We start from the raw sequence: 63,276 nt of genomic DNA on the forward strand, positions 1-63,276 counted from the left end.
ATTTTGAAGATGGCCTTGTGGATTGTGAACATAGAAGGTTCAGTACTGACAGCTGAGTGGTAATATCCCGAGCTGCTGCAGCTGAATCCACCAGGACTCGTCTTTGAAAGGAGTCGGGAACATCCATGGCTTGCTCTGCGGTGTGCTTGTGCCGCTGTGTGCTAGCTAGTGTGCGCCACCAGAGGTGGTGAGTGCCCCGGAACAGTGTACCTCAAGTCACTGTTCCAGTTGTAACTGTACTGCGTAGTCAGCTCGTTTGTATAGGAACACAAATACTTGTCTCCGTGAGACACATGTAGTAACACCTGTGGTTTAATAAAGTAGGTTGCTTTGTGATGCACAAGTAGTTACTGTAAAGGAAAGGATTAGTTTGTGTCAAGTATTTTAATAGAAAGTTAATTTGACAGTGTGTTGTAATATTTATAAAATGTACCATTCTGATGTTATGTACAGAATTATGAATTTAAAAATAGTGTTTCATATTTTGTCTTAAAAATATTTCTTTAAACTCAGTAGTAGTGCTGTTCTGCTACACTTAGCAGACACATTCATTTAAAAAAAAAAAAAAGATTTTCTCATGTACAAACCCTTGCCAAAAGTAAGCAAAAACTCCGACAGCTTCTGTTGGGCTTGAAAAAAATACCTTACTGTTTCTGATTCAAGGAATATTGTATTTTTAAGTTTTTACTATCCATCTTTTACCAAAAAAAAGCAGAAAAAAACCCTACAGAGAATACGGGTATTTGTAAGTTAATGGTACAGTTGAACGCATCCTGTCTGTAAAGTTGTGGGACTTTTAAGTCCAACTGTGTCTTAAGTTCATTAGCTTCTAGCTGGCCTGCTTTTTTCTATTTCTAAAACTTCTTACCAAATTATCACTTCCTCTGTTGTAGACAGAAAAAGAATCTTAGCTTCATGGTCTAACTAATGAAGTGAACTATGCCCTGTTTTTGCATGGCACTGATAACAAAGTAATCGGTATGAACCGTGACGATGTTTTGTATGCACTTACTGAGGAAAACTTCCCTGTCATTTCACCATGGGTAGGTTACCACCGAAATGCATCCTTTCATCTCTAACTGCCTCGGTTGGGAATAATTGGGATTTTCAGAGAATTTAAGGTTGGTCTTTCAGATGGAACCTGCAAGTAATACTATATAAACTGAAGTGAACCTGTTATCTCCTCACAGGGTAAAAACAACAGTGGTGCTGATTGATTTTTTTTTTTAATTATTTTTTTTTAAGCTTGGAAATTCTTCTATTAGCATTTGTTGTTTGGGTTAAGTGATTGCATGAGTTCTGTAACTCATTAACAACTCTGTTCATCCTTGTTTTGCAACAGAGTGTATGTGTAGGATTTCAGTTCTATTATCTGTAGTCTATGTGTGTGCAGAAATGTAAGCGATAGTTAAATTTACTCTAGCTCTAATATACAACTAGTAGTATGTTACACATTAAGCTCTAAACTACAGACGTTCTCACTGGGGGGTGTCTGTTCATTCCTCCACGTAACTTCCATTCCATTTACAGCAAAAGACCACCGCTGAAATATCCATGGAGCAGCTGTGGCAGAATGTCAGGATTTTGTGACTGGTTTTGTTCTTGTTGTTTAAGCTCCTGAATCAGGCAGCAAACTTTTTTAGAGGTTTGTGCGTTTAACAACATTGGCTGTGTTTTCATTTTCTTCTTCTTTTCCCCTGATGGCTGGAATCAATGTAGGTAAATACACCTGCTGGTGCAGTGCTCCCTTGGCGTGGTTAGCCGATACCTTTACAGTGACAGGTGGTGGTCTGTGAAATAAAAGTAATAGCAACTTCAAAGTGTGCCAGTTGTTCAGGGAATTCCTGTTACTGGTGCCCTTTTTTTTTTTTTTTTTTTTTAATAGAACACAGGAAAAAAAATCTTTTAAAGAAAAGGTTTTGATTATACTTCTCTCAGTAGAGCTTTACAAAAACAGTTGTATTGTAAATGTCAGGGGGGTTCGTTTGTTAGAAATGGTGATTTCAGAGCTCTGCGTGGAAAACGCTTTCATGCTTTAGATGAACAGGAAGTTTCTTGTCTTCACCCTCTGCATACTTTCCAGGTAGACTGAAATACATTTTGGCTCTAATTCTGTTTGTTGTTAAATTATTATTTTGATTGCAGGTGTTCTGTAAAATACAAAAAGCAGTGAGCTCTGCCACTTGAATATAGCTGTGAAGTTGGGACTGCATTTTATGTTTCTACTTCCTTAGTATTTGTTATTTAATGATCCTAATGGAGTAAAAAATTCAGTTTAGCAAGAAATCCAGTGGCCTTGGTTTATTTGAATATTCATATCTACAGATGGGAAGAACCCAAAGTTGTTACATTTCTGAGACAAGCATACAGAGGTGGTTAGAGAGCCTCACCCTGCCAACGGGAGGAAGGCTTTTTGTGAAAGTGTCCACCTGAGTCTGATCTTGACTCATTTGCAGACACTATTTAGGCTTTCTAGAATCTCAGGGTAACTGAACAAGAAAAATGCACCGTGATACTCTGACACTTTGATTTTTTGTTTTCGTTGTAACAACATAAAAATGTTTAAGATACTTCTCTGTTGAAGGTTCAGTCCCTTGAATTCACAAATGTATACGGTCTCGGTTACAGGTGAGATTTTTGTTGGTGACAGACTTTTGTAAATTTTTTTCCTACTGATTAATTTCTTGTAAAAGAAATTAAATCACAAATTTACATATAGAAATTTACATTACAGTAGTATTTAATAATATTATATTAAGCAACAATGATATCAGATCAGCTTGTAATTTCAAAACTGAAATGGGAAATATAAACCAAGTAATTTCTGTCACATAGAATTTTAGGATCGGGATGTTCTGTTGTTTGAAAGTCTGAAGAATGTTTGCCTTCATGTTAATTTCCACAGGCTGTGTTACCACATGCATTTTCCTCATAGCCTCACTTAAATTGCTGTGTAGGTTCTCTGTTGTTGTACAGGACCTTGACAGATTAGGTCCTCTTCAGCTCTGCGGGATAGACGAGATTTTTTGGCAAGTTGTTTTCACTTGTCACCAATTTGTCCTGCACCCCTTCCTGTCCCTTGCTTCTGCCCCACACGAAAGCAATTTAATCTGAGGCTTAAAGTAGATATTAGGATGGCTTTTGCTAACGGCTAGTATCGCATACTGCTGAAGCCATTTTACAAAACTGTCACAAAATCGCCTCCAAACCAAATAGATGCATTGCTTATTCTTGCTACAAACTACAGCAATTTTTAAAGTACTCTCTGGTCTGTGTAATGTCGTCTTCTGTGTATAGGCATGCTCCTTTTCCTGCCTCCCACCTCTGAGATCAGAATACTGGTGGTTATTTTTCAGTCTCCTGTCATTAATGGTATTTTATACTTCCTTCAAATGTGTGGTTGTGTTACAAATGTCTTCTCCGTATTAATGAGCTTGCTTGCTGCTGTCCGCAGTCCTGTGTCACTATAACAGCTTTCCGGACACATTCCGAGTACACCCATCCAGGCTCAACTGTTGGTTAATTTTCTCTCTGAAGTTTGCTTTGTGTATGACGTAGACTGTCTTGTATTATTATTTTGCCAAGTCTTATTTGGTAGGGAGGATCCAAGTTCTGGATGTTAAGACTTGTTAAAGGTGGCATGACTCCTCAAGCAGTTGTTTTTCTTGATGTTTGAGAAGCAAGCCTACTGTCTTACCTTTTTTTTTTTTTTCTTTTTGGTGGGGGGGGGGGGAGCGAGGTGGGACGTGAGGGTGTTTTTGTTTTTGTAAATACCAAAAATAACAGATAATACTGTATTGTCCTGAATTAACTAATACTAATTAAAATGCTGGCTACAGGAGTTGCATTTCTGAAGGTTGAGGGAGGAGTTACTCAAACTGAGAGGCAGCATCACAGTACGTTCCAGTACGACAAATTTAGGATTATTCTTAGCTAGGTCATGAATGCTTATTGTTCATAAGTAGATGCTTGATGGTGTATGTGGTTGGTTATTAAATGCAATGTGCCAGGCTATTTGAAAATAAAAACAGTTGTGCTGCTGGCTTAATACTACTCCTGGATATTCATTGTTACGGAAAAAAATTCCAAGGCATATTATCATAGATCATCTGTGAGGATAAAGGTTGAATTGGCAGGCTAATACATAGAGGAGTATAAAGGATCTGAAACTTGCCATAAATTAGTATTTTTATCTAAAGCATTTTTCCTGAGCATTGGGGAGCAGCATAGACCTGACAGTTTCCTACTTTATTGCATAATCAGTTCTTTACCTACGTAAGATTTTTTTTCTGAAGGATTCACAGTAGTAGATGATGTGTAGAGCACTGTAGATTAAAAGGATGAATGTAAAAACTGTCATAAACAAGCCTAGCTCATACGCAGTCAAGTGTGTTTTGCTAGTCTGGTTGTTACTGAAGACTAATTTGTATGTTATAAAGTAGAAAATACATTGGAGCAGCTGTAGCATTAACAAACTGTAACTAGTTAAATTCAGTCTGTACCCATTCTTACAAATCCGTCAAAAGTCGTGTGATGTCACTTCTCGGCAAGAGTTACGACAATTTTTGTTGCTGGTTAGTGAGAGTGCTAGCCCCACAGAGTGGATCTTTAGTGGGTAACATCACTTTGCCACATGCCTTTACCTGATCTCAGAACGCTACTTCTCTCTGCCTGCTGTATCCCTTTGCTAGAGGTTACTGTTCCAGTACCGGGACTGGCAATAAAATCCACCAAAAAAAGCAACTAATGAGCAAAGAACAATCAGGTAATAGTGAAGCACTGAAGACAGGGTTATCCGGAGTGTGGTTTCAGCTGGATGAAGATTTTGCTGCTCTGAAAGGGGCATCCTCCAGTGTCTGTTCTCTCTTGGTTACGCAATTGGTTCTGGTGATTACGCAGCTCCACAGAACGGATCAGCTTGCTGGTCTGACTGAAAACTACGATTTTTTTTTTTTCTTTTCTTGGAGCATGAGTAAGCAAGCTGTTCTGTTCTACTGTACAAATACCGACACCAGGTAGGCTGCAGGACTGTGCAGGAGCACACCGAGGAGCACAGGAGTTACCCTGCTGCTAACAGCGCCTAGTTAGACTGGCAAAAGATGCCTCTTCAAAATTTTCCTGTGGAATGCAGTAAGGTCCCTGTCTCTCTGCAGGTTTCGTGATCCATCCCTCGAGCTAGATCCCTATCCTACTATTTCTCCCCAATGCAATTCAGTAAGAGACATGAGAAATCGAGACTTGAATCCAGGACTCCCACTACTTCAGGGAGCATTCTCATCAACAGGCTATTGTCATGTTCCCCATATTCTCTCCTCTGCCATGTAAGTATTTAATTATCTACCGTGGGTTTCCCATTTTCAGGATGGGAAATCACCGAGCAGTCTCCATACAATCTTTTTCCGATGCCATTCTCTTTGTTAAAATGTCAATTTGAATTTCTTCTGACTGAGGCGGCTTTACAAGTTAGATCTTGTACTTCAGAGCAACTGCTCTTACTACACCGCTTTATCAAAATGCCAGCACTGTGCATTCGGTCTCCTTGACTGGCTATTTAATTGAAAGCCGCTGTGAGATGTGCTTTGTGTTACGCTGCTGTGTTGTGGACAGACTGTATCGGGCTGCTGGGGGGTTCTGTCACAGGGATGTCTGGTTACTGAATCACAAAGACGTTTAGGCAAGAGACAGGTGCCGATATGCTCAGTGGAGTCAAGATAACATCTCCAGTCACATTCAGGAATAGAGCTATAACCCTGGAACTTAATTTGAAAAATCAAGTCTCTTTCAGGGCTGAGAATAGAAGTTTGATCTTGCATAAAGTTGTACTTGTATAACAATAATGTAGTGCCTCACTATGACAAATGTAAGTGCTAATGCAAGATAAATATTCCAACTGTCATTTATAATTGTCATTTATGTACCTTTGGTCTGTCTTAGCTATTCATAGTATGCCAATCAGTGTCAAACTTCACTATTATGTTCTACTTTGTACCTGTGATTTTTTCAGGCTTAGTATTTGGGGAGAACTTCAAATGCATGCTAAGACGTCGAGGCAATCTGGTCATGTAATAGACCATCTCATATAAGTGCTTCTAAAGCATTGCTTGCAGTGAATGACAAAATCACCGAACAATGCAGAACTACTGAAGCCTTTAGTCTCAGAATGCAAAGATGGGAGTGATCCATCCTTAGGGAAAAGCTGCCCTTTGTTGGGAAAATCCAAGAGAGACATCGGCACCAGCGTCCAATGCTCTAAGCTTTATGAGGACCTCGGTATTTTGTATCAGGTGTTGCTTTCTAACTTTGTAGGTATCCCACACCTGTACATGTTTCTGTTGGTGGGGGTGCATAAACCCAGTAATTCCTGATGCTAGGAAGCTAACGGGCCCTCAGGCTGTAGTCACTGTCTTACCCTTCCAGCCTCAGGGCCCGATCAGACGGGTCTGCTGACATGCTGAATGCTGCTCAGCAGACAGCTAGAGTTTCTGCATCTGTGGCTTGTTGCACTCGCTTGCTTAATGACTGCTAGTATTTGTGAAATACAAAAATGTGCGTTCAAATAGTAACCTGCCTGATTCTCCCAGAACACTGAGGCCAAAGAATCTTTTCCTTCTTATTCTCCAATAGTAAGCAGCGATTCATTTATACAAGGTGAACAGGTTCAGTAAGAAACATGCGATGGTGAGAACAGCACGTGAAGATCTGCTTCTCTAGGAAGGTGGAAGGAAGAGTCCACGAGGATACACATCCCAACATACGTCTCTTCCTCTGCCAGTATCAGTAGTACATGGTACCAAGCGTCTGGTAAGCATCCCTTGAATACCGGCAGAGCTCGGGAAATGGGCCGAGTTCCTCCGCAGTTCACTAACAACAAGACATTATGGACAGTTTTCTGGTGAGGAAAGAACAGATGTAGATTTCTGACATCAAGAGTCTTCTATTGGTGAGGTTCCTTAAGTTTTCATTTATTAAATTTTCATAGTAGTCATGTCTGTTCCCAAGGATGTTAGAAAGGCACGTGGCTTCATAGTGACTGACGACAACATACCTAGCTCATGCTGAAGCTCCACAGTTACGAGCTGGGTGCTCTTCTCTCACACCTATGAAATGCAGTTGAGCAGATTTTATTCTCAAACCAAACAGAGGAGATCGCCACGGTGGGCAAGCCTTTCCCTTTCTGCAGTCACAGTTTCAGGCCTGCCATCCCCTACGTGTGAACAATACAGATCTCTTCCTTTTACACTTGACAAATTTCCATTTTTTTTAAAATGATGTTCTGGCAATGTTAGCAGTCTATCCATGGAGAACAACTTAATGGATATTATTGTAATCACAGTAATTAACGAGCAGTAAATCTTCCTTACGTGCAGAAACTTTACTTGAGCCTTGCCTGAAGGTGTTAACAGGACCTGTGCTTGGGATGTGATGCTTCGGAGTAAGCTACACGGTAAAGCAGCGTTACAGCCTGAAGACAAAAGTGGGCGTACTGTGCACTGGTTTAGGTGAGAGGTTGTCGTTGCCATGTACGTTAATCATATGGCCAAGCACACCAGATGTATACGTTTCATGATATTTTATAGCTTTTGGAGCTACAGTCATTCATTTTTATTGCAGGGAATAGGTGGGAATTAGTTTGTTTTCTTTTGCAGTCTAAATAAATATTTTCCTGAATCTTGACTGCCTTACACCTTATTTGGCAAGTTTTCCAAAACTTTGGGGAAAAAATACAGTTTTACCATTTCAAAAAGAATCTAATATTAAAAAACCCAAACAAACGCAAAACAGTTTGAATTGTTCATGTGCCAGAGAAGAAAGTCAGGGGCAGCTGGCAAGCCCACAAATAAATTCTAGAGTAGATTATCATTATAATGACTAATCATCGTGGCAAAAATTAGGTGTGAATGGACATAAAGGACATTTGCAGGTCATTCCTGTTGACCTTATTGTCCGCTTCCAATGCAGAAGCTTTTTACTATTTGCAGCATCTAGGAAACTGTTTTCAGTGGATATGAACAGCATAACTTCACTGAGCAGCTTTCAGTAAAGCCAGATAATTCTAAATACACTTGATTGTCAATACAGTGGGAGTTTTAGTGGGGTGTACTTTCATTTTCAAATGGATGCGGTGGTGCTCTTTGAGGACTTGCCAGTGCTAGAAGTACGAATGGCTCCCGCCTGCCATCGTGAGCAGACGCGCAGCCAACTGCTGCTGGGTGCTGAGCCCGCGGTCCTGCCGGAGAAGGAGCAGAGGCTGAGAGCTGCAGATTTTGTTTACTGCCCTGGCGTTCTTGTTCCTAGGAAACAATCCCAACCCTGGTTACAAGTATTTAATCAGTAATTTCTTCAATCAAGCAGCCTAAGCAATCTGTAAATGTAGATTGAGTATAATTACCTAAGCTATCATTAAAAGATACGTCTCAATCAGCAGCGCTTGCTAGCTGATTGTCACCTGAAACCTTGCAATTAACACAATTACTAGTATTTTTGACAAAATAGCTTAGCATGGCTTGATTAATAGTGCTTTTCAGGAATGGCCTTTTCCGGTATTTCTTACTGTCAAAGCTGCGAGTCCTGCACACTGTGTTATTTTGAAGATTTTACAACAGACACGGCAAAATGGATATAGGGAGGATAGGATTTATCTGGCTTCTGGAGATTTAAGTCACAAAGCTCAAGCGCTTGAACTTTTTCATCTGCTTCATGTACTGCTATAACAACAAATTAAAAATAAAGTTAATCCATCTTGTGCAATGAATCAGAGGCTTTAAACTGAATTTGAAATTACTGTTTACTAGGTAACACCCAAACCTAGATTGTGTAGAGCAGTGAGCAGAAAAAAAAGTTGTTTGAATTGCAATTGATTGTTGTTATCAGGGGCTGAGTTCAGTACTGCAGTACCTGATCTATTACATTCAAACCAGCAATCACATAGTGAGCTGGGATTTGCTAAATAAAGTTTTAAGTTAGTAACCAAACCATTTCTTTTTTTTTTTTTTTTTTTTTCTTTCCCCTGCCTCCTTATATGCACACTCCAGTTTCAGGCTTTTATTTCTCCCTGCCTGAATTCCACCTTAACTGCTCTCCTCTCTCTATTTTAACCCATTACTACCTAATTCCTCTTCTGGTTTATCAAAGCAAGTTATAATTAGCAAAATATAAATGGCCGAAACTTGCTTAGTTACTGTAGTTTCTACATACCTGAATAGTTTTATGGCAAGAGAATAAAATTTCTTTTATGCTTGTGCATTGCGCTGTACAAACAAGCAAAGGCAGGCTATGCAGCGATGCTCTGATCACCTGATCGTTGGCAGCAGTGGAGTCTGTGGGAAGCCAAGAGCTGTTAGTAGCCAATAATGTTGGGATACATTTCCACTGAAAAAGGAAAATCTTTTTTGGGGTGTGTTTATGTACTTTTTTGACTTCTAATTCTTTTCCAGTGGCTGCATATCTCTGATAAAGATCTAAAAGTTTCTAGAGTAACTTTCTGAAACCTTCTGTCCTTATTGTGAACTTCCTCTATTTTTGTTGCTGCCGCTGTTAGCTTCTGATACTGGGTTAACCTACTTATAATCATCCTGAGTAATTTATGGAAAAAAAATCCCAAAACCAAAAAATGATTTTTATTATTTTTTTTTTTTCATTAGAGAATTCAATGCTATTAAAATGCAACTTTGAGAAGTTGTGCTACTGTTCTGGTCCACTTGGAGCCAGTTCTCATTTTTAAAGAAAAACATTTGCTGAAAGGCTGCCTTTTATATAAAGGGAAATTTTGTATTTGTAAAGCCTTGCCCTATTAGACTATTTTAGGCTGATTAAAAATAAGCACATTCCGTTTTTCTAGTGAAGATGAACTGAAGCGTAACGTGACACATTGCACCTTTCTAGGTGAAGAAGTGTGGCATTGCGATACTAGGAAATGGCTGAGCTTTGGAAAGGGGCTGACAACTGGCAAATACAGCGCCAATAACGAGCTATCGCAGAAAGCAAAGGATAAACTAAATGTATATGTTAAAGAAAAACAATAATGGTAAGTGCATTATTTTTCTAATTTCTTCTTTGTACACGTGGATTTTAAGCTTGCTTGTGCATTTGAGTATTGGGCACATTTTTTACTTTTATACTGTTTATCTACAAAGCCCAGTATTGGCTTGAATGTTATTTCTCAGTTACAATCAAAGCAAATTACACTGTTACCTTCAAGACCACTTTGTGTGGAAACACTGGCCTTAAGAAGTACAACCCATCTTTGTCTTCAGAGTGGAACAGTCACTGAATGTTTGAGGGTTTTTTTCACTTTCATAGAGTCTGCAGTACTGCTATAGTAATGATTTTAAATTTTATATTGTAAACTTGCTCTTCAAATGTAGTCTAGATGTAAAATTGCAATTTAAATTTTAGCTTCCATTTCTATTTTGTAACTTGAGTGTTTTTCTAATGACGTTTCAAAACTTTCACGTATGTTTAAAATCATCCTGAAATTCTAGAATATGTTCATTTGTTAAATGAATGCTTGAGTTAAAACTTGTTTCTTTTTGATTAAAACCTTAGGTTTTTGCTGGTATAAAACTATTTATACCATGAGAAATGTGGTCTGAATTGTTTTTATGAGGTTATACACTGGGTTTTCCCCAGTTGCTTTTGACAGACATTGCCTTAGGTTTGAAGTAATATTAATCTAGGCCAATATTCTGCTTTTCGACAGTCAACTAGCTGAAACGAAAGTGCCTTGCAAATGCTACCGAGCTGGGCTGGGGGTGCCAGCCATAGTTATCCCTGCGTGGTGCTGCATTGTGTTTACTGCATAAAGTTTAAAATACATTTCCCAGTGTTCCCTATTTCCAGTGTTTTGGGTTTGTTGTTTTTTGTTTTTTTTTTTTTCCTTTTCCATACCACAATGTCCTGGCCTCTAACAAATTATGAGGGGTTTTTTTTGTGTTTCAGATCATTACTGTTGCTGTCATTAAGATCAAGTATTTCCTGGGACAGAATGAGAGACAGAAGTTATATTTGAAGGAAATAGCCACAAAGAATTTCTAAATTAAGTGCATTGGGAGGAAGATGAGTGGACATTCATACACTCAAACTGATTAAAGGAGCATAATAAAGCCACCTGGTTTCTGCAGAAGGGTAAGCGAGATGATTACTGTAATCCTTTCTAGATGTAAAGATACATGAATAGATCCCTTTGAGGAATATGATTCTGTTAAAAGTGCAATGTATAGAAAAAAGTTTTTTCGTTGATAGGAAACGATAAACTTCCATGCCATCTGTTTCCTGGATCCTGTGATCCTACTCCTGCCTAGTGCAGGATGTATATGCAGATTTCTTCAAAAATCTGCCCTTGCTTTACATAAACTGCAAACTAGTAGAATACAGGTGAGTTCCTACACGAAGATGCGATGCTCAAGCCGCGATGGTGAGGCCCACTTTGAGTACGGTGTCCTTGGAGCTGGCTGGAATCAGCCAGGAGCACGGACCTGGCAGCGAGCTTCATGCACAGGCCGGTTCTTAATCTGTTGAAATGCGCAGCTGGATTTACTCATAATTTGAGATTCAAGCCTGTTTGATGGGAGCACAGAGCACTTGGATTGCAGTTCATTTGCTTAGTTGATCTAAAATGTGGATGGAGATAATACAGGTCGGTGTAAAGGACAACACAGACATGGTGTGTGAAAGGACTTTGGTCTCAGCTCCATCTGTAGCCGAACCGGTCGAATGGGCCTTCTCTCAAAACAGAGGCTCTTGGATCACTTTTCTCTTCAGTTTCTACACAGAAACTACACAGTTTCACCCCACGTTTTAGTCAGGCTCTGCTGCTTGTCAGCACCTTCCAAGAGGTCTCTTTTTACTCTGCCAAATCTCTCTTCGGGTCTCACCTGAAACCTTAGTGTTAAAAGACGACTAGCGTTGGGATCTTTTCACAGGAAGATCGTACCACGCGAGGAATAGCAAAAAGACTCTCATGTTGTTTGAAGTTGATTTTATAATAAAAATCATAAAGCATACAAACCCTGCAGGGACCTGCACTTGGTGTAGGAATGGCAATTCAGTAAGTTAAATAACTGACGCACTGCCTACGTTTAGCCAGTACGGTGTACGCTCTGAATTCTACTCGCCGTAAGTATGCTTGGTGCATTTTTTAATAAGTTTTTCTCTGGAAAACAGTTTTATCATTCGGTTCTCCCCTTAGATTGGATTTTATGTTGTTGTTTTTATTTTAGTGGAATTTAGCACATTTCCACACTTTTCTAAATGGATTTTGAATGTGTGTTTTGAATATTTAAGTAAAAATTGGACATAATAAACAGCCTTTCAGGCATTAGAGGAATAAAAAGACAAACATGCAGCATATTAAGTTGCATTAGATGCTGAATCCTGGCTGTCATCAGGTAATTTCAGTACAGGTCTAGCTGACAGCTAGTTAAATTGCATAATGCAGAAAGGTACAAGAAAGATGCTGAAGAGTTTTAAATCTTCTAGAGATTTTGTTCAGAGAGAAAGAGGGCCTGCAGTTGCTGTGAAGTCCGTGAAAGACCTTGGAATGCCTTTCGATTCTGCGTGAAAGATACTTAGCCACTAATGATGAACATTGATACAGGTATTAAGGATGGCATCTTCCACTTCTTTGAAAGTCCCCTTTCACTGTCAAGATAAACGCTTTTTCTTATATTTTTTGGTTCCAGAAAACCAAGTGAGAACTAGCACCATTTTACACAGGAAGGTGGACACAGAAATAGTTGTATAATAAAGGTCTGTAGTCACAGCTGTGACAGTCACATCTCTAAATTTGAGTGCATGTTTTCCATGTAAATTTATTTCTCCCTCAGTGAACTACTAAGAGAAGTCCAGTGCTTCGGTCCTCAAATCTATTTGCTGGATTTGCATTGCCATCAAATGGCGGCTGCGCATATATAGGTTAAGAAAATGCATGCCTGGCTTTAACAAATAGCTGGCTATAAAAAGTACTTCAAGTAACGGTATAAAGGCATGAAACTGGGCATAAAATCTGTTGATTCTAACCGGAATGTCACAAATTGAAAAATAAATGTTACTTTCAAAATGAAAGGTATACTCTGCCTAAACTTACTTAAACTGTAAGAATAACATAAAGCAGAAACTGAATACGGCGTTAGCATTTTCTAGGTTTTAAGTTTTTACTTCCAACTTGCGTGACCTTGATTTGATCCTCTAAAAGCTGTTTCAGCATCTCCGCTGTGTTCGGAGTGCTTCATCAGGTTAGCTTTGTGGTATATAGAACCAGAAAAAGTGGTTTTTTTCAAGGTTAAAGACGGGTTTCTGTTATGAGTCGTGCTATCAGTTTGTAATGTTAATGTCTAAAAAAAGCTCTCTAAAATGGTAAGGCTACTTAGAAGTCAGCTTTACTGGAGCACTCCTTTTTATGTCAGAACTGCCATCACCCCCTCTTTCAGAATGCATCTAGTCAAAGCTTACATTAGTCTGTCACTCCTAATAGTGTCTTGTAGACACTGGCAATATCCCGTTTCTCTGAGCTGCGTATGGGGGACAGGTTAACTAACTACTCTACATCAGAACCCCAAGGCTTTTTAAAAAGGCTGTATTTTTAAAAAAAACTATTTACGTTGGCTTTCATAAGGAATATAAATGACAGAAGATGTTTGGGATAGACAGTTCCCTCTTTTAACTCGGGCTTTGTTATTCTTTATAGCCTTTGCAGTCGATTGCTTGCAACCCAAGCCCTTAAAATGGGTAAGCCAGATAGGAATCCGAAATGTGTGTTCAATCACTTGCGCTGTAATAGATGAATCAATGTGAAAAAATAAACACATTTGTAAACTATTAGGACAAAAGCTGAAAACCAGGATTTTTATCTTGAGCAAACCCAAGAGAGCCTTTCAAGAGCTTTCTGCTGTTTTGTACACTTGGTTGTAGATTCTTGTTGAAAGGTTGAGGGGGAGATCTAGTCCAAGATAAGTTTTCTTGCTAGCTCGTTTTTGATCAAAGCCTTCTATAAACAGCTATCAGCCACAGCTTGTTAAACAAGTTACATAGCGCTCTCCTCTCCAAGAGGAAGAGGAAAAAAAAAGTAGTGTTTGCAAAAGCAGTTAGACTATGCAAAGGCAGCTGGTGAGTCGGAATTCACTGTCTCTTCACCGGAATGTAAACACATCAGATTCCTGCATGCTAGTTCACTGTGATAAGCTCAGGGTATCTTTGCCTTTTATTATTTCCATTTCTGCCTTTCCTCACCTTGTGATGTTATACAGCCAGGACACATCATAAGCAAATTTAGCCTGATAGAAATATACCACCCCTTCAGAACAGATGCCCAAGGGAACACACTCTACAAACTTCTGAAGTTCATATCTTAAATAGGTGGTATTATTATTAAATTATATATATAAATTATATATTAAATGGGAGATAAGAATTAACTAATTTATAATCTTGTTATTTAACGTATAACATAATAGCCTTAGTAATGTAAAAGGGCAGTTAAGTTCCGCTTGATAGTAGTGTACCCTGCCTTCACAAAGTTTAGGGAAGAGGTACTAGTCCCAAAGTTGTTTGAGTGTTAGGCAGTAATCTAATTTCTAAATTTAAAACTTTGTTTATGAAATGAACATTTATTCCATAAACAAAACTCATGTTGCCCTTCTTTAATAGCCATACCTTGCCTTGTGAATCCTGCCTTATTTCCTGTTTAAACTTCTTAAATTTATTTTATACCTTTCAAAATTCCTCTGAAAAAAATTTATATTTTATCTGCTAGATGGCACCTCTTGCCTGGATTTATGAGCTAAACATCTGTTTCCTAAAACAACTGTTTGTCCAAAACTGTTATATCAATCAGTGATACAGCCATTCTGAAATATCTTTAGAGAAACATAGATGCTTACAATTCTTAACCTGTTTTTTTGTGCAACTTCATGCACAGTCAGAGGCTTTATAAAACTTCTGATTTGCAATCTCCCTAAGTAAACAGTGAACTACAGCTGTCCGAGCTACTTACCCGCAACCCGCTCTGGGTACTTCAACTGGCTCGCCTACGCTAGCCTCATTTAGGTTATCCCATCTAACATTTGTAGTTAGGATGAAAGTAGCAGGAATAAGGCAGTACAGAAAGTCACTTTTTAAAATACAACTTTTATTCAAGATTGAAATCTTCTGATAACAATCGTAAAATTTTAATGTAGGTTATTTCTCATGCTTTTAAATTATAGAAACTTTGGGAGAAATGATGTTACATAGATTAACCAACTATCAGGACAAAATATTTTATATTAAACACTTTGCCTTAGTTTAGTCCTTAGTTAGCTGGACATACTATTCATTTCAATAAAGAATTCAGATTTTTGCATCCTCAGAGGATAAATGCACTTTTAACTTTCCATATTGCTTATATACTTTTAAAAAACAACAAAACATACATGTTCTAGACATATAAGAACAGAAAAAGAAAGTGATTGCAGTAGCTAATAAAACCAGTTAATACTTTAAACCCTGTATGTGCTATATGTAAACAGATACTCACTTCTTGTCTAGCTGTTAAGATAAAAGACATAACAGCCCAACTGGTAGAACTGTTGAAGTTTGAAAAAGTCACTTCTAGCTTCAGTAAGACCTTAACAGCTGTAGAAGGCAAGTGATCAAAAATGGTTGTGTTTATTTCTTTTTGATTTATTAAAGATTAATCCCTGTGCAAAACATTCAAAACACGTACAAATTTAAAAATAATCAAACACTTTCACGGTGATCAACTATACAAGTGAGATAGCAATTTTAAAAGATTTAGATGGATAAGCACAAGCTAGCAGTGACGTATCGTTGCAACAAGTAGCATCATATAGAAAGATGGCAGTGGAAAGTCAGTCTTCACCCTCTGAAGCAGCTTGTTTTGTTCTCAAGAGTTCTGTACCTCACTTTAAATAACAGGCTTCATGACGGAGATATATTTATTTGGAAGGAGTCCATTGAGCAACATAAGGATTATGGTTTCTATGATCTGCTTATAAAAGATTCCTTTCACATAAGGAAAATTTAAAAAGATTTCAAAGGTATCAAAGGCTACTGAAAAGAAGAAGAAAAAAAGCCTCTGAATTTCTGTTGGTTAGGACAAGAATTAATAGGTTTCACTTGCACCATGGCATGGGAGATATACATTGCACTGAAGTTCCACATATTTCTAAGGAAAATTAAGTAGACCTTCCCCCTCAAAAAAAAAAACCCAAAAGCAGGCACTTAGCTTTAAAAGCTTGTAAATGGTCCTTTAGCCTACGTAAATACTTCAGAATTAATAGTGTCATTTCTGAGAACTATCTCACACATTTTTGGCATGAAGCAACACTGCTTCCCATCACTTTCTTTAAAAACCGAATGTGATTCAATAATTTGGCCATATCTTCATTAGTTTCATCTTCCCTGTTATTTATAGTACATGCTCCGAAGATTTTAAGAATTCTGTTTCTGCTGTACTTCACATCCAGCTTAGCACATGCTATTTGCTTTTCCCCTTGCTTCATCAAATAGTGGTAACACAAGCAAATACAAACTGAGTTTTAACCACCTGAGGGGTATGATTTTATTATGCATTTACACATGGATTGGGGGAAAAAAGGTTCAGAAGCGACTAGAATAAAATGTTAAGATCTGGATTTAAAATATGTAATTAAGAAAACTGTACTCATGGTATTAATTTTAGGGCAGTTTTTGTCTTTATCTTCCAAATGTAAGCAAGGTCACACATTCAACTGTGGTAACATTTGAATTGTACAGTCCATTGCTGTTTCATTTTAAGCTCTGAGGAAATAATGCATTAAGTGGTATTAAAATAAGTATATTTTTTTGTTCACCTTTACTAAATACATTGATATTTATAGAAGTGTAACAGTGTAAAATAATCTAAATTAAAGTTATCAATTCTATAAATCACATATGCTTTATATGAACATATGAAGTTTATCAGCACAGCAGTGACATGTATGTGATAAAGTTCAATATTGTTATTAGAAATATAACATGTCACAATATATTGCAAGCTAGATGTTTACTTCAAAATAGTATGCAGCATACAAGTAGTGTTTAATTTCTATAGGACTATGTAAAATGACTCTTTCCAGATCTGCAGTTTTTTATGTTGTTGGAGCTGTTTTACTAATTACCCAGTGAACAGGGAAAAAGACAAAACGAATTACAGGGAAAGCTGTATGCACTTAAGCAGGTAACTAGAACATCAACATCAAGGAATAGCCTGCATACCTGGCCCACTTTCTGCCCACTGGAAAAAGCCACACTGTTTTTCCCTCTCAAGAGGGCACACAAAAAAATTCTTTCCATTATTGGGACCAATCTTCAGCACAGTCTTCATAACACATCGCTTGCCGTGGTTACAGAATGGAAAATCCAGGTCAGCCCACTGCCAAAAGAAGCAGGTTTTTAGGCACAGTTTTAGCATACGTGATGGCTAAGAATTCCTTACTTTAAAACTGGCGATAGACACAGATCTACAGGGGAGACCCTAGAAGAAACTCTTCCTAGCAGCAGTAGTAAAGGTAGCGTTACCTCTTTCGTGACCATAGATTTTAGATTTTTCTTGAATTGCAACTGCATGCACTTTTAAACTGGTGTAACTTTTAACTGATGTTAACACATTGTTTTCTTCAAATTAAGGCATAATAGTCATTACTGTCTTGAGTTCAGTTATTAACTACCTGCTGGTAGGTGACTGAGTCAAACTCTTCTCAGTCATACATTCATGGGAAGCAGCTGCGGCTGGCAGGTTGGGTTAGGTATTAGTGCAGCAGTGGGAGCAGTTGCCCACGCAGATTACAGACTCTTCATCCTTGGTCGTTTTCAAGATTTTGGCTAAACAGAAACATGGGTGATGTCTACATCTAGAGTTTGCCATAGTCGTCCTTCAAGCGAGAGACTGAGCCAAACAACTTGTACAAGTCCCTTCAAAGCAACATTTCTGCTATGCCTCTTTTACATCACACAGAAGCAGATTAAGAGCATTTGCACAAGCAGGTGCCTTCTCAGCAGTAACTAACTAAAACTGTAAGTTTATAACTGCTCTTATGCTTTTAGTTTCAATTCGGTTTGCAATAGTATTTAAAATTACTTCCAACTTTAAATGGATTCTATCTGTCCACAATTACAGATCACTGGGGCAAGGAGGCTGCAGGAACAAGTGCTTATTAGAAGAGCCCTGAAGCCTTATACGTACTTGGAAGTGGTCACAGCGCGTTTCCCTGGGCAGAGGGCAGGTATAAAACTGCCTGCCCTTGTTTGCTCCGTCCTTTCTCACAACTTGTAGGCTGCAGAGGCGGCTGTGTTTACTGCAGCGAGGATGGCCCGTGCTTAACGTACGGCCGTCATCTGTCCTATTAGCTGGAGGTGTGCTGTAATGACAGGTTACAAAATTACTCCTGCGTAATGTTAAAGGGATTAGCAGCCAAGGAACTCTCTCCTACGGTTACGGTAGCTCACTCGGTGTACTTTTACACACAATGACAGCCACAGAACTTCTCTAATGCACCTATTGCATCTTTAAAGCTGAATGATTGCTAATAGTCAGCAGAGAGGACTGTGTGCTTTTCTTGCGGGTATTATACCAGTTTCCCTCAGCGTTAGCCCATGGTTTATGTCATTTCAAAGTACTCAAATTAATCTACAAACGAAATAAATATTACCATCACTATTAATACTGCCTACCCCAAATTCCAACATATTCTGCTCTCAGTGGTAAAAAGACCAATACCTAGTAATTACTCCAGGTTGAAGGTATTTGTATGCTTTACAGAAAGACTCCCACCCTCTTTACTAAAAAGTTACAGTAATGCTCCAAGTCCTATTCAGATAAGAAGTCATCCAGCTGAGCGGGTAGAACAGTGCTGTCTGAATGGGGTAAAGTTTCTTTCTTCCTCACGATTGAGATAAAGCCTTGTGTATTGCATTCAGATAATCTCTACTTAAAAACAGTAACATGAAAACAAGTAACACTCTGAAATGTATCTTTCCAATAATAAAGCAGAAAAGCAGTGATGAAACCTTACTAAAAGGAAAAGATTAATTCACTCTTGTTATCATCTTAGGGATTTTATGTTCTCTTTTATGTCTGGAAGATTGCAGTCCTGCAGACACCAGCAGTTTCCTTCCAACACCTCATTAAAACAACAAAACCTTTGTTTTTGGTTACAAAGTTGGTGTTGGGTTTTGGAGGTTTGGGTTTTTTTTAATGTTTAAGTTAATGACTTGCTGTAACTACCCGTTATCATGACTGATACAGTCTCATTTCTTCTTTGCACTCCTCTGTATTCTCAGTTATCCTGCCTACATCCTCAGTTCTCTGTAGTCCTCTACCGAGACAGCAAGGAGAAAATACATTCATACAGAGGTCTTGTTTCAAACCGGTGCTTCAACAATGCAAGAAATAATTTCTGCATTTCAGAACAGACACAACCAATACTTCACATTCACCCTGCATAATTCACCACTCTTAAGTGACATCTACCTTGCACTCCCATTCCTGTTGTGTATGCCTGCCCAACTTTTCCTTGACAACCCTAAATAGGTTCTCACATTTCTCTTAACTAGGCAATGGATGCATTTGAATAGGGCTGCATAAATAAAAATTCAGGGTGCATAGAGCATTGAAGTAGTTACATATAGGATGGGGAGGCAAGTTAAGACAAAATAATGATGGGAAGTTCATCACGGTATCTGTACAGAGCTTCATATCATGGAAGAACATTGAAAACTGCTAGTTCACAATAACTTTAATTAGAATCTATTCATTCAGCTACCTTCCTTATCTTTCACAAAGACTTCAAGCTCTTTCTAATCGTAGATAGCAACTACGATTCTAAGATCAGACAACTCCTCAGGTAGAACTGTGCTTATTGACCTATTAGAGCTATACTGTCCTATTCCATGGAATAGCTGAAATATGAACAGCTGCTTAGTTAACAGAAATTCTGGCCAGATGCCAAAATGAGGACTTTTTCCAGTGACAGCCTAGGTCATTCAGTACTTTTGAAATCTGAGTGTAATTTTAGTTACCCAAGAATAAGTTACCTCTGGCAGAAATCCAAAGACAACAGCGTCTGCACCCAACAGCACAGTATTCCATTAATCTTCAGGGATAAAGCTGGTTTATGGGATTATAAAGACTTGTGTACATTTCAGAATACATACCTGATTGCTGTGTTATATTGGTGAACCGAGGGTGTATGACTGGTTTTCTGTTTCTTCTGTACGTGTTTGAAAGAGAGAGGTTGCTGACAGGAAGACAAAGCCAGAGCAGTTACATGTGTTGAGCAATCCTTGTCTGTGCTTCCCCCTGACTGGTAGACATTGGTTTGGGTTTGTTTACAATTGCTTTTTGAAGCAACATGCTGAGAGTGTCCATCAGGTATTTGGGTATCAGTTCTCAGAACAGCTTTGTTACCAAGATCTGTTAAGACGAGAGTTGTACTTCCAAATGCAGCTTTCCTATTGATCTTTACTTCTGTGCTCGGTTTTCTGAATTCATTACAAGGGTACTTAATTAACTTTATGTTAAAGGCTGCAGAATCTTCAACATTCTCTGTCTTTGGAACTAAGGAAAAATAAGTCATTGGTTATAATCCATCTGTGTAGAGTGATAACATCATTTTTCTGATCTGGATTCATAAAGTCATCATACAGGGAGTGAAAGAGTAAATTTATCGTACCATCTTGAAAGATGTCAAAACCTGTGACAGATTAGATATAGTACCAAGTTTCTTACAATAAGAAAGCTCATGCACTTTGAGTCACGTACAACATGTGTTTCAGGATAACGTTATTATTGCTGGAATAGGGCAAGATGTGAATAAGTACTCTGTAAATGAAAGCTATTGGAGAATTAACCATACAAAACTGAATTTGGCCAAAATACAGGAATCAAAACATTTACATTTTTCAGAATAACCTTTCATAACCCCAGCAGTGGGAGATCACAGGGTACAGTACCTCCAGCAGCAATACGTTATCAATTTTTACAGTATTGTTTTACAGCTGACATAAGAAGGAATAACCATTTGTTGGGGTTTCTAGTGCTTTCAGGGTTCGCGTCCTTTCCAAACATTGTGCGCATCCAAACTTATTGATCCCTTATTGTAAGAGGCTTCAGAAGCAAGCAGTTCAGACATTTACTTTGCATTTATTTCCTGACATGAACAATAGTATGTTTCTTCACAGAATGAGAGGCCCATGTAGCAGGCAATAATCATTCCAAAAAGAGTGGGCATAACTTATTAATGCCAATTTAATAAATAAAGAGTCTGTAGGTAATCTTTCCTGAGAAAGGAGTGGAAAGAATAACTTTATTGGGTCCCTATATGCAGTCTTTGTTAAGTAGCTGCGAAGCCATAGTGTTCAAGAACAGAGTCCATCCTCTTCTACCATCTCCAGCAAGTGTCTCCCTCCTACCTCTTCCCTCCATACAAGGAAGAGGGAATTAAGCAGAATACAAATGGGTAGATAAGGCATACACAAGGACACGCTCTCTCCAAAGCCACTGTCACTCAGAATCAAAGAATCCCTACAGTTTACCTTGAACAATACTTGTTTTCCAGGCTCCTTCCCTTTTGCCACTGCTGCACAGCAAAACATGCGTGTCCCAGCGCATTCAGATTTGTTTAAGAAAGGAGCACGGCCTTGTACTTAGTCAAGGAGCAAGGGAATAGAGATGTAATGGTAAATATCTCTGTCTACAGACTGAATTATTTCAGCTGTATGGCCAGCAGCTGACTTTACATACCAAGTACTCTGTCCTAAAAAATTCAGACATTTCTGCCAACGGTAGTTAATTATAGAAACAACATAAAAGGCAAAAAATGACCAAAGTGAGAAGGCAAGGAATCTTCAAGTTTGAAAAGACAGAGGTAAGCAAAACCATTTTAAAAAAATATCTCAAATACCACTCCTATAATGCAATACAATAAGTCTTATTTTTTTAAAAAAGAATTTTTGTAACCATGTTCCACCAAGTCTAACACATCTTCAAATTCCAGGCCTGCTTTCAGTAATGGCATATGGCTAAACAAGTGAAACTTGGAAATACAGGAGAAAGAACAGGGTTTTGTTTCAAAGCTTAAAATAAAGCATTTCTGCACATGCAGGTATTTTAATGTCCAGCTGACAGTATTAATTCCAGGATAAATGTTAGTTGGCAAATCTGAGTCTGTGGACAGATTAAAACTTTCAGGTTCCTGGTGCCGATTTCGCAGGAGAATTATACAAGATTAGCCTCTGCTGGCAACAACTGTCATGTACAGCATGAAGATATACTTTTATCGATTCCTGGCCTGAAGAAATGGACTTTAGCTACTGTAAGATAAAGTGTTTCACACACATTACTCCATTCATAAAAGGAGTAACTAGAATGAAGCAATGCTTTAAGAAAAGCACTGGAAGTTGTTTTATAAGAAGCAAGTTCAGTACCATAAAGTCACTACTTAATCATCTGGGAATTTGGAGGCACTTTCAGCATATATACTTTGAGTCATATAGTTAAATTCAGTGAACTTTTAACAACAGGTCCTGGAGCCTATGTAAAAACACTAATTCTTCTCAGATACAAAAAGCCCATATATCTTTGACAAATATTTTTTCTTTCAGTTTTGCAGCACTGGAGCTAGAAAAGTAAGTTGTAATATGCAGATTTCAGCCACCTCATTGAATAAATGACTACACAATGTGAAATAAGTGGAGTATTAGTTTTTGAGGTAGAGAAGTTTCAATATGGAATTGTTAGACAGTTGGCTTTATCCCTAAAAAGCCACACACATGCACACCTTTACACTTTGTTTCTTAGAATATATGTAGCAATTCAAAATGTTCCGAGCTACAGTCTTGATCCAAATAAGTTTCTGTAAATCCCTCCACAGAGTAATTTGCTCACTTTTTCTGTAGAAAGTGAAAAAGAATACAAAGCTCCTCTTCACATAGAAAACAGGTCCCAGTGGAAAGGCTGTCCATTACCTCGCTCATCATTTCTTAATATCTAAATTTCTATACAGGAATCTGGAGAGAACCTAGCACGTTACTCATTTCATCTTCTTGTCCCTTTCTAGGTCTCATTCACAGCTGCTTCTGCCCACCAGATCTAGGCAGCAGCATTAAAAGCTCCAGCAAGAGACAAACAACAGCTTTAGGTAAGAAGTCCAGAATCATCCTTACTCTGAACTTGGAGGAAAAAACCTAGCCCCTGAAAAACCCAGCATCCCTTTAGAAAGGGTGCCAAAATATACTGCTTTTGTTCACGCGGAAGAAAGGTAATTCTCTTTCTGCCCTCTGGTCGTTTCTCTGTCAGACACACACTGCAAGCTTCTAATGATTTTAAGGAGAGTTGAAAAAATGGCATTTTGTCTCACTCCTTGCCCCAGTGAAAGCAAAGGGTCACTGCAGATGCTTGTCTATAGAATCCCACCCGCGCCCAAAGCTGGATGACAAGACTCTTCTAGGGCTTAAGACAAGACGGTTTCCACGATTATCTGTTGAAGATTTCCCAAAAGATCTAAGTTAGCTAAAGTTATATAAATACAATTAACAATTCACTGCCACAATTCTAAAAATGGTATCAAAACTGCAGTCCTCCCCCCCTTTCCCAGTATGGGTTCCAGGCAACCTTTTTCAATACCTGTAGGCCTTGATGTCAAACAGGCATCACAAATGTCAGCAGAAGGCTTGTTTATTAGGGTACAGCGCATACACGTCCACTCCTCTTCAGATTTCTGAGCTACATGCTCATTAGGACATGACCCCCTGCCATATGCCCAGCCAATTAGGCTATTTCGAGTTGGCAGTGTGCTGTGAAACAAAAGAATGATGTTAGTCTTTTGTGACGTTTCTTCTACAAATTGTGTTACACCACTGCGTGCAGGGAGGCACAGGGCTAGAGAACAAGTACTGCACGGTGTTATGCCTGCCTGTCATAGCTCGGACACTGTGTCATGGTTAGTTTGGTAGTTTTTTTCTTTACCTCAAAGGCAAATCTCTCCCAGTGCTGCAGAAATACAACAAATAAAAATATTTAAATGAAAATGGACAGAAAATTAATAGTGAATGGGTGTGCACTGCAGCACAATGCCCCAGCGTCTCAAATTCCCTACCATTTTCAAGTACTGCAGTAAGAAACTTGGTGAGAAAGGGAGACTTTCAGCACTTTTTCTCCATCCCTTATACAGAATGCTAACAAATGCATTACTGGATGAAGAACTGTTCAGAAGCTGAGCAACAGAAAGCCACAGAATCTAGCAAACAACTTTTTTTGCTCTTATTTAAAGCATAGCCATTAGACTACTTTGCTATCATAACAGCCAACAGAACTGAAAAGTTTTAAATTATAGAAAGTCTTTCTGGTATGTCACCATTTGCTAGAAAGCCTTTTAACATTTAGGAGCCTGTTTAGAATTACAGATATTTTTTTGTTGTTGTCACTCCTCTTCTACTAATCAGAAAGAGTTGAGGAATGTCTGAGCTGTGACTGGTGAGCCAAATCTGTACTCCAGACACCTCTATAGGTTTAATTTCATTTTTTTTAATATATATTATTATAAATTATAATTCCTCCTATGTTGAAACACTGATTTAGAATCAGTTACTATTTTACTATCACTACATGTTACCAAGGACTTGGTCACAGTATCCAAGCATTGTTAGCCTGTTAAATGTAACTTGAACTTATATCTTCACTAAGATATGTAATTAAATTTTTAGGTACTGTGGTTGATAAATTGTCAGGCATTTTTCTCCGTAGTTTTTATGGGATTACGCACTTTTTAGAGACTTTTAGAATTAAAAAAAATAATTTAGAATCATAGAATCATTTGGGTAGGAAAAGACCTTGAAGATCATCAGGTCCAACCGTTAACCCAGCACTGCCAAGTCCATCGCTAAACCACATCCCTAAGCACCGCACTGCGTGGTTTTTTTAACGCCTCCAGGGATGGCGATTCCACCACCTCCCTGGGCAGCCTGTTCCAATGCTTGACCACCCTTTCAGTGAAAAAAATCTTCCTAATATCCAATCTAAACCTCCCCTGGTATAACTTGAGGCTGTTTCCTCTTGTCCTGTCACTTGTTATCTGGGAGAAAAGACCGACCCCCACCTGCCTACAGCCCCTGCCAGGCAGTTGTAAAGAGCAATAAGGTCCCCCCTGAGCCTCCTCCTCTCCAGGCTGAACACCCCCGGTTCCCTCAGCTGATCCTTGCAGGACTTTTGCTCCAGACCCTTTATGAGCTTTGTTGCCCTTCTTGGACATACTCAGCACCTCAACGTCCCTCTGGCCATGAGGGGCCCAAAACTGAACACAGGATTCGAGGTGTGGCCTCACCAGTGCCCAGTACAGGGGACAATCACTGCCCTTGTTCTGCTGGCCACACTGTTTCTGATACAAGCCAGGATGCTGTTGGCCTTCTTGGCCACCTGGGCACACAGCTGGCTCATGTCCAGCCGGCTGCTGACCAGCACCCCCAGGCCCTTTCCCATCAGCCGCTCTCCCCCCACCTGTAGAACTGCCTGGGGTTGGTGTGACCCAAGTGCAAGACCCAGCACTTCTTGTTGAACCTCATACAACTGGACTCAGCCCATCGGTCCAGCCTGTCCAGCTCCTTCAGTAGAGCCCTCCTGCCCTCAAGCAAATCAACAATCCTGCCCAGTTTGGTGTCATCTGCACATTTACTGAGGGTGCACTCGATCCCCTCATCCAGATCGTTGATAAAGATATTAAATAGGACTGGACCCAATCCTGAGCCCTGGGGAACACATAGAACTCCATTTGCTACCACCCACTGGGCTCCAGCCAGTTTTTTACCCAGCACAGAGTAACCTGTCCCTGCCAGGAGCAGCCCATTACTCCAGGAGAATTCTGTGGGAGACAGCGTCAAAAGCTTTGCTAAGTATTTAAGTACTTCAGTTAACAATGCAAATACTGTACTTCAGAACTGTTGTGACATTCCCTGGACCTATCACTCTCCTTAACAGGCTAGATTTCTAAGATAATGGCAGGGACATCCACTACCTACCACATGTCTTCCACAACAGCAAAACTAAGGAGGATAATGAGAACTGCTGACATACCAAAGATCCTGTGCTGTCAAGAGGTAGAACAGACATTACAATAGCATTCACCAAAATACTGTGGCTAGATAAAAAAATTGCCAAACTGGAAGTGTTAAAAACGGGTATTTTCACATTATTAGATCAGTTGCCCTACTCAGTTATCAAAAATGCATTGCTAGACTGAATATATTCAGCATGTCATTTGGAGTTTAATTGCACATCATCTCCCTGGTTCATCTGTCATGTCATTTCCCCCCACTTCCCATTTTGGAACATGAAATATGGGAGAAAAAGTGTATTTTGAAGATTCATGGTGCATTTGAATTTGATGAGGTAAGCTTATAATGGGTATTTTCTTCATTTTTTCAGTTAAGCAAAACGATAAGCTACTTAACCCAGGAACCAATGGGTTAAATTCTACAGTTTATGGTCTGCAGCCAGTTAGACTGATCACACGGGCTCCTTCCAGTCTTCAGATATGAAAAGCTTGGAATGACTGATAAACCCCTTGAGCTACACATACTTTTATTTGGTAACAGTTCCTGCATAACAGAAAACAGAGTAGTAGAACACAAAGACCTGACCATTAGGATGAGGACAGCACTAAACCCAATCTTTTAATGTTATAGCTGCCATTACCATGTTTTTCACTGAAATATACCACTGTTTTATTATTTATTAAAAAAAACAAACCCAACTACAAAAACCCAAACCACTACTTGTTGTAGAACAGCGAGAGAAAAAGATTATTTTTTCCTTGCAACATTTTCTAGTTACCTGACTCAATAGGACACTGCTGTCTTCCTACCCTTCTGCAAAACATGTATCATCATCACTTTCTGAAAATACAGCAGACTGGGGCTATCAGCATGTGAAATATTTATCTTCCATGCTGGAATCTTCTGTATTTGATCGGTATTCAAAGGAGATTCTTAAGCTTTACCCAAAATCCCTTCAGCCAGCTGAATCTTGACAGAAGGTTGGAGGTGGGAGAGGGATTTGTGTGTTCTGTAAATCTTACCTAAAAAATATATATATACACACACTAATGAAGGCAAAGTTTGCAAAGCAAAGCAGTATCTTTTATTAGATTGACAGAGCTCAGTATAAAAATACAAGACTCTGAAACCTCAGATGAAAATTTTCAAGAACAGCTTAAGTATGTAAGAGTCTGAATAAAGTGCTTTTGGAACTTTTACCTTTTGACCTTTTGTGATATCAAATGCATTTTGTGCCTTCCTAAAATAAAAGGAGGAAAGCTGCTGCTAGCACAATTTATGTGAAACTGAAAGTGTCTCTGTGGCACAAGCTTTTCAAATCCAATGAGGAAGAAAAAAGTCCTAAGCCCTATGATATTTGCTGCACTCTGAATTTACCAAAGTTTTAGTTATCCTCAGTGTAACTCTACAGCCAGAACAAAATTGGATAGGTGCACAACTATCTAGATATTCCGGGACTGAAGGGGCTACCCTGTGAAAAGGAATAGACACACAAATTCCTACCTTATGCCATTCAGCTCAGTTGTGTGTAAACACCCACACCAGATATTGATAACACCAAGAACATGGGGCAGTTTTTCCAAAAGCAGCGAATAATTTTGAGTACTCTGAATTGTTTCAGAATTCCTACATTTGATTAGAGAAATAACTATTGCATAACAGATGAGGCCTTTAAAGGAAATGGTATCAAAAGCCTTTAACGATTTTTAAATACCAATGGCCAAAACATTTTTCTTTTGCAAATTCAGTGAATTTAGATACAAAATGCACAAGGACCCATTCTATTTGAGAACTGAGGTCCTCTTACTGTAACAGCACTTTGAGGTGCTTAAGCACTTTGATGCTTAAGTATTACAGTTACCATCATACCTAATATTGACGAGGTGGAGATCTGCCTTTTGACATCGACAGCAGAAGTAAGTCATCCTGTTATTCTCTCCTAAACGACATACAGTGATCTTCCCATTGCACTGACCACAGGTTGGGCGCTTGTACACTTTGTAGTGTTTGAAGAGTGGAGACCCAGTTTTACGGCACTAAAACAGAACATGTTTAAAACACAAGTTAGAGAGCCAGTGTAAATTTTATGTCAGTCTTTCTACAGTTCAACTGAAGCTAAAATACAAAAAAACCCCTATGTAAACTGACAGCTTAATGACTACCTAAAGATATTTAAGGCACTCTCATAAGGGCTATTATCTGTATTTCATATTCTTTTATGAAAAGACTTGACTTTAAATAGGTGCAAGTGTCTGGAATTCTCCATATAATGGAATAAAAGACAGAAGACAAAAAACCCCACATAGTAGCTTGGTGCAAGCAAATACGTGCTAGGTAGGGACTGCCTGAGTTCAGCTGGACCAGCCAGCTCTGATTCAGCACCAGTCATCTTTGACCTGGCACCTGCAAGGAATGTCCTTAGAGCTGATGAGCTCCAATCAATGCAGCACAGAAAACAAATAAAATAAGCATAAACCACCAAATGAACACCACCCTCCTTCACCCGAAAAAGAACCTAAACCACACCATAGAGCCAGCTCAGATCCGACTCTACAATCTGGGCTAATCAATCTTCTCAAAACCAGAAGAACTGCACAATGCAGATATTTTTCAGCGATTCTGTAGGAGTGAGGTAGCACCCAGTAAAGTTGCTCAGCTTCATCTTAGCCCTGGCCATGCCAGACAGGTTGGCTCCTGAAAAGCTACTTGGCGCTATGGCAAGCTCCCTGTGTCCTGGCAGAAAGTTGTATTACGTACAGTACAAGTCCAAAGGGCACAGTGACCTGAAGAGGCTCAGAGGGCTGACAAGCAGGCACGTTTCAGGAGACAACACACAATGAACCAGCATAGGTATACTCTAGCTAAAATTGGCAGAAAAACAAACAAAAAATATCTAAATGAAAAAAGCCCAGTAGAGACGCAGCCAGCTCTGCAGAGCCACATGCGTTTCTGCACTACAACTGCAGTTCCTTGGGCACAGATCAAACAATGCCACAGCTGGCCCAGCAATACCAGCCCAGCCCTGGCAGGGTTGAACAGCTCGAGCTCCATAACGTATGAAGACCCTTGGAGTTCTCCCAAAATACAGGTGTTCTTGAGCACAGCATTATTTGCTTCTGCTGTGCTCTTATTCATCAGCCTCGCTGAATAAGAATGCTTTTGCCAATACAATCTAGTAATTCAATCAGAAGGAATTAATAATATATATTTGCATGAATATTCACAAGCAGTTTGCTTTCTCCTCAACATTTCTCCTCAAGGTTTACAGTTTCTTATTAGTAGTTATCTCCCATCCAGTCATTTAAATCCAAACAAAAGCAACAGCTTTTTACACAAACAAGATTCCTCATCTTTGCATCTCTAAGGTGTTATTACAAATGATACAGAAAGGTTACTATAAACATTCTGTAACAGTCTATAAAAAATGATCAAGCACTACCCTCTGTATTATCCAATTTTCATTACGCTTTTACCTTAAGAGATCTGGGGCAGGGGGAGGCTAGCTGTCCTTTAAAAGCACTTGACTGGTGAATACTTCCTAAGTATAGATAGTGAAAGTTTTGAAAATGGCTAAACTGAGCTACAGTTTATTGTAGCTTGTTCATTTGTTGTCAGTCTAAAAGCCTGCGACATATTTAAATCTCCTAGTATTATAGTTGTTGCAGAACTGGAAGCTTTCTCTTTACTGGTAGACTTCCCTACAAAGTTTGGAGCATGAAAAGATTTCCCTAGCCAACAGGCTAAACTACTCTTCGGGGGGCTGGGGGAAAGAAGACTTTTAAGCAGACTATTAAACAAAATACACTTTTAACCGTTATCATTGAATGATGATATTAGGAAAGTTAGGTGCCATCCTCCTAGCCTACCAAAAAAAAAAAAAAAAAAAGAATTTTTAGCTGCACTAGTTCCTTGCCTTTCATGAATACCAAGAGAAACAGACAAGAATTTCACTGCTGCTGTTCAAATTCTCTGCATGCAGCTTAAAGAAGAAAAACATACAAGAATTACATCAAATTCTCTCTTTTTCTATTTTGTAAAGTTAAAGAGCAACCAGGAATTACAGAGTTTACAGGGGAAGAAATGAAATCCTTCTGAAATTGTGGCAGTAGAGAGAAGCTGGAATTTATTTCACTTTAACAATCAAAAATGCTGTTTCAGTTTGAAAAAAAGACTTGTTAGAAGTTACAATCTGTTTAGTCAAATAAATATACTTGCTATTTCAAGTCTCATAAAGGAAGCCACATAAATTACCTTCATACTTCCCCGGGGCAATCTCTAGTTCCCAGTTTGAATAGTGACCTTTAATGTTATCTTACATGTTGGTGTGTGCTTAACCTACACCAGTTCTGACATGTTCAGAGTGACGTTACAGCGCATGCACAGCAAAACTCAACTCGGGCAGCGTCTGTCAAACTCTTCTACTGCAACTGGGCCAAGCTGTGCACATTCTTACAAGTCTAGACTTCCCCATCTTTCCATCATTTAACAATTCACAATTAATAAAGAGCCTACAAGCCAACATTCCTATTCATGGAAACACTTGTTCTGTTGCATCTTTTTACTGTTTTCACTGGATGATCACATACAGTTAACATGCCAGAGTCAAGTTTTGGAGGTTTCTCAGAATACCTTATAAAAGAGCAGGGTAAAATCACGTGTCATTTTCACCAAGTGACGTATATGCTCATCTGTCAGTTGGCAAACCTGTAAGACAAGAATGGTTTTTAGAATATTACAATGCTAAGGGACAACAGCAGAAAGACCTGTAATGCAGGGGTACTTTGAACACCTTCAGCTGATGGTGAATTGCATTGCTTCCTGTTGTGATAATTCCCTGACTTCACGTTATATCTATCATCTGAGTAGAACAGTACATTTTAAATTTCTATGCTACGCAAGCTCATTGCATGAAGACCAAACAATGTACTTTGCCTCATACATGCAAAACATTAGGTAAAAACTTCTGTTCTCTTCCTCTATATTGAGCTAAGAGTTCCTGATCCCAAGAATTGTGTGGCGTTAACAACTCTTAGTTCCCTCTTAATCTCCTCATGGATTATGACAGACCTATCTATCACCAGAGATTCTCTCCTGTGAGAGATCTTCAGGAAGAATACTTGAGCAAAAGGCATCACAAAGAGAGGCTTAGCAATCAAATAAGATTTTGAGTTCTTAACAAAAACGTAAGTCACAATTTTTCTTTCCTCTGCCAGCTCACATTGCAGATGCAGTTAAAATCCAGACTGATCCTATGAAGGACTTTCAAAATATTATGTTTAAAAAAACCTCTCAGTAACTATCTTCACCAGCTTTCCTTTACATTCTGCGTAATCTCAGTCTGTTTTGTAAACATCAGACTTCTTTTCAACCAAAGTCTGAAGAGGCCTGCTTGAGGATCTTAGCCAAAAAGAAGTATGGTAAACAATGGTGGAAAAGCAAATGATGCCAGCTCGCAGGACAGGAAGCGGAAGAAGCAACTGCAAAAATAAACAACTCCACTACATAAACTGTTTTGGCTAGAAACTGAACAAAGAAAACCTGGGCACTTTTCACTTTCTTTATAGGCAGACAATTTAATGGCAGCACAACAGAATGGCAGACAAAGTCAGGATTTGAAAGTTAAATGAATTCCCTACTAAGGGGAGGTTTCAAGTTGTAAGAGAGAAGGCTTAGCCCCACAAAATATGTCTACTCTGTGAGGCAGGAGTAGCAGCAACAGGTTCCAAGGACTGCCATGATGAATATTGCCAGGTAGAGTAAGAAAACATTAATTTTGTGTCAAAGTAACTTAAGAAATGACAGCTGATAAACCAAAGCTAAGAAGATAACAAAATGTTATATAAGTAAGTATTTACATTCTTAATACTTTGGTGTCACTAAAACCAATCTTTACACATTTCACCCACCTTAACAGCTGGATGAAGACCACTGTCAAACAGTGCTTCATTTTTTATGATATTTCCCACTCCAGGTAATACTGCTTGATCCAGTAACACATCACACAACATGCGGGTTTTCTGCTGCTTAATCTCACTTTCTGCTCTTAAGAAGTTAAACTCTGGAGAACAAACATCCAAGCTTTTCATCATTCTCACTTTCTGCTTACTCTCAGCTGCATTTCTGGAAAATAAAAATATATCAAGATTTATTTTTATTATGTGCTAATATAGCAGTATGGTTTTAAAAACAACACATGAAAGTATAGTAGAATACTATATGCAGGTAACAAACCATGAAAATACCAGTGACAAGAAGCGGCAGAGAAATCACATTAACCACCCCTCCCAAACACAGGTGAATGATACATGCATGGAACATGCGTTGGGTGCAACATACAAGAAATCATCCTCATTTTGTTCATACTAGTTTGAAAAATAATTGCCAGGTCCTTGCTTTAAATCTACTTCCAACATGGCAAGACCATGTGTTTGCACCATCAACCATAACTAACTGTATGGTTACACAGTCCAGTACTTACAAGAGGACAATAAAAGAGATATTTTCTTAAACCTTGATTTTATTAGATTAAGCATAATCAATTGTCAGTAATACAATGCAAGAAGTCTCAGGCATACATAAGCTTTTATGTTTTGTCATATTAAATATGCATATATATATTACTTGAATTTACATGTTTCTTTTCACCCAAAAGCCTCAAATAATTTAAAATCAAGCTCGCTACGTTATTTTTATTAGCAGTGAGAAATACAATGCTGACAGAGAAAAACATCCACTTAATATAAATTACAACAATTATATCATTTTGCTCCCAAAAAGAAAACAAAAATAAAAACACAACCTTGGGAGCATGTAAGTTTGAAACCAGTAATCACTGCAGGTGCTTATTCTTGTTAAGGAAGTTTGACTTGCATGGAAGTTAAAGGAGTAATGGGGTTCAGCATTCACATCTAAGGATGGAATTAAATCCACTTTCATTCCCTGGCTTGAACACTAGTAAGACTATGGCATAGAACTACTTTAACTGTATGTAAATGCTGGTACAAAAGTAACAAAATTAAGTTACCATACCAGTAAATACGGTATGTTTAGAAAGTTTTGTTTTGTTTCTTTGTGTCTCTGACAGCATCCAAGCACTTAATTTGTGGGTGATTTTTCACTATGTTCTTAAAAGAATGTTATGAAAAGGAAAAAAAAAGCAAGCTGTGTTTAATTTGGTTAGTTTCTGCTTTACCTGTACTCCACTGTCACCTCAAAAAAACAAATGGTATCCTCTGTAAGCTGTATCTCCAAAACTGGTAGTGCCCCATTTCTGTCTTTGCTTCCATCAGGGTTAATGCGCATGGAACCATTCATACCGAAGTGAATCCTTGGAGAGAAAGAGATTTCTTACGGGTATTTTATCTTAACATTTCCAAGCATTACACTAGTCTATTTTTTGAAGTTAAGAACTGTTCTTACCTAACCAAGTCAGTATTTATGTACATTAATTCTAGTCACTGAGTGACACAGCAAAAAGCCACTTGCTTACATAACGCTCAATTCCTGCAGAAGAACCCCTCCAAGTCAAAACCACTCCAAAACACAGCAGTTTTGTCTTCATAATTCATTATACTGAAGTCAAACCTGATCATTAAGTAACACACTTTTCTGGTGTACTGTGCTTAGAATTTTTTCACTTGCCATGCTGGTCTTCCAACATAGGTTCTTAAGTCCTCAGGGAGGCTGGACGAAATGAGGCTACTTTACCAGACAATTTTCTGTTAAATCAGGCAAAAGTCACCTGGTATGAAAGGAAAGATCCCAGTCCCCATATTGCCAACACTGTTATCATATCAAAGCTACTTCCAATAACACCATAAAGTAATTAACACCTGCCATATGTTGTTTTCTGCTTTTCTTTGCCTACAACCAAGGCAAAACCTGCATGTCAATTAAAAATTAATAAAAGAAATAAACGGAAAAATGCACAGATGGCAAAGGATCAGAACAGACTCTTTCAGGCATTCCTTTTACAGATCACTGATGCCTTAAGAGGACTTACATTTTATAATACATTCTACTAGGAGCTAGTATACTTGAGCAAAGGACAAGTTTGACTATGGTCTCATACATTTTATTTATTACAGATTCACCTGGTATGTTCAAGTCCCAAAAAAATCATGAGAGAGGGAGTGTCCTACTTCTATATATTGTATATCAGAAAAGGTGGATTACTTTGTAGTTATGAAAAGATTTAACAGATTAAACTAGACAAATGACCAAAGAAACACAACATCATGTGTGCAATTCCTTTTAACCCCTCTGTTATTTTAAATATTTACAGATAAAACAGATAAAAACAACATTTCATTAAGCACAGTCTTAAAACTTAGCTCTTTATGTAACTTCTTCATAGTATTTATTTATTCTTAAAAACCGAACCGGTTTTCCCAAAACACTCTTCTTACAAGTCAGTTCAGGTGATACAGTTATTTCAGACACTTTTATTTTCAATAGCCATTTCCAGTTCTCAAGTGCCATGAATAGTTACTGCAGAGGCTTAACTAGTCAAATTTCTTCCTAAACCAAACTCCTGCATCTTGGTACCAAATGGTAATGCACTAAATGCTTCCAGAAAGTTCTTTTTAAAGAAACACCGTTCACGTTAATAGCTGATATTTTCATTTACCAAGCTCCTGTATATTGTTAAAAAGGAGCATTAAGAATCACAACTACTGGCTACTTTAGTGATCTGTCAGTTCATGACTAGAATAAAAAAAGAAGTCAACACTACACGTTTACATTCAAAAGCCTTAAGAAATTTACAAAATGTCACTGCAATGTGTTTCAATACCTTTGATGTCCTGAAACAGTGCAAAACAGAAATCTTCTCATTTTAATTACAAATAGGAAGGCCATGCTAATTAAACCTAGGATCTGTTATTCAATGATAGCTAGCAGTAAGGAGTTGATGATTTTTTGTTTTTAAGTAAAAAGGTGAGGTTTTAGAATTTAGTGCTACACAATATTGTAATGATCTGCTTTTATTTAAAACATTTTTCCCCATAAAAATAAGATTAGTAGCAGCACAGCATACAATTATATGGAAAAACCAGTGACAATTCACATTATCAAGTTCTAAGGGCCAAGATGGAATTTCCAGTCAAGGGAGTGGATGTCTTTCCTTTAAGGGATTTGGCATCAACAATTATCTCTTTCCTAAAAATATTTATATCCATTTTCCATTATGCAAAAACATCTGTGAATTAATAATTCTTAGAAACTTTTCTAAACCATTTATCACTTCAAATTTACATTAATAGCACAACATAGAAACTAAACCCAGGACAGCCTCTCTCACGTAACTATCATTTCCATGGCAAAAAATGCAGAGCATGCAAGTCACTCCTGCACAACTTGCAAGTATCAGAGAATTTGTTCGGTTTTCATTGATTATATAAGTGACTTTCAAGGCAAAATAGGGAAAAAAAATCCTCAGATTTTCAATAAAACCCCTTGGCTTTCTTCAGTGACTTTAATGTCCTTATTTAAATGGACATCAAAAAGCAGAAGTACTAATTTCTTCAGAAGGTTTCATTGCTCGTTTGTACTCTTAAAAAAAAAAAGCTTCTACTGCCCACCATGGATGCAAATATACTGAACTGAACTTTGTTTGCTAATTGCTATCCACAACATGGCAACACTTCAGAAGTATCCTCTTCATTTGCATGTCAGGCAAGCAGTAGCCAAACTGCATAAAACAATTTCATGGCCAGGTTATCTTCTCCCACCAGGCAGTCATTCCCCACTTGAGAAAATCCAGGACCATAAAATGAGTTAATTACCTTTCATGGCCCAGTCTGTCACAAGAGATGTCTGACTAACATTATTCCAGCATGACTACCAGCTTTTTACAGGTAATCTTAGTAGATAAGAAGAACTGGTTTTGTTACGTTGAGAAACTGTACAGATACAGAATCTGTATATCAGTAACCCTCCTCATGACAAGAAAGCCCTATATCTGAGAGTTAACTTTAATAAAGAACTAATACATTCCCTGAAGGCGTATTCCTTATTTCCTCTCCCAATAACAATCCTGGCAGCCAATCTTAGACTGCTGTAAAATGCATTTTCTGAAGCCTTCCTCTACCTCCCGCCAACATCTTTAAGATGCACAACCTACATTTTTAAAACAAGAAAATGAAGGCCTTCCTTATCAGATAACTAACTTCTGCCTTCTGTGTAAAGGAGACCTTTCCTGTAGATAACTTCTACAATGTTTCTAATCAAATAAGTGACATGGCTAAGAGGGCTTCTTAAATGCAGTTTCTAGAGCTACAATAACTGAAGAATTGATGAAACTTTTAAGCTTATTATCAAACAATAACTGAAGGTTTGTTTAATTAGGTACAGTAAGTCATTGCATTGGCCAGAAAGCTTAAAACAATTACCTAAGATCTTTCAGGGTCAAAGGATTATATTTTCCATACTAGAACTTGGCCACGTTTTTCTTTCTCTTTGAAGAGATCTTTTGCAAAATGCTTACATTCCTTAGTAATTACTTTTTTCTTCTGATAATGTAATTCAGTCTGTTGAAACAATGTTTTCTTATTGTATAGTCTACTCCTTTGCTTATTCAATCAATTTGTAATACATGAAATATGATTTTGAAAACAGCTAACATCTGTGTCTGTTACTTCCCCTGCCTTTATCTTCCTTTATAACTGACTTATCTTTTTTTTTAAAAAAAAACCTGCTTTTTCTTCTTTGTTTCTATTTAATAAAGTACAATGCAAAGAAAGAAAAACTGATTAGGACCATAATCCTATCCTTCACAAATATAGGCAGCTTTAAACATATATGCAGTCCTGTATAACTGTCGTGTAAAGACTGGTATGTGCTTGTAAAACTAGTTGCATTTCTCTAACACTAAGAAAAATAAGCATATAGCCCTGTATCTGATAACCAGCAGGCCTCTGCTACCAAAGATTAGTCTACACACCATCCCAGGTAACTACTAATATATCACTGCCTTTCTGTATCCAGCATACGACCCCTGTAAACTCTTGTACTTGCAGCCAAGAATTTTTGGTTCCATCCCCCTCCTATAACAGTAGTGTCAGTGGCAAAACATTATCTTACAGAATTGTAAGGTATTTGTTGTATTATGAGTTTTAAATTTATAAAAATTACACCTTTGTCCAAGATCAGTCATTAGGTAACAAAGACTATGCTGAATGTAGAAGTAACACTGTTTTCCCTTTTAAAGATTTATAAAGATTAAAATTATATTGCAAGTAGAAGGGTAAAAGAAAAGCATTAAATGAAAGTCTTACATATTATATATAAGGGCCTTACTTACATATTCTGTAGTAATTGCCATTAAGAATGAGAGGGGATTTTTTTAATAGTCCATTACACTGTGCATTTTTTGTTGATTTTGCAGTACAGAAGCATACTGACCTAGAAAAAGTAAACTATATTCCAAGTACAACCTCGGTGGTTAGTACAAGATGTCCAAGGGGTTAAAGCATATGACAAAATCCTGAGCACGCCAACAAACCCCTAGTAAGCTTTACAAAGCATGAACAAACACTGATTTGACAGTTTTACCATCTGTCTAGGAGACATGGTTTCACTAGAAAGTTAAGAGTTAGATTTATGATATCCAAACCATTCACTTGCCAAATCTGAAACCATAATTCCAAACAAAGGAGTTGTCAATATCATTTAAAAAAAAAGACAGAGAGCATAAATGTATACATAAAGAATATGTTAAAGTTTAGCAGTTTTTTTCATGGGTTAATGATTCAATTGCTATGATAATGAAGTACAGAATTTCAGTCTAAATTTCTTAAGGAAAGTTAAAAGAAACTTAAGTACAGTTTGTAGTGGAAGACATCAAGTAACTAACTGCATGCATTTCTCTGACTTTTGTCCCTAGAAAATGCAATTTTGTGTTTGCAACAAAGTGTTTAAAGGAATAACTGTCCTTTTGAGATACCTTTACATGGCATCTTACACTACGAATAAAGCAGTAAATTATGTGAAAATGTAAACAACTACCCAGTATTTCCAGCATTGCAGAGGCTGCTGAGTTTTCTCTGTAACATTGTAACTTCCAAATCTCTGAATTTGACATTAGGAAGAACCTACCCCCCCAAATACACACAGTCTGAACCCATAGGAAGCCTTTTGTCACCTCTTACCTTAAAGCTTTCTGATCAAAATACAGAAAAAGTTCCTTTCCCAATGTCTCCACACCCCTGTAAATATATCCAACAAGGAAATCGTGACCAGAGGTTCTCTCCTCACTTGCAGCAGTCTGAAAACGAGTATACACACACAAAGATTAAAACAGATCTTACGATACTTTGATTCTAGCATCAGTACACATTCAGCAAGTAGCTCTATGAACTAACTTTCCAACTTGGACAACACTGTATCTTTTCTCCTTAAGCAGCTCTACCAAAAACACTGGGACTATTAACCCAGGAAGCAGACAGTTGCTAATGCTATCATAACTTATTTCATTCTTTCCAAATTGAAACAATACCTCTTTTTTTTTTTTTTTTTTTCAGGGTATTTTATGTCTTTTCCTTCAAGTCATGAATGTACAGTAAGAGTTTCAGGCTGATGTCAACTAAGCAGGTATAGTTTGAATATTAAATACTTGTCAGAGTGTCAGGCCATTTGCAGACCTACATCGTTCCCTAAGCCTTTTACTGGAGTTTCCACCTATGCAAATATGCTTTCAGTGTTTCACATGGGGCATTGTGTATTATAGAAAAGCTTCCACTGAGCCCACAGATACTCCATTCTTCCTACGAGTTTCAAGTCTCATCTCAGAAGATGTTGAAGAGCAGGTGGGACAGTACTACAAGACAAGAAAGAGGGTAATTATGGGATCGAAGTAAAAATCTTTTCTCGCTTAACACATGAAACTCCACTGAAATTATAAGAAGGGACCTCTACAAGTTATCCAATTCAAACACCTGCTCAAAGCAGGACTGACTTCAGCCAGGCAGTGCAGGGCCTTGTCCAGTCAACTTCAGAGTAGCTCCAGGAATGGAGACCCCTGTCCCTCTGGGCCCTTTTTCCAGGGCTTGACTATTGTGGTGGAAGAATTTTCCTAATACCTAATCATAATCTCTCCTATAGTCACCTGCATCTGCTGCCTCTCACCTTACCATGCACCTCTGACAAAAGTCTTGCTTCGTCTCCTCCATATCCTCCTTTCAGATAGCTGAAGAGAACAAGAAAACCCCAGTTCTATCAGCTTCTCCTTGTGTATTGTGCACTTCAGCCTGCTAATCATACTAGAGGACTCACTCTAATATGTTACGTATCTTTTTCACTACCAGGGAGTCGAAAACGGGACACTGTAATTCAGATACAGCCTTGCAAGTGCTGAACAGAGGCAAGAACCACTCTTCCTTGGAAGGGTATGCTAGTGACTTGGACCCAGATGATATAGGACCTTGGTCCTTTTTTTTCCGTGGAGTTGTCTTCCATCTGACCAGCAACCAGGCCTGTGCCATTGCATGACTTTATTCTCTTCCAAGTGCAGGCCTCTGCAAGTTCTGCAAATGCTGAACTTAAGTTTCTGCCAGCCCATTTTTCTCAGCCTTAAAGGTCCCCCTGACCAGCAACTCAAGGTCCTCAGGAGGTCCATTCAGCCCTTGCTGAAACCTGCAAGCAGCATATTCATTGTTATCAGAGCTCTAACTACAAGGCAGGTACCTGTACCAGTGCTTCAATCACAACATTCAATTGCAATGCAAATACATATGAAAGCAACCCAGACAAATCAGCAAGGCTTCAACTAGTTAGTGAAATTTCAGAGCTACTCTCCATACAATTTCCCACTGTATTATTACCTTGAAGTGATATAAATTTAGAGGGTTTTATGGCTATTATTCTGTCAAGTAGAAAAATATTTTTGCATAATGTCAACATCATTTACTTTGCCTGTTATCAATATACGAACAAAGGAAAACTTTGCTCTCACATAAACAGTTCATGCCTTCCAATGACAGTATTAACGCAAGTTGGTGTGCAACAAGGTTTACTGCAGTTTTATGCCACTCAGGTTTGTTTAAAGTAAACAAGAGTAAGAAGTGACAGAGATGGAAAAGTAACTTGTTTTTTTCAAAATATTTTACATTAAATTCATACCACTTTGGTATATGGCAAGCCCTTACAGACACCGTAGTACAAACTCTCTTAAACAATGTAGTCTTCAGCAGCAACCAAGGCTTTTGCCATGGTTAGCTACTGGGAGATCTAAAAATCCCAAGACCCTTATGACAGTCATTTGCCAATGAATAAAGTCTGTCCTCAGGTTACTTTTACTGTACAAAGTTATGAACATCAATCTATTTGAGGGAAAGAAATTTCTTTTTGAAACCATAGCAGTAAAACTCCTTCCTTCAAAAAGCTTAGTCCTGAAAGATACAGACCTATAAAGACTTACTGGTTGACTGCCTATTGTAGACAGGCGTATCTTGAATCACATTCTTCCTTAAATTATTCTTTCATTTATGTACTACCTTATCTTACCGTGCATTAATCAGACGCTCTCCTACACCTGCCTTATATACTCTGAAGGTGGGGAAAAGTTCCTCAACTTTCTGTCTGGAAGCATCCAATATACTTACTTGGGACATAAGCAACACACAGTTTCTCACAGCCAAGCAAACCCAGGGGCGTGCAGCAGCGGCCTAGCCTCCTCTGGAACTGCGGCCGGAGGACCGTGTCTCCACAGCCGTGTCACCCAGGGCTGCCGGCCGACGTCCCAGTCCCCCCTTCGACCCGGCGGCCTCACCAGCCCCGGCAGAGCTTTACTCTGGTGAATTATTTTATGCCGCCAACAGAAAGGAAAAAACGGGTGGAAAAATTACCTACTGTGTACACTGAGAGCAGATGCCGAAGTCATATTTAAACAGCTGATCTAATTAAAATTATTTTTTAAAAAGCAGTTATAGAAGGAAAGGCTCCCTCTCTGCGGGCCGTGTACCTTTCTCCATTGTGTTTCACTCAGACTTGTGAAGACTTACAAGGTTACGGAAAATTAAAATTATTAACTACTACGATTATTTTCCTCGTATTGCATGCTTCCTGAAGCTAAATGGTATCTTAAAAATTATGCCAAGTGAACCGGAGCGATTCTAAAAGCTTCCCCTCATTACTTCCAAAAGTTTCTACAGCCTCAGCCACTCCTCACACACCCCACCTGCTGAGGGTTATTTACCGCGCCGATGCCGAGGACGCCCAAAGACGGCGCCCCAGATCGGGGCGGGGGGGCTGGGGGCGGCGGGCAGCCGGCGGCGGCCGCACCAACCGTCCCGCTCAGCGCCAGCCCCGCCATCCGTCCCTTCTCCCCCAGAGCCGGCGGCGGCACCACCGCACCCACCCGGCAGCCCCAGCTCCGCACCCCCGCGCCCGGCCCGGCGCTGCCCCTCGGGAAAGGCGCCCCCGCCCCCCGCCCCGCAGCCCCGGCCCGGCCCCTCACCGCGCCGCCGGCTGCCGCAGGGCTGCCCCGCGCGCCCCGCACCGCCTGGCCCCGCCGCACGCGCGCCCGCAGCCTCTCCCCGCAGAGCGCGCAGCCCGGGCCCTCCACCATGGCCGCGCGCAGCCCGGGGCCGCCAGCGCCGCCCGCCCCCGGCGTTCAAATCTGCCGCTCGGCCGGGCACGGCGCTGCCGCGCGGGGTGGCCCCGCCTCCGCCCGGGCCGGGCCGTCATGGCGGCGGCACCGCCCCCGGGGCGCGCTGGCACAGGCCGCCGGAGAGGATCCCGCGGGCGCGCGGCCTGTCCCCGCCGCCCCGCCGGGCGGGCTGAGGGGTGTTTGGGGGGGGCAGGGGCGGCCGCCGCCCGCCTGGGGGAGGCCGGAGGGGTGGGCCCGGCCTCACCCGCCGCCCCGGCCCCTGAGGGTTAAGGTTAGATGGCCGTTTAGCGCGGACGAGGGCGTTAATCAGAAAGCTTTGCTCTGTGAGACCCTTCAGGGAAAAGCCGGTACATCGTACTTACCGTGTTCTTAGGTGTCAGCGCGTACTGCCCTCGGGTACCTCACCAGCTGTTGCAGGCTCCCTGGTACTCTCTCAAACACCCTCGCAAGTATATCTTCTTGGAAGACTGACTTACTGCGCAACTGGCAGTTAGTTTTAGCCTTTAAAAAGTCAATATTTAATAGGTTTTTGCAGTCAGTCCCAGTTTACACAAGGAAAATGTTCCTTTCTCCGCTGCATTTGAAGTAAGAATGGGCAGAGTAAACTTCATGACCGCTCAAGAAAATTGAGGGAACTTGCATTTCAAGGTAGAGTTCCAGACACTATTTCCTAATGCTCACCTCGTGAGGCATACTCACACTGGTCAAAACCTCTCAATTAATATTCTTTCTTATATAAACTGTCTGTATCCAGTCTTTCTTCCGGGCTCAGTCAAAATGGGTCATATTCCTAAAAAAAGGAATGTGTTTTTTCCCTGAAAGGAATTGACTAGGTCAGGTTAAAGTAATTATGTCTGCTGAAGTAAAACACTGAATGCAGGTGCGTTACTAAAGTTAGGGTATGCTACCCTTTGTTGCAAATGCCTGTTTTCTTTTTTGCGGTAATGTTTTGGCTGCCATCATTCTACATTAAAACAATGAGGCAAATATTAGCCAGAGAATTAAGCTCACTAGTCAGACAGCAGAAATCATCAATATTCCAAAATGGTATGTGAAACTCAAACTGATTCTTCTGCTGCCCTTGAGTCCTGTGTTACTGTTCTTCCAAGGCAGTTAGAAATTGATACATAATTTGGGTTTCTGTGATCATATGTAAGCACTTTAAAAGTACAGAAAATAACAATTCCTGTTACTTGGCTATCAAATACAATGTTTTTCATGATAAGGGATTTTATAACTGGATATTTTTTCAGTAGGTGGTTTATGCAGTGTGTTACAGCAAATTGTGTTTTCAAGTCCACATCTAATTCTACAGGTGCATCAGAAGCTGCAATACTAACCCTTCACTAAGGTTCTCTACCCTTTTTCCACTCATGTGAACAATTAATTTTGACCAGAGATTCTGCAGTAACTCACTTTTTGCATGTGCTTTTATTCCACTAAAAGCTGAATTCCAGGTACGTACAAATTACTTGTTGGTGAGCTTTATATTAAAGTGTTTGGCGGTGGTCATGTTGGTTGGAGGTACGTTTGGTGGTGACGTTTAGCTTCTTTGCTTTAGTAAAAGTGTTTAAGAATACATTTGCAACAAAGGGAGGAGTGATAATAGCAGTGTAAAAGATAGCAGTCTAACTGGTTTATAGTTTGAAACAAGTGCCCAATGCTGAACTCTTACTCAGGGTGGTTTTTAGGTGAAAGTACTTAAATGACAGCAGCTGAATGAAGAAAGTTGCTGATACAGTTTTTTTTAATGACATAGTAGTGCAGCCAAGACAAAAATATGTAACTGTGTTTTACAGTGTTCCAAGTAGAATAATTTTAGCTGCTTTTGTAACAGTAATTCCTTGAGTCAGGAAATCTCAGTTGCTGCCATTCAATTTCAACACTGCAGTTCCCAGGCTGCAAGGGAACATATTTTGTAAAAGGCAAGTTTTAAAAGGAGGCTGATAGATTGTTTAGAAAATAAAAGCTTTGATAACATTTATTTATGGGTTCTTTATTACAATATGACATTTATTGGCAGGTAATTCCATCAATAGTTGTTCACACCTTATTTTGAATTTGAAAAAGCTAATGTCCACAAGAAAGAATCTCTCCCACAGGTAATTAAAAGTGCAAGTTTCAAGAACAAACAAGCAAATAAGTGTCACTCAGTTATAAGTTTAACACTTGACTGTTTTTTACTTCCTGTCTGCTGTTATGTGAATAAAATCCTAGCATTCTACTGTATTATGATAATTGATATAGCAAACAATGGCAAGTTACCTGCAGTGAAAGGTAGAATACATTTTTAAAACAGAAATTGAGTAACACTACATATGCTCATAAATCTGGCCCCTACAGTATTGTAGCTGTGTGCACAGCTGCCTCTGTTATTTTTCCCAGTGGTGTTCTCAGGCACCATTTCTTGATTTGTTTGTGTATTTGCAAAATTTACATTCAGATAATAGCATACTATAGAACAGTGTGCTCAGAACTGGACACTCATATTTTTGCTAACATAGCTGTTACATTATTGCAGTTGTGATCTGGTTGTGTGGTTTTTTTTAAAAAAGTACATTTCTTTCAAAAAAATCATGTTTCCCAGAATTATGGAAGGTATACAATCCTTTTTTTTTTCATTCCATTTTCCAGAATTTATACGGAAGCATTGATTCCCAGCCTTGCTGTACCAGTTCATGTCACAGGACATTTGGTATAAAATTTATGTTAATTTACAAGAGTAGAGCTACCAATATCAAATTGCTCAAACTCTTCGTTTTACGTTTCTCCCTTGAATTGATGTATTAGCCTTAGAATATTGGTGTGCAGTTTAAATACATAGGTTAAATTTGCAATTAAAGAAGATTTGAAAAAAGATGTTGGCAAGGAATCATATTGCAAATATAGGCTAATTTAAATGCAGTATCATTTTAGACCAAATAGTAAAGTTAGATTTCTCTGAAGGCAGCATGACAGAACAGAAATATGCAGAATACAAGCAAACCCTGTTCTTCTAACCCAACAGTCCAAAGAACAGCGTCGGCATTGAGATTCTCACTAAGGCATAGGTTGTTTGGGTTTTTTGGGGCTGGTTGATGTATACAGTGAACTACAAAGGCATTCCCTTTACAGTGACAAAATCTTGGGTAAGAATTAATAAGCAGTGGATGACTGATCTGTTTCATGGTTGCCTAGAGAGTTAATGTGAACATTTAAGCATACTCAGAATTGCTCATTGTGTAATCCTAATGAAGTCCTTCCTAAACCTTGTAGAAGCATTTCAAAACCCTTAAAAAATAAGTCTGTTAATGCAGTTTATTCAAAAGATGCACTGTTCAGGGAATGTGTTCTGGTTATGAATTCTTGGTCTGCTAGGGATTTTTGAAGGTCGTGCATAGTTGATATTGGATGTATAGTTAATTTTATTTTTTTTTGTCAGTTATCTCAAAATAAATAACGCCTTGAGTGCTGGGATCCTTTTCTTGCTTTCTATTACAGAAAGCATACTATTTTTACAGCTGCAGTTATTATAAAGATACAGACCAAGTAGGTTCTTTGGAAATTGCAGCAAAGTATCAATATATAAGTTGTGAATAACAGTTTTAGTAACAGACTTTCTTGCATTTATTTCATTGCTGCAGCCACAATAAAATGCTACAACATGTACTGTTCTTATTGAACACTGAGTATGTGTTGAAAATACTTGCAATTAGTGGATGAATGGATTGGAAGTAAAAGCAATAGGTGAAACTTAATAGTACCATCCTAATTCATACCAATTGAAAACTGGTCACAGATAAGCATATTCCTAGGATTCCAATTCATATAATAAGAAGAAAGTCAACTTCTTATTTATAAGTTTAATACATTGTACTTTAAGTTGAAAAAACAGGACATGAGTTAGACAGATAAAGGATGCAAAAAGACCCATACCACTTGATTATGTGCCCAATTATTTTTTAACAAATTACTAATATGTCAGTATTGTCACACTATTAACCAGGATTTCCCTAAGCAGTGAATAATAGTATGACAGATTGACCTGTGAATGACTGTTCAGCTCTAAGCAAGTCCACACTCTTTTAGAAAAAAACAGCTTCTTATCTCTGTAATAATTCTTGTTTTTCCTAGAGATGAAACAAAACAATAGTCTTTGAAAATCTTGGGTAGTTTGACGTGTTAGTTTTCAGCAGAGTAATTTTGCCATTTTCAATCATGAATTAGATGTGGATTGCTTTCAAACACTGAAAATCATACTTCTTTCCTAAGAGACCTTTGTACTGCATTAATCTCTTGGCCTTTACTGGGGGGAAAGGGGGGAAGGTGGAATTATCTGTCTTAAATCTGAATTTTTCTTCTGTTCAGACCAGAGGGTTAAATCCATAGGAGGAAATTAGACTTAAAAGGAGAGAGACAAGTTATTCACACTCCCTAAAACTGAGTAATAATTGAGGTCCATCGACTATACTATATTTGTAAGGTAATGGAAACTCTGAACTCCCTATCTAATCAATGGCAAAAGGTAGGCACCTCACCAGACAGTGATTTAGAGCAGAGGCCTCATTAGGTCTTTCTCTCCATTAGCCATACAGGGAACAATGCCAGTTCCTGCTACTGGATACCCCGCTGCGTAACTTCAAGCAGTCACCTATTTTCCTTATGCAGTGTAAGGAAAGAGTTATGTCTAAGAACTTGATTCACTTGTACGCTGAGCCAGGCACTGTCTGGAAGTGCTATGGAGTTGCCTAGACGCCTCTTTGCAGTCTGGATTCATAGCAGTGAACCACCTCCTTTGGTTAGGCGTCCAAGTAAAGCAACTTTTTTCAAAAAAAGAGGATGGTGCAGTTTCTTTAAGCTGCTATAGCAATCCATTGATACCTGGATAATCAGTGGTGCATCCCCTAGGAAGTGGAGAGCAATTGATCCTAGAGTTTCTAACTCCTAAGAAAGTATGCCAGAGATTAGAACAGACAGGGTTCTGAAGTGAGACTAACTCTGTCTCTCTTACCAGACTGTTTTTACTTTCTGTAACATACTTTGCTCTTGAACTAGAGAAGTGACTGGCACCAAGGTCATTTAGGTTAGCCTGGAATTATCAAATCTAATTTTAAGCATCTGACTGCTGAACATAGCCACCTCAGACTTTCTATTTTGTAATATAACTATCTCTGGAAGGTTATTCTGATCTTAGGCTATGATCTTGCTGTTAATTGTAACAGGAGCTTTTGAGAGTATGAATTTAATTGTGGCTTATTGGGAGTAAATCTGTGTCTTAATGGTGTAGTTATTAAGTTATGTTATTAAGTATTCGGTATCCATCTACACCCATTATTTTATTTCATTTCATTTTTATTAAGGGAAATGTTTTACTACTAAAGAGATTCCTTCCTGCTCTTTTCTCCATCAGAGCACCTCATAACCCAGTGATAATGGCAGTTCCTTTGGTGGTGGCAGGAGATCAACAGTCCATATGCTGCTCCAAATCAGATCAAGTGCTTTGAACCTAGATGTATTATTCCTTGTGTGACTGGTTTAAGGCAGCAAGAACGAGAATCGCGGAGACCACTACAATATTCTCCTCACCATGTTTCTGTTCAAGAGTTGACCTTGTAAGCATTACAAGAAACTACATCTCTTGGAGCAGACTCCAAAAGCAAGATACGTAGAGATAGTTAGTTGATGCCATCTACATATGATGTATAAAGAAATGGGGATCTTCAAGTCTTGATGTCTGTGCACATCCTAGGGGCAGAAAATTGGCTACAGCAGAAACTTAACTTCCTGGGAACCTAGGTATCTTCAAGGCTAGGTAGCACTGAAGTTGAATGTGGGAAGCCCTGGTTTTTGACTTCTTATGTCTTGGTATCAGACCTCTGAAATGAAACGATTACAAACTAAGTTTTTTTTGTGTGTGTTAGGAAGAAACACTGGAGAAAAAGAAAGATCTGAAAATATATGGATTCCTTCAGAAATGTTCAGCACAGTACACAAATTATGACATTTCAAAGTTCTGTAACTGTATTAAGCAGTACCAAGTTTCTTTCCAAAACTTTATGCCCAAGGGAGAAAACATCTCTTGCAGTTCTTAAATTATAAAGTAATATTGGAGAAGAATTGACTAAGACTCAGCCTAAATTTTGCAATAAAATGTTGGGGAAATAACTGAAAAAAACAAAGCTATTTTATAAATTTGTACTGAAAATTATAGATTCCTTAAAGTTTCTTATTCCCTTCCCAGTTAAATCCTCTGCTTTCTTTTAGATACTCAGATCCCTCGGCATATATACTTCTACCCATTCACAATAGCGTAATCTAATTTAGTCATAGTTTAACTTCGTTTGGACCAACAAATTTGGCAGCGATGTGCAACTGCCTCAGGGTGGGAACAGCAGATCTTCCTGAAGCTGGATATTCATAGGATAAGTACAGACAACCTTCTTAGCAACTTATGAACAGTGCTTGTAACTTTACTGCATCTTGAGACACAGTTCAGTGCCAGTAGTTTTCCTTGTTTTGTTGATGGATATTGGCTCCTCCCAAATGAAGTAAAAGTTACTGTGTTTGGCTGGAGGAGAAAAGAAAACGTTTCTTTAACATTTAAACATTTAAAACTTGTAGTAGTTTATTCAAAGGGTAAAGCCTTGAAGACATTTAAGAAAAAAGTGTCCAGCAGTACCTCTAGGCTATGTACACACTAAAATAGATGAAAGGAAAAAGGAGAAAATTGCTGTCTGGAGAGGAGCAGAAACAGGCTTTGCAGCCTTCTTGCCCATACTGCATTTATACATACAGTGTTCTGAGGTGTATTCTCTTATCCTGGATGTTCTACATTTAAGCATTGCACCTCAAGGAAAAATAAAAGGATTTAGGAGAAGATGATCTTGGAATGAAGAATTTACTGGTTTTCCTTCAGGTTAAGATGTTGTACTTTAATGCTGTCCTGAAAAACATTAGGATGATATTTGTTTAAAAGCAGAGGTAATATTGTAAGATCCATGAAGCTGTAATAACAGACCAAAATAAGTGAGGTCTGCTGGACAAAATGCAATGAGGGTCATAGTAAAAATCATCCTAAGAGATGCAGCCGGTTTTTACCCCTCTGTTACGCAAACAGTATGATTCCTAGTACCTTGCTGCAAGCCTTTATCAGCTGCATATGTATATTCAGCACTCTATTTTAATTAGCCTGAAGATTCAAGGCTTAGAAGGAATAGCAGGGGTCTCTAATTATCTTCACAAACTAGTGATCTGCCCAGAAAATGAGGAATGAATAAGCATTAAGCAGTCAGAGGCCAGTATTCAATCACAGACAGAAGCAGGAAGAGTGGAAGATAAAGTAATGCAATTTTCACTGACTTGTCTGCGCCTTGAAAATTAATAAAATAATCCTTCTTTAGTAAAACACACCAATTCTAGATATAGGGGTTTTTGTTTTATTTTTATCAGTAATGCTGGATTAGGTATTTTAGGACATTTTTTTTTTTTCATGTCTGTGCCGCATTTCTGATATTTTTATTTTAAATTATTTGTTTAGGCATCAGTAGCTTTCTTGAAGGACTTATGAAAAAACTGTTTTCCAAGCATTGTTTATAATTTTTCAGTCCAAGTTCCAGGGAAGTAAAGACTATTCTTTCCTTCCCTTGAAAAAGATTTCTGACATTGGGATTTAAATCATTGCTATTCACAAACTGGCCTTGACAAAAAAAGGCTGAGGATTATCTCTTTAGCAACTTTTGAATCGAAGCTGCATTATTGATATGAAGCTAAAAAGGCTTTGCAGTTCTTTATATAATTTAAAAGCAACTGTTATTATGGAAATTTTTTGGAACAGCTGTTGTATTGGAAGAAAGGTTACACTCTTCTCTACTAGTAATCCCTTTAAATCTCTGACATGATTCATAGCTCCTCAAACAATGCTGGTAAATTAAACAAAACTGGATGTCTTCCATACATATATTTATTACTTGCATCCCTATCAGCAAGTCATGTAAGAATGCAACAACAGAACTCAAATTGGCTAGTGAAAGTAATTTGAATGTCCCTTTTTATGAACTTTATTTCTATTTTCATTTTCTAAAATACTTATTTTGCCCAAAAGTCATGTCTGGCTTCCTGTCTGGTCCAAAGAGCTTACTATTGCTATTTTATTCTTGAACCTCAGTCAAGGGTAACAGATTGGAAGGAAAGGATAGATCTTGTTGAGTTTGGTAAAGGCTAGAGACAGTTTTGAAGCAGGATAAAAAGCTTTAGCTCTTTATGAATTTTTGCCTTTCCTTGTGGAGAGTAGAAAAAGATTTTTCCTCCTGGCTGGAAGGAAGCAGCGTATCGTTACTGCAGCTGAGGTTTTCATTTCATTCCTGGCTTTCAAGCCAGAGAGAGCTTTGGAAAGGAAAAAAGGACCAGCCAAGATTGTTCCCCAAGGGGTAAGAAGTAGTAGGGAGCAGAAGGAAGCAAAAAAAGGAAACAAATGTGGACCACAAAGACAGGACTTGGTGAATGACTTGCTGGGCTTCAGATGTGTGGATGTAGTCTATTTTGTAGACTTGAGGGAATTCAGAAACAAAGAAGGCTGGGCTTGTATAGAAGAAAGAAAATGTTCCTTTTTTAAAGTCCAGCTGCTGGTGTGGAATAATCCCGTGCTACAAATGTTGGGCTAGGGACTAACTGCGGAGGGGAAGCGCTGCGGAATGGACCTGCGGGTGTCACGTTGGTTAAATGGAAAATGGGCCAGCAATGCACCCTTAGGCAACCGCGGCTAATGGTGCTCCGTGCTGCTTCAGGTGCTATACAGCCATAAGGTCGAGGGATACGATTATTTCTGTTTGGTTAGCACCCGTGAAGCCACATCCAGACTCCTGTGTGTAGGTTTGGGTTCCTCAGCACAGGAAGATGTTGGCAAACTAGAGAGAGTGCAGCCGAGTTCCGCTGGTATGTTTAGGGGGCTGGAGCACATGATGGACAGCAAGAAACTGAGAGAGTGGTGCTTGCTTAGAAGAGAAGGGCAAGGCTTTCTGGCCTCTGATTGCTGTCTTCACCTGCTTAAGAAAAGGGGAAGTCGTTAAGGATGCAGAAGCTTTTCTCAGAGGCACACAGCAGAAGGACAAGAGGCAATGCAACACATAAAGGAAATGTTTACCATATAAGAAAAAAAAAATCATGAAAAGAGATTAAGCACAGGAGTAGGTTGTCTAGGATGTATGTGAAATCTCCGCACTTGGAGAATACTTTTGGGAAAAGCCCTGTGAAACCTGATCTCACTTTGAGTAATGCCTTGCTTTGAGTGGGACATGGGATTAGGTTAACACAAGTCTCTTCCAATCTGCTTGTTTCTGTGAGTCTAAGATCCACACTGCTCAATCACCCAGATTTCTCTCCCTGTGTTTTTAAATACTGTGTGAAATTCTTCATGTTACTTAAACAAGTTTTGAATTGTATTTTGCATATGCTGCAGCCCTTATTTATTTTTTCCCCTTCTGATAATGAAATACCATATCTAAGAGGTGTTGGCAGAGGATTGTCGGTAAAGGGTTGCTGGTTAAACTGCTATAGTAGTAGGAAGTGGGCTTCTGTGCAGTAGAGTTTCTCATGATTTGTGAAGTGGGGAGAATGTTGCTTTGGCAGCAGTATTATTTGGCAGGGTATGACCTAATAGAAGCTGATGAGGAAGATATTTGACAGGAGTACTGGAAAGTTCAAAAAAGGACAAAACCTTGGGTTTGGATGCACTTTTTAAGTTTGAGTTGGCAACACTGCAGTACTATAAATGATTTATTCCTTTTGCCTTTGGATATTTTGAACTCTCTATACTGTGTTTTAACCTTTGCCTTCGGTTCCCTCATGCAGACTTAATGACAATTTTCATGCAGACTTTCATGATAATTTTGTATTAATAAAGCGTGGCCCACCACAGGCTGAGGAAGGTTGTAGAGAAAGTAGCTGTGAACTGGGCCTGTTCTACTACCCATGTTAAGTCAGATCAAAGGGAAAGAGAAGCTGAGTAAAACAGTGAATAAAAGTGTCAGTGCTGTAACGGGTTTTAGACACTAGAGTAACTAGGGGAAGATTAATGTTGGTTACTACTAAGTAGAATCTGGTGAGGAAAAAATAAAACTGAAAGAACTTCACAAAACAAACCAAAGACGGCCTCTAACTGGACTTCAGAAGCACACTGGATGAAGATTTATAGGATTTATATCTACAAACAGCATGAATAATATTGGAATCATGAAAGTATGTAGTAAGAAGCTGCCCAAAGACATAACCAACTACAGTAGACTTCGGTTTAACTAGACTCCTCTCTTGAAAAGTAGATCCCCTGGACTCTTTTTGTAATAGTGGGAAGCTTCCGCTATGGCTGACAAGAGATTATATAAATTACTTACACAAATAAAATAAAAACTGTTGAAACTCACAGTGACCACTAAATGTCTTATATTTGTTTTTTCAAAGTGAGAAGACCTTGCTTTGGCCATCTGTAGAATGATTTACCAGAAAGGAAAACTACATTAACAAGCTATGACAGAAAAAGGGATGCAAACGACTAAACAAGAGTTGGTGATACCATGTATGTAAGAACAACATCACCTAGATCATTATCTGGGGGGGAAATCATCTTGAGAATCCTCCATCTGTAGAAATCTGTCCAAAGTAACTTAAATACAGTTCAGCTGCTGCTAAATAGATTTTGCCCTCAAAGATGCTGAGGAAGTTGACATCTCATAAATCACTTTCAGCCTAATCATCTCTATTTTGGGAGCACTTTAAGAAAAATAGGTTACTTTCTTCTAGGAGTTGAAGTTTTGAGGTTTTGGTTTTGGTTCTAAACTGAGAGTTTCTATTTCTCTATCTCGGTTAATTCAGTAAGGGTTCTTTTCAAAAGTAGGTGATTGCTTCTGTGAGTTGTCTGTCATCTAGAGCATTTACAGTGATCTGGTTGCTGAACTGTCTCTCAGGTGTCAGGGACCAAAAGGTTTAGAGTTCTTCTGTAGAACCTTGTCAGTACTCTTTGTATTCTGGCTTGCAGTAAGAAGCAAACAAAGTCAGTGAAGTTTTTCAGTGATTGATGTAATATGTTCCCTGTGGTTAACACAGCCAGGCAGGTGGGCAGCCTCCTTTTACATCAGCTGTATCATCCAAACAATCTCCAAACAAAGGGTATGATGAATTATGTTGTGAGGAGAAGTGTCTGCCAAGGCACCCTGGGATTAGTATTAGAACTAGTCTTATTTAACATCTTCATTAATGATCTGGAAGAGGGAGTAAGCAGACCATTAATTACATTGACAGATATTACACAGAAATAATTCTAAGATCCTAGCTAGACGAGGAAGAAAGGCAGACTAAAAACAAAGACGGGTATTATGAAAATAAGAGTAACTTGGGAAAACATTTTCTCTTTGTCCACAGCCACATCTGGGTCATTTTACATTGTGACTGCATTTATGTTTGTATCATCTGCACATTTTAACACAGTTTATTTTACAATTGAACACTCAGCAGCTTGAGAGAAGTAACAGTTACATAAGACACAGGTTTTCCTTGGGTTTAGCGGGGATAAGGTAGCAGAAACAGTATGTTTTGGTTTCTTACTCGATGAAAAGAGTGCACTACAGCATATCTTTAGACAAAGTTTAAGTGATCCTCTCTAGCTGTCACTGTCAGTATACCTTTTGCCAATAGTATTCTTTGACCATTCCTAAAACACTGAAGTGAACAGGGCTAAGAGTAGCACTTGATAGACCCTTCTACAGACACCCCAACTTGATACTTGTAACTTTACTTTTTTAGATCTGTCAGGTGGTTTAATTTACTTTATATTTTTACACGTAGCTTTTAATCAGAATTGCATGTAGTCTAATAATGGCACAGAACTTGTTTGGTTATAAGATTTTCTAGAAATAATGTGTTTTTAAAATTAACTTTTCTTTAATTTCTTACTGAATTAATGTTGTGTCAGCGGTTTCATGATTTTGATAGAGTTTCATATCAATCTATCCATGCTGCAATTGCCACTGTAGTCTAGTTTCCCTTTTAAAATTTATTTTTAAAAGAAAAAGGAAAGGCATTATTTGTTATTTGCCAATTTTATACAAGGTCTTGTAAAGTACACAAAAGAATAGCTATGATCAGCAGCTCTAAAAATCAGGCACAGACAATCAAAACCCACAGAGTACAAATCTGCTTGATTTTTCAGAAGTTGTGAATGTATTTCATGTGTAATGTTCTGTACGGACTGTGTAAAATGGAGCGTGTTCCCTACCTGTGTCAGTGCGACAGAGCTGTACAGCCACAGTAAAGTGGGCTGCATGCATTCCCCTTGGAAAAGTCAGTTGTTTCTGTAAATCGTGGATAAATCCGCACAGCATGGGTTAAGTTGGAAATAAGCAGCATATCTGTAGGACACAATATTGCAGTTCTTGTGGTGCTTGGAAATCTACTTCAGTTCTGCTTGCAAGCAAAGGAAGCCGGCTCCTGATACAGCAGCGCTCTCAGGAGGAAGCTGGCAATATAGCAGAATCCGGGTAAGCGAAAAACTAGGAAAGTATTGCTGCAAGTGCATCTGTCAAACCAAGGGATGCAGGAGGAAATGAGGTGGTGACAGGTTGGGGAGAAAGAGAGATAGCATAATATGAAGTGAGTTAATGATGCCAGCAATTTTTAGCAGTTGAGAAGGTAAGGGCTGCAAAGACAAGGTGGCACTCTATGATTTATGTGCAAGAAGTAGGCAAGGTGATATTTTTTGAAGTGTATGTTTTAAGCTGGTAGGCTAAGTTCAGATGTTTAATTTCACTGTTGTTCAGGATATAATTATAAAAACTGTGTTGCTGGAATTACCAGGTTATTCAGTGATTTGCTGTCTCTTGTGTTCCAGTCCAAATGAGATTACTTCCATTAAGGATTTTTTTTATAGAGAATCAAGGGTTTTATTTTTCTTATGCCAGTCACATGCCAAAAATGTCCATTGATATCAATTGAATTATTACTCCTGACGTACCATATTAAAAGTAAAAAAAAAAAAAACTGAATTAAAAATACTTATTATAAAGATTTAATTTTTTTCAGGAAGTAATTTGTCCTGGCCCAAGGTGCCAGTTATTTTCATCCCACCGTAAGAAACTTTAACATGTGCTGGACAGCAAAAATAAATCATGCCATTCCAGGTACCTGAGTTATTATTCATACTAACAGGATGAATACTACAGGAAATGAAAAGGAACAGAAAAATTGTGTTGTGGTATTTTCTTTATGAAAATCAGTGAAAATTGAAGAGGTATAAACACTTGACAAAAAGCTGCAATATCTCTCTAAATATTTTCTAATAATGTGAAAAATCAAGGGGCTTCTCACATTTCCTTGGCAAGAATTTCTTTTCACTGTCTGTTCACTACAGTTTGTTTCAAAGTATTTCTTTGCAAAAATTAGTGTACTTCATTGGTGTTATATGTGCAATGTATGTTTTGTGAGCTGAGCAAGTATTGTTGGGATCAAGCATATGTTATAGGTATGGAATATTATTAACATGACCTAGATTTGAAGAGTTCTAAAAATAAATTAAAGAAGATGAAACAAATAGATCTAGGTATTGTGTTAAAACAATGTTCATTTGACCATCTGCATTTCCAGGCTTATCTAGTATTTCAAACTAATATTTTCTTCCTAATCACAGCCCTAGGTATAAGCTGCTAAAGTTCTCGCCTTAGGTGGTGACTTCTTACTCTGGAATGATTTTGATATCTCTTCTTGAAAGGTGCCTAAACAATGTAAAATGTTGAAACTTATAAAATAAAATAATAAATAATACATTTTTAAATAATAAATAACAGCTGTCAAAGGAATCTTGTTGAAGTAAGTTTGGAGTAAATAATAAATATTCTTGGAGAACACGTTTGAGGTTTTCAAAAAGTAAGCATGTGGTCAGGTCATCTTGTAGCACAGTAGTCACTAGTCCCTGTTAAGACAGTAGCTTTTAAAATTGCAAACAAAATGGGATGTGCATTCATCAGTGTGTGACTGATGTGCTGACAGAACCCTAATTATGTCATGAATACAAGAATGCTATAATACGACTTCACCATAAGGGTCTCAAGGCCATAAATATATTTTACCAGCTGGTGTGTGGAAGGAAAACTTATTGCAAGAATTTGTTTTTTATGGGACTACCCAAAGAGGTGTTGATCACTGAATCAAGTCATGAATTCTCAAGATTGTGGTAATCGGAGAATGCTAAGTATCTATTTGGTGTAGGAAACATCTGCTAAAGATTTTCTCCTGACTCTTATCAGTAGTTGGCAAGTCTCATTGCTTTAGCAATGTTTTCATTATGGCTGTGTCTATAAAATGGCATAATAGGTTTTGTACTACTGGTCTTTTCTGTATTCTCAGTCTAAACTAATAACAGGTATTGTAATTCCAGCTTCTTGTTAGAAGTTAGAACAATAGATAAAAAATAATTTAGTGCTTCTCTTCTGCATAGTCCTATACTGGAATTTTCAATTTCTGTGCCAATATAAATCACTGAGTATTAAAATAGCCTGTATCTAATCGATGAGCTACACATCTAGCTCTGCTTTTAAATTAAGGCCTAGTCACTTTGAAAATGAAAAAATAACTATGTCCTTTACTGTGTTAGTTTAGAAGTAGATGTACTATTACATGTACTCCCTTTTCTTTATTCTGTACGCAGAAAAGACCAGTTTCCCAACGAGCATCTAGTAAGAACTTGATAATCACACCTACATTAATCTTAGAAAGGAAAGCTACAGAAGTAAAGTAGGCTAGCCTGTCACAGGAATTGGTTTGCCAAGCTAAACAAATAGTATATTTATCTGTTATTTTAAAGGGATTGACAATGGCCAGCATCAGATACTCCAGTAGAGTTGAAACAAGTGATGCAGTGAGGGCATCTGTTTGGGGGGGAAAAAAATAAGAAAAAAAAAAATCAAAAGAAAGATTCTTCAGTTAGGCTGAAATTACCTTTTTCGTTGGCTGATACCTCTTTAAAAGTATCAGTGCTAGAAAACTCAGCCTTAAGAACTTTAATGCATTGGTAATTTATTTTTTTTTTGTGATGAATTTGAGGTCACATTACCTTTAGGCCATTTTAAAGCTGTGTACAGTTTTCCACACAAGCCTCATGTGCAAAGGAGATGCTTTATGGTAAAGCCTGTAAAGCATGTCCTACTGACCGGGGCGCTTGGGCTGTGCCAGTCTTCTGAACGAGGGCTGGACACATGTGTGTACACACTTCATTTTCTTTGTAAGGAACTATGCATTTTCATCAAACAAAAGGAAGAGAGTCATGTGCAGATGCCGGTGCACAAAATATCTAGCCACCATGCTTCTGTTTCATCGAACCTGAGCAATGTTTGAAGTACTTTTTGGTGTTTGGAACAGTTGTGCATTATAGACCATGCACCACAACATTAATTTTGCCTGTCGAAGATACCACTTTCTCTTATCCATTCTCTATTTACAAATCTTCACCAGAATAATATACACAGCAGAACTGAATGAAAAAACACCCCAGATGTACTCATCTTTATTAGAAAAGAAACAGGGTTGAAGTGAGAGGGGGATCTTGACTAAAAGATACATGATAAAAATGAATCAGAATTTGAGTTGTGGGGCATGATCTGTTTTGTGTAACAGCTGTGCTAATGGTGAAGCTTGAATAAAAGGATATATAGTATTACTTTGCTTCCATTTCCTTGCTTTTTTTTTTTTTTTGTAACATCTGATATATCTAACAATAATTGTTTCACATCTATGAAAATGTATTTTAGCATTCTGTCTACTGTAACAATGTGTTCATTAAATGTATGTTTTTTCTGTTTGCAGCTATCACATCATTATATTGTGGTAGAGAGTGCAACATATTAATTATGTGTTTTATAATAATATTCTCTTAACTTTGAGCCTGTCGTCTTTTAATTTTCTTGAATGGATCCTTGCTCTTGCATTATAAAAGAGGATAAATAGGTGTTCACATTTACCTCTTCAGATTCAATTTAGATTCATTGCATTTCAGAAATTTTGAGCAGTAGCAAATAATTTTATCTACTCTGAAAGTTTCAGAGAAATTAATTTAAAATATATGCATGTGTATGCATTCTTGTCTTCCCTACAGCTTATCCTATTTTAGGAGCATGATTAGACCTCCAGTTGACCTGGACTGTATGTAACTCCCTGATAGTTCGTCGGGTTTTGTCCCTGTTCTCTAATAGGCACCATCCTCCGTTCCTCAGTAATTCTTTTTTATGCATTGGACTTCAGCAAACAAATACCTACTTTTGACTACATAAGGAGTATAATCATCTTTATTTGTATGCTGCGTTGTCTTTAATAGCCTGTTTCTCTAGAATGACTTTAATCTGACTTTGCTTCTCTGAAAAGAAACCCTGTATTGAACACACTCAGCATCTTAGCACAAGAAAGTTCAGTACAGTTACACAGTGCTTGTCTTAGTTAATAACTGTACTAAAATCAGTATTCCTAAGGGAGTGAAGAGTAGCTTCATATCTACCATGTAAGGTTTTGTTGCTCCTGCAAGTAAATTGCAGCTGAAAGGTCACTGATGCATGCAATGGACTTGGCAAGTACAAGTAGTTATCTGTGTGTAGTCGTGCCTGAATTCTTATAGGTGAGAAAATTACTTAGCTAAGCACTCATGCTTTTTCTGTGGTGCCAGATGTACAAGTGGAGAAGGATTAGTGTTAACATGGGAACCCTAACTGTACCATTAAAGAAATATCAACTGCTGTGAAATATCTGAAGAAATCGTTCCAAATCTGAATTAAAATAACTCTGGTAGAGGGAGGGAGTGACAAGGCTGTAGAAATTATCAATATTATAGAAAATGACAAAAACTTCAAAAAAACCCAAGAGGCAGACAGACAGTGGCAGGTGTCATCTTTGAATCCGAGTACTTTTATAGTCATCTGACTCGGGAATGTCTCCCGTTTATTACTGTCAAAGAGAGGATGAAACAGCTTAGCTTCAAGGCAATACCTAAGCCCTTTACATCTAACTCCAAGCACCTGGCTCTCTTCAGAAAGAAAAGCCATTCATCTGTCAGTCTGCAGCCTGAAACTGGCAGTTCCCAGGCACTGTTTGCCAGGTACGATCACGTCAGTTGGCACAAGACATTAGGCTCACTGTTAAACCATCTCAGAGTTCTAGGGAAGAGCTAAGTTCCCTAGTTTTATGAGCTAGTACTTGGGATGAATTTCTTTACATGCTGAGGTTAATGTTGCAGAAAGATTGGTAGCAAAGAACATAATAGCGAGGTGGTTGTAATGGTTGCAGTCTTCTAGAATCTGTCAAAGTCCATAGCAGAAGATGTTCCTTAAGACAATTATGATTTGTTCGGTGTGAATCCAATTGGTACCGAATGTTCATCAGTAGATTCCCAGGTTATGCAGAGATGCACTAAGATAGATAATGCTAGAAAAACAGGAAAGCTTTTCTAGCTAGACAAGCTAGAGTGAGGGTTTCACTGAATACAATTTTACTGTGCATTAGAACCGACCAAAGTATGTAAATGAAGAGTTACCACATCTCCGTATCTCAGGTGAGGTACAGTAATTAACAGCTGAGAAGTGGCTATCTCCAGCTGAGCTGTAACAGAATATTCACAGATTATTAGCTTTTCTGAAACCATTCTGAGAGTGTTGTTTACAGTGTTTAACAGTACCTAACCTGTTAAAAAAAAGCTTCAATTTGTTGTCCACGGAGTACTTAATGCAGCATAGCTAGACTCATAAAATTAGCTCAGAAAAGGTAAAAAGGGGTCAAATATATTGTTTGCAATAAATCGATCCCAAGCATACCTCCTTTGACTTTATTAGGTGTACACTAGGGATGAACTTGGCTCAGTCTTTCTCTGGTTAATACCAACTTCCAGTTGCTGATGCCATTATTAAGTTAATTGTTTGGATCATCAATCTGTGTCAACAAAGCTTTCAGAGTGGTTGATGAGATTTCAGGCATCAAGCTGTGAGGCATTAAAAAATGATGAATTTACATCCAGGTAAAACAATGCCCTTCAGCTATAATAATGAATCACTACTTTGTTTACAAATGGGTATTCATCATGAGACATGGCATGCACAGACATTTTTGAAGGGGAAAGGCATTAGTACAGTAAATGATCTTTGCGACTAAAGCTGAATATGCAGCAAAGTGAAAAAAGAGAGCATGTCAAATTATCTTTTCAGAAAGGAATTATGAATGCAAATTCACACTGGTGTTGCCTGACCACTATTTAAATACTAACAAAAGATACAGTTCAGTACTCAGATGTCCTTTTTCAGTAGAGACTAATCAACACAATATACTTCTAAAAGTTTTATTATTGGATAGAAATTCTCAGTATACACTTTTATATCCTGGACTAAATACTTAACCTTTTACTCAAAATGAAACGCTACTTCCTCTAACAGACGGCAGGTGCCAGTGGTCAACCTCACACCATTCTGGCAGCCAAGGAACGTTCAGCTTTGTTGGCTGTCCCAACCCGTGCTGCTCCTGCCCTTAGTTGGGAAGATTGATACAATTTTGTTGGGCCCGTCAGCCCAAATAGCTGTGTGATCACATCACAGGTAACGTTAGTGTAATTAATCTCACAAAGACAGTGAAGATACTACTGCACAGGCCCAAGCAGCCAGAAAACGTGCACAGAATTGCCAGAGGTCTGATACTGAGATTGCCAGCAGATTACTAATACTGGGCAGATTATAGTTATCAGAAGTATGCCCACCTGTCTTGTAATCATACCCGGATCATGCCTTACAACTCTATCTTTGGAATCTAATTAGTGTTACAACTCCAGAGTCATCAGTACTGTCCAGAGAATTATCTTCCTTGCACGTTTCTTGTCTGGAAAACCCACAGCGTTGGCATTTTACAGTGGGTTATTCAGATGAGTAGTTATTGAAATTCAGTACTGGGAAAACATCTACACAAAGAGTTCCACAAAGCTAGAGTATAAACCAGAGACACATGAATACCTCAGCAATAAACTGCTGTGAAGATCTGGATAAGACATTTGTTAGGTCTAAAAGCACCAAGCCTCTCACAATCTGTTGTACTGGAGAGGAATATGCTGTACAAAACGCAAGCACGGCAAAAGTCTCTAAGTAAATGATACAGGCTGGTTACCGTCATTCTTACGATTACATCCTGACTCCTGAAGCAGTGTTCTTGGGATACCCTGTATCTGAAAGTCCTTGGAGTAGTGGAGTATCTCTTCAGCAATTAGGTTGAAATTGTCTCAGCAGCACAGGTTGACAAGAAAACAGTGTCCTGGTCAAAGTGACACATTTTGATGGAAGTTTTGGTGTAGAGGCAATAAGTATTTCCGGGAGATAACCAGTGCTTCTGAAGTTAAGGAAAAATTGTTCTTTCCTTAGGGTATGAGGAAGGAATTTGTGAGGCTAGTGCACTACCAGCAATCATCGTTCTCCTTTCTCTGTGCAAAATGCTTGTCAGCCTAGCCACGGAGGAGAAGGGGAGGAAACCTCAAAATAAACAGTGAGACTTCCATACTGTTAACATCTTAGTTACCTTTAACATTAATCACATCATTCCTAGGGCTTCTTAAATTTAAAATGGAACCGACACAAATGTCAAGACAGAAGGTAATTTTCTACCTTAAATTTGAAATGTGCTGGCATAAGTTTTGGTTCTGAAAGGAAACGATGGGATGGCTTTGTCTTATTTAGAAATTGCAATGAAACTCAGAATTTTATACAGCTTCAAGGCAGTAAGTAATATCTACAGCGACTATATGTTAACAGCACTCGCTACCATCATGCATTATTGATTCTTTTTCATAAGAAAGGCTTTTTTTTCCCCCTTAGCTGCGGAGCTGTCTGCCAACATTCTGTGAAAAATTACAAATAGCTCTAGGAATTGTTTACATTAAGCAGGACTATCCTTGCAAAGATAGGCTGGAAAAGTTGTAACAGTTCCCATTTCTACAATGCATCACTGAAGAATCACCTTTGTGTTCAGGATTTTAATTTACAAACACAAATGATTGCAGTTCATTTGGCTGAAGCAATTACTGTTTGTCTGCCTGGCATTTTCTTGAAGATTATTGCCTCTGCAGCAGGAGGAACCACAGATGAAACAAATTCTGAACAACTGCCGTTTACTAGCCAGGATATTAAAGTAACCCTAAGCAGCATCAGTATGATTTGGTATGGTGATTTGGGTGAGATAGTGAACCATCTGTGATGGTTCAGGAGTTGTTTCCGCTGTCAGAGCAGAAGCTTTCAACAGAGGCAGGGAAGACGGCCGAGAATGGTAAATTCTACTGTAATCTGACTGTAGCAATAATAATGAGCCTCCTTAGTAGTCTGGTTTAACTTACTTTCAAGCAGAAGTGTTTGTGTGTCAGAAGCTAGGCATGCTTTGTGCGAAATTCTAACTATGGACCTTCAAAGGGCCTTTACTATCAACCCATTTAATATAGCAATCTTACATTTTTTTATCCTGCAATTATTCTCTGTAATTTTGCTGAAAAAAAGTTTCAGTCTAATGCTGAGAACTTTGATTTTTTTGAATCATTTTCTCTATTTGTTATATGCATCATTCATGTTCACATCCACAGTAAGACTTATAAAATACAAACCAAATGTATCTGTAAAACAGTACAACAAAGTAATGCACCCGGAGTTACACAGAGGGAGCTCCTGCTTCGTTTTTCCAATGCAGTAATACAATAAATATTTCTGGGCAATGACACATTTTTGAGTCAGGATAAAGATTATTATAAGCTAAAGCAATAGCACCCAAAAATATTGTGGCATTTGCTGGCTTTCTCATTTATCTGATACAAAATATTTCATTTTCCTTAAAATGCAGACGTTTTCAGCTGCTGCTTGTTCCGTATACAGAAGTTAAAAGTATAAACTCTGTGTGGCATTGAATCTTCGTGATCACCCATTGCTCAAAGAAGATATTTCTCATTCTAGGGTGTATAAAATAAGGACGGTAACCCTACAAAATTATCTGTAGTAGAATTAATACTTGTCTTTAACCTTGTGTAGTTTGGTTCCTCCCTTTATCTTGGATTTGTAACTATGTATTTGGTTCCCATCATTGTTAACCTATTATTTAATCTGCAGACGCAGTTCAAAACCTTTCATCTGTTCAGTGTGCTTGTTGTGTTTCAACTTTCCTTTTCCTGGAGTTGTTTGCTTTTCAGAGAATGTTTGAAGTCTAGCTGCTAAACAAACACTAGAAAGAATGAGGTTTCCTTCCATGTTACTTATATGGGAACTTTAAAATTCATTTTTATCACAGATATGTAAAAGCTTTTTTTTTTTTTTTGTAGGGAATCTGAGAGGGGAACATGCTTCATAAGCCTTTAGGGTGGCAAACAGTTCTGTGCAAGGAAAAGAGAAGCTTGAACCAGAATCTTAGACTGCATGTACTAACAAAACAAATACTCTTATGGGTGTGATTTTCTAAAAGTGGCTGGCCTGTCTTGTACCAATTTTCTACCCGGCATTATATTCATCATATACTTGTTTACAGTCCACCAGCTAGACAGAGAAGCATTTTTAGAAGATGTTAGTTACACAAGTTTTTTAAGAAAATGACACCTGCCAAATACA

At 38.5% G+C, this 63,276-nt stretch overlaps 1 protein-coding gene and 1 long non-coding RNA gene across 4 annotated transcripts; one reads left to right on the top strand and one right to left on the bottom strand.

Annotated features, from left to right (window-relative positions):
- Positions 1-16,529: 16,529 nt before the first annotated feature.
- Positions 16,530-42,299, bottom strand: NEIL3 (nei like DNA glycosylase 3). 3 transcript variants are annotated; one of them, XM_056326407.1, is made up of 10 exons: positions 42,034-42,299; positions 38,214-38,329; positions 33,257-33,391; positions 31,971-32,184; positions 30,694-30,768; positions 27,934-28,100; positions 23,642-23,811; positions 20,173-20,575; positions 18,203-18,377; positions 16,530-17,392 (listed from the first exon to the last, which is right to left on the bottom strand). In XM_056326407.1, the coding sequence occupies exons 3-10, from the start codon at positions 33,376-33,378 to the stop codon at positions 17,216-17,218; spliced, it is 1,503 nt and encodes a 500-aa protein (XP_056182382.1). In that variant the 5' UTR covers positions 33,379-33,391; positions 38,214-38,329; positions 42,034-42,299; the 3' UTR covers positions 16,530-17,215. The 3 variants fall into 3 exon arrangements, with proteins under 3 accessions (XP_056182382.1, XP_056182380.1, XP_056182381.1); XM_056326405.1 differs by lacking the exon at positions 42,034-42,299 and adding an exon at positions 41,519-41,676; XM_056326406.1 differs by lacking the exon at positions 42,034-42,299 and adding an exon at positions 41,519-41,676 and having other exon boundaries at positions 17,261-17,841.
- LOC130143631 (uncharacterized) lies at positions 38,324-41,102 on the top strand. Its single transcript, XR_008819815.1, has 2 exons — positions 38,324-38,900; positions 39,369-41,102. It is a non-coding gene; the product is annotated as an uncharacterized LOC130143631 (long non-coding RNA).
- Positions 42,300-63,276: the final 20,977 nt, after the last annotated feature.

Source organism: Falco biarmicus, chromosome 1, assembly GCF_023638135.1.
Source record: "Falco biarmicus isolate bFalBia1 chromosome 1, bFalBia1.pri, whole genome shotgun sequence".
Classification (NCBI taxonomy): Eukaryota; Metazoa; Chordata; class Aves; order Falconiformes; family Falconidae; genus Falco; species Falco biarmicus.

Excerpts from the sequence above, each read along its gene's own strand:
- NEIL3 (XM_056326405.1), bottom strand. The coding sequence starts at position 41,629 with ATGGTGGAGGGCCCGGGCTGCGCGCTCTGCGGGGAGAGGCTGCGGGCG. Across the intron at positions 30,769-31,970 it reads GTCTTCATCCAGCTGTTAAG|GTTTGCCAACTGACAGATGA; the intron begins GTGGGTGAAATG and ends CTTGTCTTACAG. Across the intron at positions 18,378-20,172 it reads CAATATAACACAGCAATCAG|CACACCTCCAGCTAATAGGA; the intron begins GTATGTATTCTG and ends CTGTCATTACAG.